This window comes from Balaenoptera ricei, chromosome 7, assembly GCF_028023285.1.
Source record: "Balaenoptera ricei isolate mBalRic1 chromosome 7, mBalRic1.hap2, whole genome shotgun sequence".
Classification (NCBI taxonomy): domain Eukaryota; kingdom Metazoa; phylum Chordata; class Mammalia; order Artiodactyla; family Balaenopteridae; genus Balaenoptera; species Balaenoptera ricei.
Genome location: NC_082645.1, coordinates 79,522,890 through 79,594,978, shown reverse-complemented (window position 1 = coordinate 79,594,978; position 72,089 = coordinate 79,522,890).

The window sequence follows — 72,089 nt, the reverse complement described above, 5'->3', positions numbered from 1 at the left end:
ACTCTCCTGCCCAATAGGAGAGGAGCTAGTGATATAAGCCTGACATCTACTTGAAGAAGGTGGTCTTTTCCCCTTCCCCACTTTCTTTTGATTATAAAACTGTAGTCCACTTAATCCTCGGGGCAGAGTCTCCTCGCCTGCCCGCTTGCATCTCTCACAGCATCCTATATTAATAAATCTACTTCTTGCCTATCACTTTGCCTCTCACTGAATTCCTTCTCCACTGAGACACAAAAAACCTGAGCCTCAGTAAGTCCAGATACCAGGTGAGTGATTCTAATTAAAAGACTGTGGGTTCAAGTCCCAATCTGGGTTTGGGTCCTGGTACGTTGGTTCAAGTCCCAATCTGAGGAACACTGTTTCAATATTAGTTAGTGATGAATTGTGAGACCACGATCTGATCTACAAGATGAGAGAATCCCAGAGAGATGAAGAGGGCTTTGGGGGTTGCTTTTACCTGAAGAAACTTGCCCTTTCAAAACCATAGGTAAGAATCTAGAAAATCAAGTAGAAGCTTTGATAAACTCACAGGATTAGAGAGATAAATGTTTGGAGCTCAGGGTTCAGAGATGATTTGGGGCCTTCATAGTCTACCAGACTTTGAATTGGCACCCTAAAGGGTTACATTGTAGTAGCGACAATAAATTGGAAATAATATCAGCCCATAAGGGGCTAAAGCACAATTTAGAATCATCTCAATCTGTTCAGATTAAGGTGATCTTGGATTTCTCATACTTCTAGCCTGGCCACTTTTCAGGAGTGAGAGTAAATTTTCTCTCATGAAGAAACTATCAGTTGGGTTCCAGTTCAAATTGGTGAGAAGAGAAGCTCTTCAACTCATCTCCTCACATGGACACACCAAAACTACAGCTACATTCAGAATAATTCCTTTTGAAATAAATCTAGAAACTAGCTGAGTGACTTCAACACATTTGGCAAATGAGAAAAAAAAACCCAGATCAAAATAGGTAGGAGAGACTGAGACACCATCTCACCATAAACTCTACCCCCAGAACAGTGACATACAATTGGGAGGGAAATCACAACTCTAAGCTTCTAATTGAAGAGTGAAGAACCCCTACATTTAGTGCCTCAACTGTGAAAACTTCCACCTGAGACAGCTCCTCAAAACACCTAGTTCTGAAAGCCAATGGGACTTGAGTCCACAAGGCCCACAATATTATAATAAACAAAGATGGAGTACTTAATGAGATCCTGAGCAATTACCATACCCCCCCCCCCACCCCAGCAGGCTTGGCACAGAGGCAGCAGGCCAAAGCACTCAGTCTTTCCCTGAAAGAGGACTATTTGCATATCTTAAAAGCTATAGCCTGAGGGCTAAATTTGTATTTTTATTTAATACAAATTTAGCAGCAAACTGCAATAGTCTCCAGAGATGGGGAGGCTGGCCGGCACCATCTTTGAGCTCTCCCTCTGACCCATTCCAGGTTGCTATTTCCCTGAAAAAAAAAAAACTTGTTCACACACCTGGTGCCTTAGCTTTTGTGGCTGCCACCCAGAGGAAACACTGCTTGATAGCCTGGCTTTGGTGGCCAGCAGGACTTGTGTTCACTAGGTCAATGGGACTGTAGCAAACAAAGAAATAGTTTTTAACTGACTATCCCCCCAGGAATCAGAGCAGAGAGAACAGACAAAGAAGCTCATCTCCCAGTCTTTTCTTGAAAGAGGTCTATTATCATACTTTAGAAGCTGATTCTTGAGGGACCAGCTACCAACCAGGCTGCATCTAGGTGGTGACTGAGATCCTCCCCTTTGGGGCACTAATAGGTCTTGGCATACCCTCAGTAATAGGGAATCACTAATAACAAAGAAGGCTGCTTGGATAATCACAAAGGTTTGAGAGGCAACTAGGAGCTCAGGCCAACTGAATGATAAGGTTTATCTCTTACATAAGATCACTCCTTCACTCCTACACAAGACCACTTCTTTCACCTTGGAAGAGGTAGATGTTTTAGCTAATGCACAGAACCAACACAGAGAATCAAGGGAAAAGAAACAGAGGAATATGCTTCAAGCAAAAGAACAAGATAAAACCCCTGAAAAAGAACTTAATGAAATGGAGATAAAGGACTTAACCTGATAAAGAGTTTAAAATTATAGTCATAGAGATTCACTGAGGTCAGGGGAATAGCACAAGAACAAAATGAGAATTTCAACAAAGAGATGAAAAATACCAAAGTACCAAACAAATCACAGAGCTGAGGATAAAATAATAGAACTGAAAATTTCAATAGAGGGGTTTGACAGCAGACTAAATGAAGCAAAAGAAAGGATCAGTGAACTCAAAGACAGGGCAGTAGAATTCATTAAATCAGAGGAGCAAAAAGAGAAAAAGGAATGAAAAAGAGAAGTTAGCTTGAGGGATTTATGGGACACCACCAGGAAGACTGATATTCACATTACAGAGGTCCCAGAAAGAGAAAAGGGAAGGGATAGAAAGCTTTTTTGAAGAAATAATGGCTGAAAGTTTCCCTAACCTGGGAAAAAACACAGACATCAAAATCCAGAAAGCCTCCATGTTCCAAGTAAGATGAATCCAAATAGACCCGCACTGTGACATACTACAGTTGACCCTAGAACAACATGGATTTGAACTGTGAGAGTCTACTTATATGCAGGGCTTTGTGTTTTTTTCCCAATAAATACATACTAAAGTACTACACAATTTGCAGTCAGTTGAATCTGCAATGTAAAACCTCATACAGAGGGCTAACTGTAAAATTATACACAGATTTTCAACTCTGCAGGGGATCAGCACCCTTAACTCCCATGTTGACCAAGGGTCAGCTGTATAATTAAACTGTCAAAAGTAAAACACAAGGAGAGAATCTTAAAAGCATAAATAGAAAAGGTTACATACAAGAGAACCCCCATAATTCATCTGGAACAAAAAAAAGAAAAAATCACGAATAGCCAAAGCAATCTTGAGAAAGAAGAGCAAAGCTGGAGGGGTCACAATTCCTGATTTCAAACTATGTTACAATGCTACTGTAATCAAAAAAATATGGTATTAGCATAGAAACAATTCCATATAACAGTGGAATAGAATGAGAGCCCAGAAATAAACACATGCATATATGTCAATTAATTTATGACAAAGGAGCCAAGAACATATAATGGAGAAATAATAGTCTGTTCAATAAGTGGTGTTGGGAAAACTGGACAGCCACATGGAAAAATAATAGAACTGGACCCCTATCTTACACCATACACAAAATCAACTCAAACTGGATTAAAGACTTAAATTTAAGACCTGAAACCATAAATCCCCTAGAAGAAAACAAAGAGGTAATCTCCTTGACATTGGTCGCAACAATGATTTTTTGGATGTGACACCAAAAGCAAAGGCAACAAAAGCAAAAATAAGCAAGTAGGACTATATCAGAATAAAAAGCTTCTCTGCAGCAACAGAAACCATCAAAAAATGAAAAGGCAACTAAAGAATGGGAGAAAAATTTTACAAAACATACATATGATAAGGGGTTAATATTTTAAATATATAAAGAATTCACGCAACCCAATATCAAAAAAAAAAAAATCGGATATAAAAATGGGTGGAAGAACTGAACATACATTTCCATGTTCATTGTAGCATTATTAATGAGCGTTAACACATGGAAACAACCTGTTTATCACCAGATGAAATAAGAAAATGTGATTGATATATATGTGTACATACACAAAATTGATATATTTTGTGTATGTATACATGCACACATATATAAATACATAAAATGGAAATTATTCAGCCATAAAAAAGGAAATCCTGCCTTTTGCAACAACATGGATGGACCTTGAGAATATTATGCTAAGTGAAATAAGTTAACTGGAGAAAGACAAATACTGTATGACCTCACTTAAACACACATGCACACAAACACACACACACACACACACACACAACAAAAGTAAACTCATTGATTCAGAGAACAGAACAGATTGGTGGTTACCAGAAATGGGGGTGGGTAGTGAAGTGGGTGAAGGTGGTCGAAAAGTACAAGTTTCCAGTTATAAGATAAATAAGTTCTGGGGATGTAACATACAGCATGGTTACTATAGTTAACAGTACTCTGTGATATATTTGAAAGTTAGTAAGAGTAGATCTTAAAAGTTTTCATCACAAGAGAAAAAAGCTGTAATAATGTGAAGTGATGGATGATGATCTAAACACTTATGTTTTATATATATCTAAGTATATATATAAAATCCTTATTTTGTATACTCAAAACTAATACAATGTTAATGTCAATAACATCTCAATAAAACTGGAAAAAGAGACTATCAGGCATCACCTTAAATTATCACAAAACTTTTTCATAGATAATGTATAAAAGAAAATTTTTTAAAAATAATCAGTCATGAAAAGAAATAAGACAACACAAGGAAACAACCAAGAGAAATAGAAGGTTAACAGAAACAGAAACACAGGAGACCCATGTAAAAGGGTTATCAAATTTTACTTTAAAATAGCAATGCTTTTTTATGACATAAAAATAGAACAAAAATATGATTGACAATATTTTCAGAAAACAAAAATATGTTATACATATAGTAATTTTAGAACTGAAATCTGTAATGACTCAATAGATTGGTTTAAAGGCAGCTTAAAATATTTAGTGAATTGAAAAAAAGAAACAACACTCAATGTCTTCAGGTAGCAATTAAGTATGTAAAAAATAACATCCATATAGATAATTAGAATGTAAAAGTAAACTTAAGTTGGGTAGATAAATTCAATATACAAAAATCAAGTTTATTTATATATCCTACAACATATATTTATTAAAAGAACACATATCATTTAAGTAGCAACTAAAAGTACCAAATACAATGGAATACACATACCTAGAGTTGTCCACAGAAAACTATGTAACATTATTAAAACTTTAAAAAAATACTAAGTAGATAGATGAAGCAAATTCATAGATGAAAAGTCTTACAGAAGTAAAGATGCCATTTTCTCCAAATTGTTCAGTTTGAATGCATTCTGAATTAAAATTCCAGGAAATTCTTTTTTGGCAATTAAGCCGATTCTAAAGTTTATATAAGAAGGCAAAGGACCCAGAATAGCAAAGAAAATATTAAAGAGGAAACAGAGAAGGAGAAGAAAGGACTTGCTACACTGAGTAAGGAGATGTACTATAACATTACAGTAGTGGAGACAGTTTAGTCTTGCTACAAGACTAGACATACACCAAGGGAATACTGTAGAGAATCCAAAGAAAGACTCAACACTTGATTTATGACAAAGATGGACCTTCATAGCAGTGTCCAGATAGAAATCTTTTCAATAAAATATTCTGAGTTAATTGTAATATCACTATAAAAAAATTTAAAAGAAGCTAGACCATTACCTCACAGCATACACAGAATCACTTGCAGGTGAGTTTTGTATTTTATTGTTATCTTTCAAGAGCCTATACAGTTACCATGTGAAAAATCCAGTCTAACCTATTAGATAATGCCAGACCACAGGAAATCAAGATGCCCTATCCCAGCTACAGGCATCCTGTATCAACCAGCTCAAACTGGCAGCTATCTGCAGAAGCATTAGTTAGCTTAACTGAGACCAGAAGAATCACTATGCCCAAAGTTATGACACTCAAAGTTTCAAGACAAATAAATGGCTGTTGTTCAAGATCAATTTGATTTGCTATGCAGTAAAAGCTGACTAATAATATTAAACATTCATCAGATTGTTTTTTTTTAAAGGTGAAAGTTTAGGATATAAAACAACAATACCTCTTATTCACTGATACTAGAATATAAATTGGTAGAACTTTGGAAAAGTTTTGGACATGTTTTACTAGATATATGCATATATTCATATATATTATGGCACTACTAAATTTGAATACATATATATGCATTCCTGTATGACCTGACAATGCCACTTAGATGTATACCTCCAAAAATGTACACATGTGCACCAAATACTATGCACCAAAATGTTCATAAAGGCAACTCAAATGTTCGTCATAAATTATGGAGTCACATATTATAATACTGTACAAGAAAATAAATGATCTACAGCTATCAAAACACAATATATTTCTCCCATATACATGATTTTGAAAAAAGCAGACAAACAGAAGTTATTCTGTACTTAACATAAGTTTCAAAAGATAATCAGGGACTTCCCTGGTGGTCCAGTGGTTAAGACTCCACACTCCCTATGCTGGGGACCCAGGTTTGATACCTAGTCAGGGAACTAGATCCCACGTGCTGCAACAAGACCCGGCACAGCCAAATAAATAAATAAATAAATTTTTAAAAATCAAAACTAACCTAGTTATTTAGAAGTCAGGATAGTGCTTATAGGAAAAATTAGTGTGATATGAATGGATCATGAGGGGGTTTCTGTGATTCTGATAACATTCTCTTTATGTGGATGGCTGTTTCCATAGATTCACTTTAGAAAAATTATTGAAATGTGCTCTTACAATTGGTGCACTTGAACAGAATCTAGTGAGACTCAGTTTATTAGAAAGATAAAGTTTCGTCTTACTATAACAATTCTCCTATAATGTGTTATTGATTTAAGAAAGTATCATTTGTAAACCACCCTCTAGAAATTTAGACCATAAAAATACTTTTTATACCTCAATAAGCTCTGCTAGTGTTTAACCCTACTTTCACATTTGGAAGTTTTCATTGTTTTTTCTTGATTTAGATTCTTCCATCATTGTTTCTCCAGAAAAACCATCTTTATTAATGTAATTGCACCTCCCTCCAAATATGCTCTATACTTTATTAAGTCAGTCATAAATGTTTTAGTGCTTCTGACATGCCAGGCATTTTTCTAGGAACAGACAGATAAAAAGACTTGCCTTCATTGTGCTCACATTCTAGTGAGTGAAATAGATCCAGTAAGTATGGCAACACAATCAAGATGTGACTTTTTCATAGCCTTAACATTCTTCTTCTCTCCTTCTTACAGAATGAAGATTATTAGAAGCAGATTATCTTCTTGCTTCTGAAATGCTATAGCATCTATCCCTATGGCATATTGGGTTATTGGTCCCAACTCTATTCTCCCTCTATAATAGGATAATACATCCATGACTACTGTGATGTCAATTGCCTAAGCTTTCGGTGGAAAAGTTAATTCTTCCTACCTCCTTAAACTCTGGGCTTGGTCAGTGTAACATGTTTTGGCTAATGGTATGTAAGTAAATACAGTTTGCTTCATCCCAGTAGAAGCATTAAATAAAACTGCATGGTTAGGCTTCACTTTTCTTGCTCCCAATATGAAAACATGTTTCCTAGATAATGGTTATTACTCCCTTCAATGTTGAAAAAAATTATCATGGACTTAAGTCCAGCTCAGCAGAATCCAGTTAAGCATAACTAAGCTCTGTTGACCTGCCACGCAAGTGACCCACAATACCTCATGTAATGTGAGCATGTGAGCAACAAATGTTTTTGTTGCATGCCAAGTAGATAAAGAGTTATCTACTTTCTTTTTATAAATCTATTTATTTATTTATTTGGCTGCATTGGGTCTTCGTTGCTGCACACGGGCTTTCTCTAGTTGCGGCGAGCGGGGGCTACTCTTCGTTGCGGTGTGCAGGCTTCTCATTGTTGTGGCTTCTCTTATTGCAGAGCATGGGTTCTAGGCGCACGGGCTTCAGTAGTTGTGGCGCACGGGCTTAGTTGCTCTGCGGTATGTGGGATCTTCCTGTACCAGGGCTCAAACCCATGTCCCCTGCATCGGCAGGCAGATTCTAAACCACTGCGCCACCAGGGAAGTCCAAGAGTTATTAACTTTTGCATCAAAAGTTGACTATTTCACATAACATAAGTAACAGTCTGAAAAGTAATCTGGAGATATAACTACTGAGGTACGAACCCTATACTCTAATTGAGCTCAAAAATTTTTTAAATATTGATATTTCTTCTTTAAAATTAAAAAAAAAAGTTTTTAATTGTATTGGAGTATAGTTAATTTACAATGTTGTGTTAGTTTCAGGTGTACAGTAAAGTGAATCAGTTATACATATACATATATCTACTCTTTTTTGGATTCTTTTTCCATATAGGCCATTACAGAGTATTGAGTAGAGTTCCCTATGCTATACAGTAGGTCCTTATTAGTTATTAAAAATATTTATTATATGTTGTAATGCCCTTTTATTTCACTTGAGCTACCCAAAAGAAATATTTTAACATTATGTAATCTTTTGATTGCTTTAGATTTCTGAAGTTCTTTTGGAATTTTATGTTGAATATTTGTGTCTGGCTAAGATTAAATACAAAGTTTTCATAAACTTGTTGGAGAACAAATTTTTTCCATAGATATAATTAGTTCTGTGAACTCATTCACTTTATAGGATATAGTTGAAAAGTCATTTTTGGCTTAGCTGTCATTCACTACTATAAATCTGTATGTATTTATACAATTTGCATGGTATAAGAAAATCAGAAGCTATCATAACTGACTAGTGGAAACACAAAGAACGCATTTACACAGTTGTAGGTAATATGGTGCTTTAAAAAAAGCCAGTAGACCAGAAAATCAAAAATCAGAATGTTTCTTTTTAATCTGGTTTTAAGGAATCATGCTGTCGATCACTCTACTGGTGAACTAATACAAAAAAAAAGTGAATAATTCATTTTTCTATAACTCAGTACTTATAATCATTCAATCAACGTATTTACCTAGATAGAACACAGACCCATCTAATTTTATTTTACTGTAGCTCTTTTCCTTTGAATCTTCTGTCCTTAAATACAGCCTATTTTGCAACTGTTCTTTTACCTTTTAGAAACAGTCAACCAGGCTTCACTATGATTCTGATTGCTTGTATTAAGCTTTTCCATGTGATCATGTATCCTGTATAGAGCATAATTCTCTCCGACAGGCACCGCTAATTAAGTTCTGTAATCAAGGATACTGCAGCCAAGAGCTAATTTAAAAATTAAATGCTGGAAACAGAACAACATAATTTACTCTACAATTAAACGATTAGAGATGAAGGAACTGTGGCATATTTTGTCCGTTTTTATGACACTAGAAAATCTTCACAGTGAATTTTAACATTTTTCTTTATAACACTGGACCTTTTAGTTTAACTCCATAAGCTTTTTGTCTAAGGTATTTTACATCAGCTAGCTTTAAACTCTGTATATGTAAGTTAAAACTTAAGGTACCCCCTGACAATAGTGTTTTGCAGACATTGTCTATCTTTTACAAATGACGTGTTTCCATGCTGATGTGAATTTTCTGGTCCTGTAATAGCGACACCAGAGCATGACACTTGGCTGTGTGTTCCCATTGCAAACTCACTTTTTTTCCTTTTGTCACATTACATTTTATTTCCTCCTCCCTCAGGCATCAAAGGATGCCTAAACACATCTCTTCAATATATTATGCTGCCTGTCAAAACTGGAAAAAGGCAGGGACTCTCGGGTTCACTGTGTTTGGTTAAAAAAAAAAAAAAAAGAAAACTGGTTGTGAATTTTGGTCTTATTTATTTGAGAGAGCTGTCAATGATGTAGTGATAGCCAAAGTTTTAATGTTGGGTTTGTATTATTCTATAGCAAAGGGTAAGTTAAAGTCTTTTCATTGATTGGTCGTATATTGTCTGCAATGATCCTCTTTTTGTGGAAATGAGAGCACAGTAGGAAATGTGAACATTTATTTTATATACCAGTCAGCAACAAGGAATGAGATACGAAATATTCATACTTACATACCAAAATTATTGCAAATAAAAATCTGTCCCCAGACACACCTGATAGTGCCTGTTAAGCTTAAAGTTACTTTGAATACAAGATAGGGTCCTGTATTGTTTACAACAATACAGTTAAAGTTGGGTTATCTAATACTGCCTTAGGACCAGTCTGTTCTTTACAACACTAACATGTAACACTAATAAAGTTTGATTCTAGAAAATGTAAATATCATTAAAATAAACTTATTACTAAACTTTAGTAATCCAGGTAAAGTTAACTTTTGGAAAAAAATAAATAAGCCACACAATCGTTATAAAATGCCTAATCTTAAAATGTGTTACCTATTAGTACTTCAGAAGTATGCATCACTAATTGCTTTAATTATAACCAATTGTATTATATAACCAAATGCTTTTATTTCTTATTAGGTTTAACTTCACTGCGATCTTTATCTTTCTTGCTCATGTGACTTCTACTGGAAACTTTATGTTTACTTAAGCTTGTGAGCCCCAAAAAGTTTAACTTGAAAACTATTTCATATCCAGATGGTATTCTTTTACTAATTAAAAACATTTTTACTGGGATGTTTATATTTAAATTTATTCCTTTCCAATATTATTTTCCTGACTGAAATTAGCTGAGCCATCACAATACTGGAGGTTTCATTTAATTAATTAATTAATCTTAGTGGCTTAAAATAGACGTGTGTTTCCCACTTGTGACTAAGTGCAAGTGAATACTCAAAAGGATGCCTTCAGGCACCAGCCCACGGGTCCAACATTTCCAATACCTGACTTCCAAGGTCATCAAAGAGAGGAAAGAGACAATGGAGGAAAAAAGTGGATGGAGACATCCACTTTTAAAATTATTTTGGTTTCAAAGTGGCATAACTCAGCATATTCGTTTCATATTGTTACTGTATCAAATTATTACAAACTTTTGACTTAAAACAACACAAATTTATTATCTTGCAGCACTGCAAGTCAGAAGTCCCCACAACCCAAGTGGGGCTGCATTCCTTTCTGGAGGCTATATAATAAAATCAGTTTTCTAACCCTTTCCTTCTTCTAGAGGCTGCCTGTATTCCTTGTCTCATGGTTCCACTCTATTTTCAAAGCCAGCAACGTTTAGCCAAACTTTTGTCAAGATACCTTCTTTCTGGTTCTGACTTTTCAGCCTCCTTCCTCCCCATTTAAGAATGCTTGTGATTACACTGGTCCCCACCTGGTTATTCCAGGATACTCTCCTTAAGATCAGCTGATTAGTGATCTTAATTCCACCTGTAACCTTAATTTGCTCTTTGCCATGCAACCTAACATATCCACAAGTCCTAGAAATTAGGATGTAGATATCTTTGTAGGGCCATTATTCTGCTTACCGACTCAGTTTCACTCATACTGGGTTGTTGAAATCACATAACTTGCACCCATCTGCAGTTCCTGTTTGGGCAACCACTTCCTAACAACAAATCTATACTATATAAAATGGACAGCCAGCTTTCTCTGATACAATTGTTCTATATCCTGTGGGTAAGCCATTACACTCAAACCATCCCATGAAGTGCCCCCAGTGGATATTTGTGACAGTATACAAACTCCAAACTCTTAATTTTCTATAATATTATTTTACTCAGGGCACATATGTTCTTTCCCTATCCACTTATGATTCCAGAGGAACCCCACTTCTTACACTTGTGTTTGACATATGTACATTGTTATCTGGAATAAATTCAACATCTTAAAAATTCCCTGCAATCATAACATTGGAGTGTTTTGTTTTGTTTTTCCTCTTTTTTTCCCTCTCTTTCATAAGATATTCTTAATGCCTATTCTGTTTAAATGACTGTGCTGAGGACCATGCATTATTATTACTGGAGGCTTGTTAGAGTGGTAGAGTGTTGGGGAGGGTATTCTCTAAACTTCTCATTAAGTTCCAGTCTTTGCAGTGGACATTGGACCTGTGTCTTGGGATAGAAGGCCTTGTCTTGGAAGGGACCTGTGTTGTCTGGGAAGAAACACAGGGGGAGTGTTTCTCTCCCTCCTCCGGAGATAGAGCTTTTTTCCCTTTTTCCTCCTATTAATTTCCCCAGTTACAGCAGTTATCCTCCACTTTTCCTGGTCTATTTCCAGGAAAAAAGCAGACTAAGGCTCTCCTCTCCCCCTTAGTGAGATAGGGAGGCTGCAGCTGGGTGGAGTTCCTTTCCCCTAGCTGTAATATTTCATCACTGCCTTTTGATGACGTCCTTCCCCTACAAAGTAAGGCTTTTGTTTAACAGGAGGAGGGGTCTGGGTGGATTTCATGGTGGTTGTTCTTCCCCTCCCCAGCCAGTACCATAGAAGAACTTTCTGGATTCTTCCCATTATCCTGTGAGAACCTAGTAAGATTCCTGGAGGAAAAGCCTACAAAGTATGAGGACCCCCCCATCAGTGTGGTCCCCAGGAAAGCTTCTCACTCTCACACTAGCCTACACTCTACTTCGACTAATGTGTCAAAATTGCTGCTTTAATGTCTGGAGAGCTTATAAGGCATTAAGCAGCTTCTAAGTTTTCTTTCTGAACTATCAAATATCTTTCTTTTCATTTCTTTTTTAAAGATTAATTTCTTTATTGGCTATGATGCATTTTTGTCCCTTTTTGAGCCATGCCCTGTGTATAAGACTGGGTTCCCCAGAGAAACAAAATAAAGACGATATATATGTATAAAGAAAGAGATTTAAGATTTCTTATAAGGAATTGGCTCACACGATTTTGGAGGCTGATAACTTCCAAGATGTGTAGTAGGCAAGCTGGAGATTCAGGAGAGCAATGGCGTAGTTCAGCAACTATCTTTCATTAATCTTATTTCCTACTTTTCCTCAATACTATATGTGTTTAATTATTGTAACTTTTATAAATAGTTTTAAGAAGTAATGTGGAAAGTTTTCATTACTTTTTTCTAAAAATCTTATCAGTTTTTTTTTTTGTTTTTTTTTTTTTATAGCTACTTTATTTATTTATTTATTTTTGGCTGTGTTGGGTCTTCAGTTCGTGTGAGGGCTTTCTCTAGTTGCGGCAAGCGGGGGCCACTCTTCATCGCGGTGCGGGGACCGCTCTTCATCGCGGTGCGCGGGCCTTTCACTATCGCGGCCCCTCCCGTTGCGGGGCACAGGCTCCAGATGCGCAGGCTCAGTAGTTGTGGCTCACGGGCCCAGCTGCTCCGTGGCATGTGGGATCTTCCCAGACCAGGGCTCGAACCCGTGTCCCCTGCATTAGCAGGCAGATTCTCAACCACTGCGCCACCAGGGAAGCCCATTATCAGTTTTAAAAAAAAAAAAATTTACCACCATCTTGAAAATTAACCTCTCAGAAAGCCTTTGAGGTAATTAAATACAAGATCATGTTATATTACTTTATTTAATTCAAGAAATATTCTATATATCTGAATAATTTTTCAAATAATCATTATAATTTCTGCACATTTATTTTTGAATTATTCTTCATAATTTTTTTCCAATCAAAAAGCACTTTTATTTATTTTTTTATAAAGTTTTCTTCTAAGAAACCTACTTTTTATTTATTTAAAAAAAATTTTTTTAAAACATCTTTATCGGAGTATAATTGCTTTACAATGGTGTGTTAGTTTCTGCTTTATAACAAAGTGAATCAGCTATACATATACATATATCCCCATATCTCCTCCCTCTTGCATCTCCCTCCGACCCTCCCTATCCCACCCCTCTAGGTGGTCACAAAGCACTGAGCTGATCTTCCTGTGCTAAGCGGCTGCTTCCCACTAGCAATCTATTTTACATTTGGTAATATATATAAGTCCATGCCACTCTCTCACTTCGTCCCAGCTTACCCTTCCCACTCCCCGTGTCCTCAAGTCCATTCTCTATGTCTGAGTCTTTATTCCTGTCCTGCCCCTAGGTTCTTCAGAACCATATTTTTTTTATATTCCATATATATGTGTTAGCATACGGTATTTGTTTTACTCTTTCGGACTACTTCACTCTGTATGACACACTCTAGGTCCATCCACCTCACTACAAATAACTCAATTTCATTTCTTTTTATGGCTGAGTAATAGTCCATTGTATATATGTGCCACATCTTCTTTATCCATTCATCTGTCAATGGACACTTAGGTTGCGTCCATGTCCTGTCTATTGTAAACAGAGCTGCAATGAACATTTTGGTACATGACTCTTTTTGAATTATGGTTTTCTCAGGGTATATGCCCAGTAGTGGGATTGCTGGGTCGTATGGTAGTTCTATTTTTAGTTTTTTAAGGAACCTCCATACTGTTCTCCATAGTGGCTGTATCAATTTACATTCCCACCAACAGTGCAAGAGGGTTCCCTTTTCTCCACACCCTCTCCAGCATTTATTGTTCGTAGATTTTCTGACGATGGCCATTCTGACTGGTGTGAGATGATACCCCACTGTAGTTTTGATTTACATTTCTCTAATGATTAGTGATGTTGAGCATCCTTTCATGTGTTTGTTGGTCAGCTGTATATCTTCTTTGGAGAAATGTCTATTTAGGTCTTCTGCCCATTTTTGGATTGGGTTTTTTGTTTTCTTGATATTGAGCTGCATGAGCTGCTTGTAAATTTTGGAGATTAATCCTTTGTCAGTTGCTTCATTTGCAAATATTTTCTCCCATTCTGAGGGTTCCCTTTTTGTCTTGTTTATGGTTTCCTTTGCTGTGCAAAAGCTTTTAAGTTTCATTAGGTCCCATTTGTTTATTTTTGTCTTTATTTCCATTTCTCAAGGAGGTGGGTCAAAAGGGATCTTGCTGTGATGTATGTCATAGAGTGTTCTGCCTATGTTTTCCTCTAAGAGTTTTATAGTGTCTGGCCTTACATTTAGGTCTTTAATCCATTTTGAGCTTATTTTTGTATATGGAGTTAGGGAGTGTTCTAATTTCATTCTTTTACATGTAGCTGTCCAGTTTTCCCAGCACCACTTATTAAAGGGTCTGTCTTTTCTCCACTGTATATTCTTGCCTCATTTATCAAAAATAACATGACCATATGTGCGTGGGTTTATCTCTGGGCTTTCTACCCTGTTCCATTGGTTTATATTTCTGTTTTTGTGCCAGTACCATACTGTCTTGATTAAGGTAGCTTTGTAGTATAGTCTGAAGTCTGGGATCCTGATTTCTTCAGCTCCGTTTTTCTTTCTCAAGATTGCTTTGGCTATTCGGGGCCTTTTGTGTCTCCATACAAATTGTGAAATTTTTTGTTCTAATTCTGTGAAAAATGCCATTGGTAGTTTGATAGGGATTGCACTGAATCTGTAGATTGCTTTGGGTAGTAGAGTCATTTTCACAATGTTGCTTCTTCCAATCCTAGAACATGGTATATCTCTCCATCTGTTTGTATCATCTTTAATTTCTTTCATCAGTGTCTTATAGTTTTCTGCATACAGGTCTTTTGTCTCCCTAGGTAGGTTTATTCCTAGGTATTTTATTCTTTTTGTTGCAATGGTAAATGGGAGTGTTTCCTTAATTTCTCTTTCAGATTTTTCATCATTAGTGTATAGGAATGCAAGAGATTTCTGTGCATTAGTTTTGTATCCTGCTACTTTACCAATTTCATTGATTAGCTCTAGTAGTTTTCTGGTGTAGTCTTTAGGATTCCCTATGTATAGTATCATGTCATCTGCAAATAGTGACAGTTTACTTTAAATATATTTTTTCTATTGTGTGTTTTATATGATTATTTATGTTACATATGAGAGCAAATTTTTATATATTTATTACTGGATTCTTTACTAACTCTGATATCCATTTTCAATTCACCTTGTTGTATTGAAGGAATACCCATTGCCAAAATGGAGACTAAATTTATGCAACAAGACAGAAAACAAAACATAAAAACTGGAGAGTGAATACAGGTCTAGAAAAAAATTGCAATCATACATATGCTTAGATTTATTATGAATGTCAACAAATTTAATAGAAATGTACAAAATTATAATACAGTCATACTGCTGTTGCATATAAATTTTAATTTAACCTTAATGTTTTCAAAACTTTGTTCTATTTTCTTGAAATTGAAATCTGAATTATATGGAAAATTTTATAACTTAGGAAAAAGTAACTGTTCTGTGAGAATTTTTATTTCATAATATTTAATTACTTTAAAATTACTGTATCTTATCAACAAAGTGATCCATGAAAGATCACTCTCCTTGTTTCCATACTCATTGTTTTCTATGATCCCTACACATTTAGTTGTACTTTCAGACCAACACTGTCATTTTTTTCTTTCTGCATCTTGCCAAGTAATTTAAGAATTTAATATAAACTCAGGATTTCATAAAATTAAATAGCTTATCCTCTAGCTCTCCTGTAGAGCTCCTACACCACAGGCTTCATCAGGCAATACTGTATAAAATGATGCCACAGCATTGATCTGACTTGTTTGACTTACAGAACTCTCACTATTCATCTTGAATAATACAGTATTTAATGCAATAATTAAAATCTAACATTTTATTAATGTCTAAACTAGTTCATTAATAAAATAACTCAGAAAAAGACAAATACTGTATGATATCAGCTAGATGTAGAATCTAAAAAATAATACAAATGAATATAAATGAAAAACAGAAAAAGACTCATAGATACAGAAAACAAACTTGTGGTTTATAAAAGGGGAGAGGGAAGGGGGGAGGAACAAATAAAGGGTATGGGATTAACAGATACAAACTACTATGTATAAAATAGATAAGTAACAAGGATATATTGTATAGCACAGGGAATTATAGCCATTACCTTGTAATAACTTACAAGTATAACCTGCAATAATACTGAATTATTCTGCTTTACACCTGAAACTAATATAATATTGTAAATCAAATATACTTCAATATAAATAAATAAATAAACTAGTTGATATTATGAATTGATTTATAAATGTCTTTTGGAAAATCATAGCTGACAGTCAATTCGTTTGCTATAGATTTGACTACCTTTGATAGACTGAGATTTTATATTATTTAGTTCATGACACTTTGCAAATACTCATGATTTTCTAAATAACATATTGATCATTTTATCTTTAGATCTTGCTATGGACTGAATGTTTTTTGTCCCCCCAAAAACATATGTGTGGAAGCCTAAATCCCCAATATGATGGTATCTGGAGATGGGACCTTTAGGAGGTGATTAGGTCATGAGGGTGGAGTCCTTATGAATGGGATTAGTGCCATTATAAGAAGGAATAGGAGAAAGATGATCCTCCCACGTGAGGATACAGCAAGTAGACTGCAGTCTGTGAAGCAGTAAGGGAATACTTACCAGACACCAGATCTGCTGCCGTCTTGATTTAGGAATTCCAGCCTCTAGAACTGTGAGAAATAGATGTTTGTTGTTTAAGCCACCCAGTCTATGGCATTCTGTTATAGCAACCTGAATTAAGAAGAGTTAGACTATTACAGTCACATGACCATCTTAATATATTTTTCATTCCAAACATCAAAAATTTAAAGAATAAAAGTTTTGTAAAAAATCAAAAGGCATGAAACAATTAAATATTTTAAAACTTCCCATTTTTACTTAGCTTATGTCACATTTCTGTCTTAAAATATAATAGTAATCAATAAACATATACTCACATTCAAAGTGAAAATCATTGTCTAGGGTAGTAATTTGGAGCAAAATTTATAAAGAAAATCCAAATAACACACTACAGTCTGTACTTGTCATATGTAAGACAACCAGGACAATTTGAAATAGAAAGCCTCGATGTTGAATTCTATTAAAATGGATGCTAGTTCATATTGTTTAAGTTATTCTAAGTTGAAATAGAATAACTGCAGCCCAACTAATGGGTTCACAATCTCTTTGATTTTATTCTCTATTGCTAACTCTCAGTATTAAAATGATAGGAGCTTTCCAGGGTAGAAAAATATTAGGTTTATTGCTTTTCCTTATTGTGTAACTTATTTTGTGGTGCCATTTCCCTCTTTTCCATTATAATATACCATACATAGACACTGTCAGCATTTGACTAAATTTAATAAGAGAATAAGTTAATTTGGAGGCTAGTAAAATAATTATTGCACATGGTTTCACACTTTGGGCCATTTAGCCAAAATAAAATGTAATGACATGGTATTAGCTATTGTGTTCTAGTTGCAATTTTTCTATTTTAATCTCAGTTTGGGTGATTATACAATATATTGCCCAAAGACCTGTCAATCGAAAAAGTCTGTTATTTAATTTTCTAGATGCTATGAGACAATGGGTATACACCAGGGCTCTCCTCGGAAAACTGTAGTGAAAAGCAATACAACTTTTAGTCTCTGCTAACTACTTTCCTCTATACCAGGGGTCAGTAAACTGTTTCTGTAAAGGGCTAGATAATAAATGGTTTAGGCATGGTGGGTAATAAAATCTTTTTTGCAACTATTCCACTCAGGAATTGTAGTGTGAAATCAGCTACAAGCAATATGGAAACAAATTGTCACGTCCGTATTCCAATAAAACTATTTATAAAAATAGATGTTGGATTTTGCCAATGGCCTGTGGTTTGCCAATGCCTGCCCTAGACCCTATACATTTCGGTCTACTCTATTTTATTCATATCATTTCTTTTACTTTCTCATGGTCTTATTTATTCAACTATGTATTGAACTCTCTCAAAGTCATGCCTTTCATCCAGGTGTCTCCCCTGTATTTTTAACTGTATTCTCAGTATCCTTACTTTGGTGTCTGATAAGCATTCTCAAACTAAATATGTTCAAAATTAAAAACTTGATACGACTTTATTCAAAGCTGATCCTTCCAAAACGGAAATAAATAGAAACAATACCCTTCAGTTGCTAAGGCTAAAAATACTAGAGTTATCCTTTTTCCTTCCTTTTTCTACCAATCCATATCTAATTGACCATCAAGTTCTATAGGTTCTACATTTACAGTATATCCAGAATTTCATCTTTCCTCTTCACCTCCTTTCTACCACTCTGGTTTGAATGACTATCTCCTCACCAATGTATTACAATACCTTTCTAATTTTGACAGATCTAATAATAAGTTTAGCACTGAATATTGTCATTTGAAGAATCTGCCAAGTATCAAATGGAAGATATCCAGAAGTAAGTTAGATTTCTGTATGTGATAAAATCTGTCACATATCCTAGAGTGTTTATCACCAGACAGTATGATGATCATTAGATTGATAATTTTTCTTTATACTTTGCTATGTAATTTTCAAAATTGTCCACATAGAACAATTCTTGTTATTGTAATAATGAAAAACATGAATGTGTTTTTTTAATAGAATAAGGGAAACAATAAAAATGAAGACAGTAAATGAGAACTAATCTGTGAGAAAGTGTAGTTATCAAGAGAAGAAGACATAAAGCTGCCGATGCAAGTTTGAGGTAGAGTTATTCTTGAGTTATACTCTCATTTGTTTAAATATTGCAACATCTTTTTAAAATTCTAGTTAGTGTATACATGGAATTTCAAGATATTTTTATTTGAATTATGCTGTTTAAAAAATCACAGCCTTTATCATTTATTGATTTGAGGTTAGATCACATGCACATTAAATACATCTACTAAAATAAAAATTAATCAAATTATAAATCTAGCATTTATGTTGGGTTGGCCAAAAAGTTCGTTTGGGTTTTTGGTAGGAAGTTAAGGAAAAAACCTGAATGAACTTTTTGGCCAACACTACAGTTTTCAATTTCATGATATCTTTCCTTTTTTAATAGATTCCTGCTTTTGCACTGATTTAGAGTAGTTTCTTTCTCTAAGGTACAATTTCTATATTCCTAGATCACATCATTAAGTTCATCACCTACCCTAATTCTCTAGATTAGTTTCTTACAGAATGTTTCAATATATGATACTTAACTCATCTGAAAAATGCTGAGACTCATTATAGGTTATATGTAATAATAGTATGCTAAGGTAAAGATGAATCAGGTTTAGATATGGATACTGAAATCAAGACCTAACTAGAAGAAAGGGGGGAAGTGACCATTTAAAACATTTTTAACAGTATAACTATAGTTATTAATAGGAAGAATTTTGCTAAGGAAAAAAATTAATTATTTTATGTTTCACTTTTACCATTTCTACAAACTAATAAATAATTATTTTGTCAAAATGAACAAGGTACAGTAATATTGTTTAGTAATGAAATCTAATAATGCTATCACCTTTTAGGGAAAAAAAGAAATGTTATTTAATTTAAAAAATAAGAGAGAGAAACAGAATGAATCTTGTAAGAATCACTAAATTAGGGTAGAGATGAATGAATGAATTTTAATACATTTTTGCTCAAAGATGGAGGTTAAGAAGACTGAGTGAAAGAATAAAAACCACATAATATAAGCAGTACATTGTTTATACCAATACCCAAATCTAATCTGCAGTGTTATTTGAAAAAATAGATATTCAATTCAAAAATCAGGATGGTTGAGGATGACATTTAAAATAAGTAAAATTTCCATAAAAATGAATCAATTAGCTGTCTAGACATTCACTCACGCCTTCTGCTTAAACCCCATCTCCAGTGATTATGCATGTGACAGTAAGTCACCCACTGATATTTTGGATTGAATGGTTTTTTATTATTATTCTTGTTTAGCCATATTCTTCAAATAGAGTGAATTCTCACCATTTTCATTACAGTTCTGCTGTTTCATTCCTCGATTATTTATTGCCATCATTTTACCTCAGATTATTAATAGATAATATATTGTCAGAGATAGCCTTTTAAGTTTTATTTGACAGGTTATGATGTTTCTTTTGATTATAAATAAAGATAGAGTAGTTACCAAAAAAAAAGGCATCTTTATATTGACAAGCTCTTTGGCAGGACAATTCTAGTTACTACACCATATGACTTTCAAGGTAGACAAGCAGGGGGAGGGAGACAAATAAATAACAGGGATGCCTAGGAGTTGCCCCAATTATTCTACACTTTAGTTGATATAATATAAGCTTTTAGTTGAAGTTTTGATCTCTTTTAAATTCTAAACTACACATATTTTGATCCAGCCTTGTAAGCCATGGAAGAGAGGTGCTTGTGACATAAAAAGGAGGGTGCAGTTTTAGAAATGTGCTACTTCCTCTTATATCTACTCAGAATTCTGAGAAAACCTCTCTACCAAGCAGTGTAATAATCCTATATCAAAAGCCCAATTTGGAAGCAGATGGTCATTGTGATTCTAAAAGAAGTTTAGTATGACAAATATATTTATAATAAATTAATGGTGAGTTCTAAAAAAAAATATGTTTAGTATGAAATCAAAAAAACACTATACACATGGTGTCTTGCATACATCACAGGATCATGAAGTCACAGAGTGGTGTCATTAACAGTAGCAGGGTCTTGAAGTCAGATACGTGAGTATGAATCCCTCTGTTGTCAATGGGAAAGTATGTGATTTGGACACTTTAAAACTTGTTTGAACATCAGTATCTTCACATGGCAGATATAAATAACAGTACTTACTTTATAGTTGAAGATAAGTACCTATAAAATGCTGGGTTCGTTGTAAGAGTAAATAAATATTTGTTTCCTCCACTCTCTGTCACACAATTCTAGTGTCTCACAATTTCATTCCTATGTCATAGATCTAAGTATGTAGCCTTTGATAGCAGAGATCTCTGTGGGAATTAGGCAATGTAATACGCGGGCCAACTTTTGGCTTTACTATTTATTAGCTGTATTATGTTAATATATGAGGGAAGGAACTGCCTTTGTTCCTTCATATATGCAGTAAAAATAATAGTACCAGTTTACCAGCTTGTGGACTAACAGCATGTAACATGATTTGCATGGTCCCTGACTTATTAAGTACTAATGTATATCTATTTTTATTACTCTTATTCTCAGAAATTTTGTCCTACATTTTATTCTCTTTTCAAGCATACATTGCTTTAATGAAGTGAATTACTTCCAGTCTCAGAAAAATTTTTGGAATCTATATTTCTACAGGATTAATCTGTTAATTTGTAAAAAGGGAATCTAAGGCATAGGACCTATTTCAAATGAGTGAAGTTTGTGTGTTTGGTGTCTCTTAGTCATTCCAGGAATGGAGTTTCAGAAAGGATCCAGCTCATCTTCTCTGAAATGATTTATATTTTAAAACCAACCAGTCCAGAGAAGAACACATGAAAAAGAGCCAATCCTTTTTCATTATATGGACCACATGAATTCGATCTTGAGGAAAGTGAAGCAGGGCTAAAATTTCCTGTTTTACCACTGAATCCCACTGAATAGACTTGAAGAGCATGGTTTTTAGTAACGCTTAATCTGACATGTCAAGAAGGGCATATGGAGGAAGAACCCAGGAAGGATGGGCTGCCCTACAGCTGAGACCATTTAAATTAAAATCCATAAGTTAATAACTGTACCCTATGCCCAATGGTACCAAAGATTTACCAATACTAACTGAATTCCTAAGTAGGGTCTTGCCTAGGGTCAGCACCTAACATCTCTGAAGAGTAGGGCTGAGTAGCCTTTCCTAACAAGACAACTCTTTGCATGGGGAACTGGCTGGACACCCCTGTTGTTTTCCAGGTTATTCTCTCTAGGCTTTAAATAAGATTAAAGCAAATTTTAAGGGTGTGTGTATATATACATACATGCATGCATATGTGTCCATTTGTACATGTATGTATATTTCATATATGTATGTATATTTTCTTTCAGGTGATATCAATTTTTACAAATGTCTTCTTATCTCTAATATAAGTCCTGGCCACTCACTCATCCTAAGTGACACACTGAACCTTTATCATAGTCTAGAGGCCCTCCTTTCAAGTTCCCTATGTATAAATATTTAAAGGACAAATTTAATTTGGATCACCAGCATTGTTCTATATAGGCAGGTATACACCAGCATACTTTGTCAAATAATACTGAATGTATTCTAACTGGAATTGGACTTGGCATTCCACCAAGGATAATCTTTTTCACCTAAAAATTGTCAAACTAAAGCTTTAAACAGCATAAATGTGTGACAAGTCATGGACCCATAAATAAATGTGAGACAGTGAGGCATACAGTATAAGGGATATAAGCTAAAGTTTACAATACTTTTCTATCAATTTTAATAAATTATTCACTAGAATTACTCCAAATTATTTATATATACTCAACTGTAAAAGAACAGGTTAAATCACTACACGAAATTGAATAAACCCGTCTGTTCTGTGGTGTTTTTAGTAGGCCTACTAACGGGTGGATGGATCAGTTGCCTGTGTACAAATTAATCCATCAGTTTCCTAGCAGAGAAAGGAGACACCTACACTCTGCGAACATTATTGGGTTCAGAGAACATTTAGGGGCAGTGTTTAAGGAGTTGTGGGAAAACAAATAAATGACAGAAAGAAAAGTGAAGTTGCTGAAGACTGCATGTATTTCTCATTATTGTCTACTTATATCCCAACAATGTTCATGTAATTTAACAAAGCTATGAAGGGCAATGACCCTAACCTCATAAATCATTGTATTACTACTTGAAAAACTGCATACAAGAGGACAGCAAGATTTAAGTGGGTTTTTAGATCTTCATGAATCTGCTATGATTTAATATAAACCAGGCTCTTTAATCTTATTATAGAATAAATACTATGCTCTAGGTTTACTCTTCTGATTCAAACTATGATCTTCCTTGGAGTATTCTTCTCTACCTATGCTGTTTATGAAGGGTAGCAGGGTATCTAATAAGTCTACATGTGCACATGTATTGGAAAAGGTTTAATTTTACTGCCTTTCCCCCTTTCTCTGTTGATATACTCCTCCTTTCTGATTTACAGATACTAAATCTAACACGTAATACATAAAGCAAAAACTAAGATATAATTTATCAACCTGTGCAAACTATTTCAGATACATTCTTTTGTGGTCTAGACAGTCAGCAAACATATCTGTCATTCAATTCTCCTAATACCATAAAAAAAGGAAGAGAGCCATTCTTGTGGGATTTTATGTACCGTAAAAAAAAAAGGTATATGATAAGGATCTATTCTTTTTTTTCTATTCTACCCAGTGATCACAATAATAACCTGTTACACATAAACGGTACTGTATAGTTTTTCAATTTTTTCATACCTATGCTTTTGATTCCTTTAGCCTTTTTAAAAAAGAAAAGCTAATATTACAACCGCATTTTAAAGATGAAAAAACACAGGAGAATAAAATAGGGTAACTGACTTATACAGAGCCACATGGCTTTTAAGGGTAGACTAGAGACTAGAAACCTTGTCCTCTACTAACCCAGTACTCATTCAGTGAAAAACACTTATCTTACTCAGCACCTTGCCTTATGAAATGGACATTTCATCTCTATATAAGTGAGCCAACTCTTGTATCTGCTGCTTAAAAATCTTCAGTCTTGCTATAGTTACCATAATTAATTGCACATCATAGAAATTAAATAGAAAAATATTAATACTTTTTAGATATAAAATAATAATTATAATCATGGACTAAGTACAGAACACATACAAGGAGCCAACATTAATTCTTCAAGTTAACTCTCCTTAGATACATAAAAATGACCACATTACACAATTAATGCTGGATTGTTAACTCCATTTTGTTATGGAATAACTGAATTATAGCTCAGTCTATTGAAAAAAATCACAAAATGATTCTGTTAAGATGAGCTACTATATTGAGAAATAATATAAAATTATATGTGTGGATAAATTTGTTGAATATATGACCTTAACCATCCAAAATTTAGGGAACTAGTGTTTTTGAGGGATTCTATCTAAATCAGCAGTCCCCAACATTTTTGGCACCAGGGACCGGTTTCATGGAAGACAATTTTTCCACGGACGGGGTGGGCAGCATGGGGAGGGGGGATGGTTCAGGCAGTAATGTGGGCCATGGTTTATGTGGTCATGTGCACAATGGGGAGTGATGGGGAGTGGCAGATGAAGCTTCGCTCACTTGCCTGCCACTCACCGCCTACTGTGTGGCCCGGTTCCTAACAGGCCGCAGACTGGTACCAGTCCGCAGCCCAGGGGCTAGGGACCCTGCATCTAAATTGATCAGTATATACTAATTAATTAAATTCACATACTTTAAGTTTGAAATTCTGGGAAAGATATGTACATAGTATATAAAAACCAATTAGACAACATCCACCTGAATTTCTGAGTTGTCTAAAGTATAGCTAAGAATTTGTAGCTTGGCTCTCATTCTAAACAAGACTTGGAAATATTCTAAAATTGTTTATGCCAAAAAGCAAGCAGGACTCCTTTAGTGCAATCACACGGAAAATATAAAAACTTAGCCAGAGTTCTGGATTTTGCTCTGTGGAGTCTGTCCATCCATAAATTAAAGGTTGTATTTTCCAGTATGTATCCATAAAGTGTAAATTTAATCAACATACCCAATATTTGCAACAATGGCATTTCAGAATACTGAGAACACCTTACTTGATTAGGTTAATCTTAAAGAATGCTTCACCCTTAGTCCTCCAAATTCCTACCCTTAGGAAAGCATATTTGCTGTGGAGGTTGTATCTTTAGATTATATTTCTACACAACATAAATGAATGACCTGATCCCATTTATAAAGGATTTCCCTCAGAAATCTCAGAGCTTGTCAAAGTAAAACATAATATTGGCAAAGGTACCGTTGTTTTTTCCAGATTTTTTTTTTTTCCAAGCAGATTGTTGTGCTTAGCCAAAGCAAAAGCAAACATACGGCACTAAGAGATATATGAAAAGATGGTATTCTAGAATGCCTGATGATCTTTTTTCCTCTGCCTGCTTGCTGCCACTTTTTCCTGCTATAGGGGTAAGCCTGTGCCTCATGAGCATGAAATACACTTATGGAGAACAAGAAGTTCATCGCAAAGACTGATCATAAGAACTGCTACATCAATTCACAGTTTCAGGCCTTTTCAGTAGTGTCAGCTGTCCCTGGAGACTCCCAACAGTCTGACGTCAAACTCCCCTCCAGGAGCTGTTTTTAGTTCCACTTTGGCTGATTTCATAAAATGTCAAATGCAACAGGCCTGCTGGGGTGAGAAATAATTTAGTATTAACAAATTTGTGCTTCATTGGCATTTCCTCCATGTTACTGTTTTACCATTAGGTTTTTATTAATGAGGCTTGGAGTGTCTCCAGGCTTATTATGCAACATTGGAAATGTAAAACTTATTTTCTGGGGTTGTTTGGTGTCCTGACATTCAGACATCAGCCCTCAAGGCAGCAGTAGTAAAATGACTTAAGTGCTATTAAAATAAGTCCAAATAACCACATTTATTCTGTCTTCTTATTAAAAACTATTCCAACCAATATTTTTCTGACAGGCCTATCTTGGCTTGATCCAAAACATTGGAACCCTCTGTGAACATCAGCAGGCCACAGAAGGCAAAAAGTCTGTTCAGAACTCTGGAATCCAGCAGCCTTGGCCACTGTTTGCTCTGGAATAAAGAGAGAAGCAAATGGTCGCTGGGTTTTCTTACAGAGCATCACTCTGCAAGCACTGAACTGTCTTCCCTAAGTGTACTTTAACAGAACTAGCTCCATGTTTATTACAAAAGATGTGGTGGAAAAACAGCCTCCCTAGGACAAATATTTTGTTCATGATATATAGAATGGTTGACAAGAGTCACCAATCATAATTAGGAGTATTTATTTCACATATGAATCATCAATGAAGATCTATTTATAGTCATCTCTACTTTGCTCTTTACACAAAACACATAGGAAAAACCCTCCATTTTATATAATTCTTCAGTCTAATAGTTCATTCTAAGACGAGAATTGTCTATAGGGGATAATTGAGTTAACAGCAATCAGCCATGTTTCAAGAGATAACATGAAGCTAAAACTGGAAGCAATGGGCTAAGTTACTATGATTTTCTTGTATTTTCTTAAAGACTTAGATAACCCAGAGCAAGTGAGTTCCTTCAGTGCTTCAGTGTTCTTTATCTGTATAGACAGATCCTTAGGATACCGTATTTTAAGACTGAGGCACAATACACACAGAGAAATGAATCACAGGTGTGAACATTGTTTTGCCTATCACCCCTACTGGGCACTGAGAGAGGCACCATGGTGTATTAAGGAGCTATTCTGTGAGCCAAGAGACCTGGCTTGGCTTTCTTCTCCATTGTAGGTCTTGAATAACTCAGCCAAGGCATTTAACTTCTGTTTTCAGTTTCCTTAACTGTAGCATGTTTAAAAGGCCCTAAATGAACATGGAATTCCTCCTGCAATCAATACTTTGTCATTCTAATTAGTTCTTAATAAAGTTTAAAGGAAACTTTTTGAAACTGGTAGAAGCAAATCCTGAGTGTCTATTGCTTGCCTAACCTAGGCTATGACCTAAAAAGTTCACACACTAAATGCAACTCATTTTATAAAATACAGTTAGCTTTAGGACTACTCTACTCTGAAGAAAATCTACTTCCTATGACTGCCTACAGGAATCCCCACTGATCAAATATCTATGAATAATATAAAACTTATTTAAAATAGAGGATGGAAAATATATGTGCTCTGCCTACTTCACCTCCATAAAAACCTACTTCATCACCATGCTGAATATCAAATTTCTGATGCAGGTCAAATCATGAATTGGAACTTGCCTAAATATAACAATAAATAAAGAAAGGAACAATTAAATTATCTTGGTTTCTTTTATTAATCTTTCTAATAAATGGATCTATTTCTGGGTGTACTCTGGCCAGAAAAATTACACAATATATCTAGAATTTTATGAGAAAGAGCCTTTTTCCATGACCTCTTTGTCCATGGTTATTTGGATGTACTCAAATAATATCATCATTTACTATTTCTAATTACTTAAAATAATTTAGTTCCTAGATATCAGTGTGCTGTATTAACACCATCACAATTCACAATCACTAGTATTGAGATTCTATTACATAACCTTTTATTTTATTATCTATTAAGCACGGTACTAAATATGTCTATAGAAAATAGATCAAAGCACTCAGTGGAGAAACTGCAGTAATTGTAAACTTGGACATCCAAGAGTAGAAACAGGATTTAAACAGTTGCAGAATTATCCCAAAACAAAACAATACTGAGTTCTTGAATTTGACTGTTGAATTGTTCAACCTTTATGACTGTCTAATACCTTATGAATATCATTCTAACCTTTGGGGGAATACCAAGATTCATAAATTCTGCCTCCATTAAGGAGAAACAGAAAGCCCTGGTCATCACACAGCTAATATAAACCATTTAAGCATATGATTTGAAAGGCAGTGAATGAAGAAGCCGGTTTTGTGTTAGGTATCCATCTGGTGGCAAGAAGAGGAGCAGAAATATCTGGCTTTTGATTTCATCAATGGTCACAAGCTCCGCTCCCAAATGCACAGAAGGCATTGGTGCTGGCATTAATGGCAGTGTGACTAAGTCAATCTCTGGGCTGTAAACATGAGCATCTAGCCACTAGTGGCAGCAAATAAATTTGTGTTGCTGTCCTCACTGCCACTTCTGCAGTGGTTTTGGAAGTTTGTCAGCACTTACCCCGCAGCACTCTTTCCTCCATGTTCCTAACTATTGTGATACCCTACAATACCTTTTCAATAAACTTTTCTGTTTAATCAGCCAGCCTCATCTACTAATATGCCTGATTGATACAAGTGAGTAGAAGTACTATAATTATTTTTCCCCAACATATTAAACTTCACAGAGAAGTTCCCCTGGAATCAGTGCTTAGGTTCAAATCCTAGTGCTGATAATCAATAGGTAAGTGATTTAAGATAATGTCTTCATCTCTCTATGCTTTAATTTCTTCATATGAAAAGTGAGATAATAAACATCTCATGGATTTATTATGATTTATTATGAAGTAATACTGGTTGAGTGTTTAGAATAGTGATTGGGATATACAAAATACTCAGTCAAGATTAGTTAGCTGATAAAATAAAAATGGTAATAACAACAATACATTATGCCAGTCAATAATGGAAATCCATATTTATGTATTTCAATATTCTGACTTTCACAAAAGTAGCTATTATTAAGATTAGATATTTAAATCAAACTTCTTAGGACTATATTATTTTATACCTTTCTTCTCCGTAGCTGTTTTGAGGTTATTTATAAAATTCCCTTTCTTCCAACTACCCCACCAAATATGAGCCTCTTTTCTTTAGGACTTTTGTAGGTTCTGTATTAAAATGGAAAGTAAAAACCTTGTGATGAAGCTTGGTAATATATTTGGTCCAGCAAGACTTTTTTAAAAATTTAGAAAACAAATAAAATGCACTTATAGATTTGCAGTCAAACTATTTATACATAAAAATGAAATAGAGGGGTGGGATAGGGAAGGTGGGAGGGAGACTCAAGATGGATGGGATATGGGGATATATGTATACATATAGCTGATTCATTTTGTTTTACAGCAGAAACTAACACAACATTGTAAAGCAATTATACTCCAATAAAGATATTAAAACAATGAAATAGGTAAGGGAGCACTTGATAATATCTGTGAATCTGAAAATTTAGAGGAACAACAAAACAAAATAAAAAGCAACAAAAATGCACATAAGTATACATTCACATACACAGTACTTAATTTCATTTGCTTCATTATTTAAATAAAAATTATTTATACAGTTCTTATATTACATTTAAATTTTACTGGACGGAATCAAGAGTCTCATATGAAGCATAATCTAGTAGGAAGAGAAGTACTGTGAAATCTGAGTATTTAGTTCTCTATGTCAATATATACTATAAGCTGACATTCTAAATAGATTCTGAAAATACATGGCTTTATTTATAAAATAATTTTTTTCTCCTTAAAATCTACTCAAATTTCTAAGATAGTAAGATCAGTAATTAACCTTAGTCCTAAATATACTTGTATTACTTGTTAAAACCAAGTAATGTTTTGATGCTTGATATAGGTAGCTACTGCTATTAAAATTCCCTTATTTAAAGTAACTCAGTTAACAAATGTCAAAAAAACTTTTTTCTTTTAAGCATTCTGTGTAATGCATGATACATTTAAATATGGATATGTAAATGAGTGATTAATGTATTCCCTAAACTATTGTAACTAGAACATTTTATGCTATAATTAAAAAGAATTACTTATCTGCTATAGTTCAAGTAATGAAACTGTAAGGTAATAGGAATCAGTCTTGTTTTGACAGAAAAAACAAAAAATAGAGTCTCTCGATTATTGCTCACGGCAAAAACATAAGAATGAGTATTGAAGGGCACCTACAAATTGATGGAATATTTCCCCTAAGTATTATTACCTTCCGGGTCACCTGCCTTTTATGTTCTCTGTACTTCATTTTTAGCTTATTTAAGTTTGCAATTCAATAATACTTTATAATTCTTAAGAATTTTGCTTCATGTTAAGCTTCCTTTGTGCTAATATATTTTAATTCAAATAAAGGTGAATTATTTTGAACTTAAAGTAGGAAAATATTGAGAAATTCATAGCCTGTTCCTTTCCTCGACAAAATTCTTGACTTCATAGACCTCTATAGCCTAATGATATTCATTTTACCATTTAAACTATTAGAATTTCTTGCTCAAATTTTCTTATTTTCTTACTATAAGCAAACTTAAAAAGAGATTCATTCATTCCCAGACAACAAAATCAGCATTGTGAGCCACACTTTTTCATCAAATGAGCTTGAAAAATTCCAAAACTATCAGTGTTTTTTCCTTTACCTCTGAGACTGTATTGTTTAAAGGGAGTATGGCAATACAAAACTTTTAGGTTAAAAGTGAATAATTCTTACTGTGAAATATAAGAGGCTCACACTGACAGTAACTGTCAAATGTTCCTATTTCTCCTCCCATTTATTTTCTCATTCTATATATCTTCTGTATCAAACAATCATAAGAAGGACAGTCAACTCTAGCCAGACTAGGCAGCAAAAGTTTTTATTGGAAAATGGTTAGGAACTCAAGAACTGATGGCAAACTTAATAGACCAGGCTTTGAAAACAGGTAAAAAAGCAGAAGCTGGTCAGGAAACATTACTAACCATGCTTAATACAAACAGTTTGGCTAGGACTCTGCCCCTACCACTATAGAAGGCTCCTATTGGGCCTTGGTGCTGCAGTCACTGAAAACCCCTTCATTTGCTATAAATGAACCCTAACCACTCATGCCTCAAATTCCATATTCAAAGTTTTTTGTGGGAGCAGCTATTTGGCTGAACCCATGTCACATGCCCAAACCTTTGGTCATCAGGGGCAGAAAAATGAAAGTTAGTCTTATTTTCACTACCACTGTGAGAAGCAGGACATCTCATGATAATACACAAATTGAAGAGTATTCCAAAACAAGAAAGAAAGCTGAACTAAGAGCAATCAAAATAAACAAACTGAAATGCCCATGGTCTTCTTCCATACTGTCTCATCTTTGCCTAAGATTTCAGTTATTACTGAATAACTACTGAATTTGTGTCTCCATCTGAAAACCCATTCCTGGGCTTCAGATTCTTATATTCAAATGCTGATGGATATTTATACTTATATATTTCCATACATCTCAAAAACTAAATATGATGTACACATATCATTGCTCATTGATTCCCCCTCATTAACCTCCCAAAAAAAGACTGCTCCTCATTTCTTTACTCAGGAAAAAATTCAAACATTCTCCTAATTGCCAAAATCAAGGAGTTATCCTAAAAACTGTCCCCTCTCTTACCTTCCCACTACATAAAATCATTTACCAAATTGGAATCATTTAGCAAAATTGGCCATTTCTACATATATTATCAATCAGTTGACATCACTTCCTTCATTCCGGCCTTCAACACTTGCCAATTCAATTGTGGAAAACTCCTGTTTTCTTTGCCTGTAGTATCACTCCTCTCCCATACAATCAATGTGATCTTTCTAAAACTAAAATCAGACAATGCAAACACCTTCTTAAAGGGCTTCAAAAACTTCCTGTGACTTTCATTATAGCTTACAAACTCATTTTCAGGGTTACAGCCTGTAGTGAATTTGACACATGCTTTGTTCTTCAGGCTCGCTTCTATTTTCTTAGCACCCTATAAACCAAATTTATAAAATCATATTGCAACTATATTTTTAATTGTCTGTTATAATCTCTTAATAACAGGATATTAAGAAAAAATAAATGAATGCATTTAATGTGCTCTTTAATTGTAAGAAATATGTCATTTTTCAGAAATATCAAAATGTAAGAAAAATATGTGCTTTGTAGCCCAAAACTGCCAATATCTGGAATCCCATGAACACTTGTATTTCCTGTAGCTTCCATGTCTGGGCATGAGCTACTCTGTTTTCCTAGAGGGTCAAATCACCATTGCTCCACTCTTCACTAGCTAACTTTTAATCATCTTTCAAAACTCTACTTAAAAGTTATGTTTTGGAAGGGAGCTTCAAGATGGCGGAAGAGTAAGACGTGGAGATCAGCTTCCTCCCCACAAATACATCACCAATACATCTACATGTGGAACAACTCCTACAGAGCACCTACTGAATGCTGGCAGAAGACCTCAGACTTCCCAAAAGGCAAGGAACTCCCCACATACCTGGGTAGGGCAAAAGAAGAACCAAAAAACAGAGACAAAAGAATAGGGACAGGACCTGCACCAGTGGGAGGAAACTGTGAAGGAGGAACGGTTTCCACACAGTAGGAAGCCCCTTCGCGGACAGAGACTGCGGGTGGCGGACGGGGGAAGATTTAGAGTCACGGAGAAGAGCGCAGCAACAGGGGTGCGGAGGGCAAAGCGGAGAGATTCCCACACACAGGATCAGTGCCGACCAGCACTCACTAACCCAAGAGGCTTGTCTGCTCACCCGTCGGGGCGGGCGGGGGCTAGGAGCTGAGGCTCAGGCTTCGGAGGTCGGATCCCAGGGAGAGGACTGGGGTTGGCTGCATGAACACAGCCTGAAGGGGGCTAGTGCGCCACGGCTAGCCGGGAGGGAGTCCAGGAAAAGGTATGGAACTGCCAAAGAGGCAAGAGACTTTTTCTTGCCCCTTTGTTTCCTGGTGCGTGGGGAGAGGGGATTAAGAGTGCCACTCAAAGGAGCTCCAGAGACGGGTGCGAGCTGCGGCTATCAGCGCGGACCACAGAGACGGGCATGAGACACTAAGGCTGCTGCTGCCACCACCAAGAAGCCTGTGTGCAAGCGCAGGTCATTCTCCACACCTCCCCTCCCGGGAGTCTGTGCAGCCCACCACTGCCAGGGTCCCGTGATCCAGGGACAACTCCCTCGGGAGAATGCACAGCGCGCCTCAGGCTGGTGCAACATCACGTCGGCCTCTGCCGCCACAGGCTCACCCCACATCCGTTCCCCTCCCTCTCCCCGGCCTGAGTGAGCCAGAGCCCCCAAAGCAGCTGCTCCTTTAACCCCATCCTGGCTGAGCGAAGAACAGATACCCTCAGGCGACCTACACGCAGAGGCGGATCCAAATCCAAAGCTGAACCCAAGGAGCTGTGCGAACAAAGAAGAAAAAGGGAAATCTCTCCCAGCAGCCTCAGGAGCAGCGGATTAAATCTCCACACTCAACTTGATGTACCCTGCATCTGTGGAATACCTGAATAAACAACGAATCATCCCAAATTGAGAAGGTGGACTTTGGGAGCAATGATATATTTATATTTTTGCTCCTTTTTCCTCTTTTTGTGAGTGTATATGCATATGCTTTTGTGTGTGATTTTGTCTGTATAGCTTTGCTTTTACCATTTGTCCTAGGGTTCTGTCTGTCCGTTTTTTTGTTTGTTTGTTTGGTATTTTTTTAGTATACTTTTCAGTGCTTGTTACCATTGGTGAATTTGTTTTTTTGGTTAGATTATTCTCTTCTTTCTTCCTTCTATTTTTTTTAATAACTGAAAAAAATTTTTTTAATAATTATTCTTTGTTTTTCATTTTAATAACCTTTATTTTAGTGTATTTTATCATTTTCTTCTTTCTATCTTTTTTTCTCCCTTTTATTCTGAGCCGTGTGGATGACAGGCTTTTGGTGCTCCAGCCAGGCATCAAGACAGTGCCTCTGACGTGGGAGAGCCAAGGTCAGGACATTGGTCCACCAGAGACCTCCCAGCTCTACGTAATATCAAACGGTGAAAATTTCCTAGAGATCTCTATGTCAACACCAAGACCCAGCTCCACTCAAGGACCAGCAAGTTACAGTGCTGGACACCCTATGCCAAACAACTAGCAAGACAGGAACACAACCCAACCCATTAACAGAGAAGCTGCCTAAAGTCATAATAAGGTCACAGACACCCCAAAACACACCACCAGATGTGGACCTGCCAACCAGAAAGACAAGATCCAGCCTCATCCTCCAGAACACAGGCACTAGTCCCCTCTACCAGGAAGCCTACACAACCCACTGAACCAACCTTAGCCATTGGGGGCAGACACCAAAAACAACGGGAACTACGAACCTACAGCCTGCAAAGAGGAGACCCCAAACACAGTAAGTTAAGCAAAATGAGAAGACAAAGAAACACATAGCAGATGAAGGAGCAAGGTTAAAAACCCACCAGACCTAACAAATGAAGACAAAATAGGCAGTCTACCTGAAAAAGAATTCAGAATAATGATAGTAAAGATGATCCAAAATCTTGGAAATAGAATGGAGAAAATACAAGAAAAGTTTAACAAGGACCTAGAAGAACTAAAAAGCAAACAAACAATCATGAACAACACAATAAATGAAATTGAAAAAGTCTCTAGAAGGGATCAATAGCAGAATAACTGAGGCAGAAGAACGGATAAGTGACCTGGAAGATAAAATAGTGGAAATAACTACTGCAGAGCAGAATAAAGAAAAAAGAATGAAGAGAATTGAGGACAGTCTCAGAGAACTCTGGGACAATATTAAACACACCAACATTCGAAGTATAGGGGTCCCAGAAGAAGAAGAGAAAAAGAAAGGGACTGAGAAAATATTTGAAGAGACTATAGTTGAAAGCTTCCCAAATACGGGAAAGGAAATAGTTAATCAAGTTCAGGAAGCACAGAGAGTCCCATACAGGATAAATCCAAGGAGAAACACACCAAGACACATATTAATCAAACTGTCAAAAACTAAATACAAAGAAAAAATATTAAAAGCAGCAAGGGAAAGACAACAAATAACACACAAGGGAATCCCCATAAGGTTAACAGTTGATCTTTCAGCAGAAACTCTGCAAGCCAGAAGGGAGTGGCAGGACATATTTAAAGTGATGAAAGGGAAAAACCTACAACAAAGATTACTCTACCCAGCAAGGATCTCATGCAGATTCGATGGAGAAATTAAAACCTTTACAGACAAGCAAAAGCTAAGAGAATTCAGCACCACCAAACCAGCTTTACAACAAATGCTAAAGGAACTTCTCTAGGCAGGAAACACAAGAGAAGGAAGAGACCTACAATAACAAACCCAAAAGAATTAAGAAAATGGTAATAGGAACATACATATCGATATTTACCTTAAATGTAAATGGATTAACTGCTCCAATCAAAACACACAGACTGTCTGAATGGCTACAAAAATAAGACCCATATATATATACTGTCTACAAAAGACCCACTTCAGACATAGGGACACATACAGACTGAAAGTGAGGGGATGGAAAAAGATATGCCGTGCAAATGGAAATCAAAAGAAAGCTGGAGTAGCAATTCTCATATCAGACAAAATAGACTTTAAAATAAAGACTATTACAAGAGACAAAGAAGGACACTACATAATGATCAAGGGATCAATCCAAGAAGAAGATATAACAATTGTAAACATTCATGCACCCAACATAGGAGCACTTCAATACATAAGGCAAATACTAACAGCCATAAAGGGGAAATCGACAGTAACACAATCATAGTAGGGGACTTTAACACCTCACTTTCACCAATGGACAGATCATCCAAAATGAAAATAAACAAGGAAACACAGCTCTAAATGATACATTAAACAAGATGGACTTAATTGATATTTATAGGCCATTCCATCCAAAAACAACAGAATACACTTTTTTCTCAAGTGCTCATGGAACATTCTCCAGGATAGATCATATCTTGGGTCACAAATCAAGCCTTGGTATCAAGTATCTTTTCTGACCACAATGCTATGAGACTAGATATCAATTACAGGAAAAGATCTGTAAAAAATACAAACACATGGAGGCTAAACAATACACTACTTAATAACCAAGAGATCACTGAAGAAATCAAAGAGGAAGTCAAAAAATACCTAGAAACAAATGACAATGAAAACACGATGACCCAAAACCTATGGGATGCAGCAAAAGCAGTTCTAAGAGGGAAGTTTATAGCAATACAATCATACCGTAAGAAAAAAGAAACATCTCAAATAAACAACACTTACACCGAAAGCAATTAGAGACAGAAGAACAAAAAAACCCCAAAGTTAGCAGAAGGAAAGAAATCATAAAGATCAGATCAGAAATAAATGAAAAGGAAATGAAGGAAATGATAGCAAAGATCAATAAGACTAAAAGCTGGTTCTTTGAGAAGATAAACAAAATCGATAAACCATTAGCCAGACTCATCAAGAAGAAAAGGGAGAAGACTCAAATCAATAGAATTAAAAATGAAAAAGGGGGAGTAACAACTGACACTGCAGAAATACAAAGGATCATGAGAGATTACTACAAGCAACTATATGCCAATAAAATGGACAACCTGGAAGAAATGGACAAATTCTTAGAAATGCACAACCTTCTGAGACTGAACCAGGAAGAAAAAGAAAATATGAACAGACCAATCACAAGCACTGAAATTGAAACTGTGATTAAATATCTTCCAACAAACAAAACCCCAGGACCAGATGGCTTCACAGGCGAATTCTATCAAACATTTAGAGAAGGGCTAACACCTATCCTTCTCAAACTCTTCCAAAATATAGCAGAGGGAGGAACACTCCCAAACTCATTCTATGAGGCCACCATCACCCTGATACCAAAACCAGACAAAGATTTCACAGAAAAAGAAAACTACAGACCAATATCACTGATGAACATAGATGCAAAAATCCTCAACAAAATACTAGCAAACAGAATCCAACAGCACATTAAAAGGACCATACACCATGATCAAGTGGGGTTTATCCCAGGAATGCAAGGATTCTTCAATATACGCAAATCAATCAATGTGATGCACCATATTAACAAATTGAAGGAGGAAAACCATATGATCATCTCAATAGATGCAGAGAAAGTTTTTGACAAAATTCAACACCCATTTATAATAAAAACCCTCTAGAAAGTAAGCATAGAGGGAACTTGCCTCAACATAATAAAGGCCATATATGACAAACCCACAGCGAACATCATCCTCAATGGTGAAAAACTGAAATCATTTCCACTAAGATCAAGAACAAGATAAGGTTGCACACCCTCATCACTATTATTCAACAAAGTTATGGAAGTTTTAGCCACAGCAATCAGAGAAGAAAAAGAAATAAAAGGAATCCAAATTGGAAAAGAAGAAGTAAAGCTGTCACTGTTTGCAGATGACGTGATACTATACATAAAGAATCCTAAAGATGCTACCAGAAAACTACTAGAGCTAATCAATGAATTTGGTAAAGTAGCAGGATACAAAACTAATGCACAGAAACCTCTTGCATTCCTATACACCAATGATGAAAAATCTGAAAGTGAAATTAAGAAAACACTCCCGTTTACCATTGCAACAAAAAGAATAAAATACCTAGGAATAAACCTACCTAAGGAGATAAAAGACCTGTATGCAGAAAACTATAAGACACTGATGAAAGAAATTAAAGATGATACAAACAGATGGAGAGATATACCATGTTCTTCGATTGGAATAATCAACATTTTGACAATGACTCAACTACCCAAAGCAAGCTACAGATTCAATGCAGTCCCTATGAAACTACCACTGGCATTTTTCACAGAACTAGAACAAAAAATTTCACAATTTGTATGGAAACACAAAAGACCCCGAATAGCCAAAGCAATCTTGAGAAAGAAACATGGAGCTGGAGAAATCAGGATCCCAGACTTCAGACTATACTACAAAGCTACCTTAATCAAGACAGTATGGTACTGGCACAAAAACAGAAATATAAACCAATGGAACAGGGTAGAAAGCCCAGAAATAAACCCACGCACATATGGTCACCTTATTTTTGATAAATGAGGCAAGAATATACAGTGGAGAAAAGACAGACCCTTTGATAAGCGGTGCTGGGAAAACTGGACAGCTACATGTAAAAGAATGAAATTAGAACACTCCATAATACTGTACACAAAAATAAACTCAAAATGGATTAAAGACCTAAATGTAAGGCCAGACACTATAAAACTCTTAGAGGAAAACATAGGCAGAACACTCTATGACATACATCACAGCAAGATCCTTTTAGACCCACCTCCTCGAGAAATAGAAATAAAGATAAAAATAAACAAATGGGACCTAATGAAACTTAAAAGCTTTTGCACAGCAAAGGAAACCATAAACAAGACAAAAAGACAACCCTCAGAATGGGAGAAAATATTTGCAAATGAAGCAACTGAGAAAGGATTAATCTCCAAAATTTACAAGCAGCTCATGCAGCTCAATATCAAGAAAACAAAAAACCCAATCCAAAAATGGGCAGACGACCTAAATAGAGATTTCTCCAAAGAAGATATACAGTTGACCAAAAAACACATAAAAGAATGCTCAACATCATTTATCATTAGAGAAATGAAAACCAAAACTACAATGCGATATCATCTCACACCAATCAGAATGGCCATCATAAAAATATCTACAAACAATAAACACTGGAGTGGGTGTGGAGAAAAGGGAACCCTCATACACTGTTGGTGGGAATGAAAATTGATACAGCCACTATGGAGAACAGTATGGAGGTTTCTTAAAAAACTAAAAATAGAACTACCATACGACCCAGCAATCCCACTACTGGGCATATACCCTGAGAAAACCATAATTCAAAAAGACTTAATGTACCACAATGTTCATAGCAGCTCTATTTACAATAGCCAGGACATGGAAGCAACCTAAGTGTCCATCGACAGATGAATGGATAAAGAAGACGTGGCACATATATACAATGGAATATTACTCAGCCATAAAAAGAAATGAAATTGAGTTATTTGTAGTGAGGTGGATGGACCTAGAGTCTGTCATACAGAGTGAAGTAAGTCCGTCAGAAAGAGAAAAACAAATACCGTATGCTAACACATATATATGGAATCTAAAAAAAATAACTTGGTCATGAAGAACCTAGGGGCAAGTCGGGAATAAAGACGCAGACCTACTAGAAAATGGACTTGAGGACACGGGGAGGGGGATGGGTAAGCTGGGACAAAGTGAGAGAGTGGTAGTGTATATATGGACATACATATACACTACCAAATGTAAAATAGATAGCTAGTGGGAAGCAGTCGCATAGCACAGGGAGAACAGCTTGGTGCTTTGTGACCAGCTAGAAGGGTGGGATAGGGAGGGTGTGAGGGAGGGAGACGCAAGAGGGAAGACATATGGGGATATATGTGTATGTATAACTGATTCACTTTGTTATAAAGTAAAAACTAACACACCATTGTAAAGCAATTATACTCCAATAAAAATGTTAAAAAAAAGAAAAAAGAAAACAAAAACAAAAAAACAACAACAAAAAAAGTTATGTTTTTATGAAGTCTTTTATTGATCAACCATTTAGCAGCCTCCTCAATACCTTAGGACACTCTCAGTAACATTATAATATTCTCATCCCTTTGTTGCTTCTGCCTACCTAGTTAAATGCTGTGTTAGGCTGACTAATGGCCCCAAAGATGTCAATGTCCTAATACCCAGAACCTACACATTTTACCTTATATGGTAAAAAGGACATTGCCAACATGATTAAGTTAAGGAATTTGAGATGAGGAGATTATGTTGAATTACTGAAATGGGCCCAATATAATGACAAGGGTTCTTATGAGCAAAAACTAAGAGTATCAAAGTAGTAGGAGATGTGATAAGGGACAAAAGACATTGGAGGAATGAGAGGAAGGGGACACAAACCGAAGATTACAACCACTGGATACTGAAAAAGGCAAGGAAACAGATTCTCCCCTTTTGGGGAGAGCTTTTGGAAAAAATAAAAAATCAGCCCTTGCAAAATCCTTAACTTTAGCCCAGTGTGACTGATTTTGGACTTTTGATTTCCCGAAATGTAAGATAATAAATTTTTTTTATTTTAAGACACTAAGTTTGTGGTAATTTGTTACAGCAAAAAACTAATTTACATGCTGTTTTAAAAAACTAATTTACATGCTGTTTTAAAATCTCTCTTACCATTAAATGCCTTGACGAAAAAAATCATGTATATATCTCTGTATCCCTACACCTAACAGGACAGCTAGCATATTGTAGAGAATAATGTGTTTTTAGATGAATGAATGAATGAATGAATGAGTGAGTGATTTAATATAAGGAATGAAGAGCCACAGATAAATGTTCTGGTTTATAGACGACTTTGGACTTTCAAATTAATTATGATAAGGACCAATGGTTCTACATGGACTCTACATATTTAATTTGTCGTGAAAATATTATGACCCACTTGAGTTTCCTAAGATTGCAAATATTTGAAGTAAAATATGAATTAAGACTATAACCATAATCTCTGGAATTTTCCTACTTGATACTTGATATTTGTCATAGACTGTGCTCTCCAGAAGCAGAAGCAGAGTTTGGGATACATGAGGCTTATTAGGTATCCCCACATTTGAAGAGAGATATCAGAAAGCAGTATCAGGCTAAGAAAGAAGTCACACTGAGATGCAGCCCTGACAAAATCTCAGGAAAACTACAGGGAATTATGAACTGTGCATTACCTGTGGGAGTGTCCCACATAAGGCCAAAATAGCAAAGCCTTTGTATCCTGTCTCATTCATTTACAAAATGGAGCTGCTCAGGGAAGTGTGTGACCTGGAGCAAGTTGGTTCTCTGTGATTGAAGGAGACCCTGAAGGAGCTTCAAGGGCATCAGCTGGGTAGCAAGTCCTGCCTTTAATGGGGATCTTGGCATCACATCCTTATTTCTACAACTGTATGCATTATTGCTAGTTGTCTTAGTCCCAGAGAGTGAAGAGTAACTAGACTTCCAAGTATGTCATCATTTTCCTTCTTCACAGTGCATACATAGCACTTCATTTGGGTTGAAATATACTCAATATTTTATTTAAAAATAGATAGGTAAGATATCAAGAATTGGTAGATGTATTGGAGAACTTGCCAGAATTACTAGTAATTCTGATACATGAATAGAACTATAGTACTTTGTCCTTGGTAGAACTGAAGGAATATATGGCTCCTAGCACATGGTGCAATAGAATATGATAAAGAAAGTAAAGACTTGTCTTTTCCCATGCTTCCTACTTCAAAAAATAAAATAAATGAATCCTACAAACTTCATGTGATTTTTAATAAGAAACAAATGAACATAGATACATATAATAATATAGTCTTCAAACTATGTTCAGTAAATACCTAGAATTTTAATGTAGGCCTAGTAAAGAAAAAGTAATAAATAAAATAAAAATTATTAATGGAAAAGGGTAACAAGGCCATTTTGATATTTTATAAAAAGTAAACAAATGTATGTTAAGTGTCTCAATGTAAATTAATAAAACACATGATGTTTGTCCAAATAATTGCCAAAAATTTAGAACTTTATGAAATTACAAGATGAAAAATATCTGATTGCAAGGATGATAGTGCATGGGGTGAAGAACTGAATAGTTTAAAAAAGTAAAAATGTAAAAAAGAATGGCCAAAAAAATGTAGTCTTGAAAGCATATTACTATTGTCAATTGAGCAATCATTTTTAACATGGCTATAAATACGTATATTTAAAGCCTGTTATTCATTTGATGGAGTGTACAAAATTTAATAATAAAATATTTTCAAAAGATCTATTCAAAACAAGAGAGATCTCAATGTGATGCAGTCATAATTTTTAGCTCAATATCTCACATAGTTCCTATTACATAGTAGCTATTCAATAACTGATTAATTTTACACACACACACACACACACACACACTTCAGCCTAGATCATAAGGTATTGGATATAAATAATTTTAGATGCTACTGTCACCTGTGTTTAACACTCCTACTCCTATGTAATATAGTTGTTTTTATGCTGCCTTGACCTAGTTTTGTGGTTTTGACTAGGTACCAGTCAGATCCCCTTCTTGAACAGCTGATTAACTACTTCCCTTTTGTGCTCTGACACTCAGGGCTACTATGTATCTGCCCTAATCACCCTCAGCCCGGTTATCAGACAATTAGGGACAACCCTTATATGCCAGAGCCCAGGAAATTATTCAAATTAGCCAATCCACAGAGAGTCCTGGACACCTAGCTAAATCCACTCCATTTGTTGTACATAAGCTGCCTCCTACAGCTCCACCTACTTGTTATTGATAACACCGCAGTACCCAGGACAAAACTGGGCATATAGCCTCTGCAAATAATCACATATTGATTGATTTAACAAAATATCTCATTAAACATTATAGTTAAAATTATGTTCATGTCCATCAGCAGTTAAAGCCTTTTAAAATTTTGGCAATATATTTCTGCATTCATTTTTAGAAAGAGAAAGGATAAAGAATATAATAGCATAAGATGGTCAAAATATTACTTAGGCTGGTTTCAAATATAGAATCCCATATAGAACATGAAAGACAACAAATCTGTTAAATAAGCCAGAATATCAAGTCACAGCTTCCTAAGGTATTAGAAACTGTGTGGATCCTCTCTCAGCTGGAAGTAACTAACTCTAGGTGTCATAGCATCCTGCTGACAGCTTAGCTTTTATATGACAGTAGTGATTAAACATTATCCATAAATTTTTTCATTTCATCAAATTGAATCATAATTTTCAAGGCAAATAAAAGATTCATTTGTCACAAATATTCATAGAGCTGTCCTCAAATGATACCATGAGATTAGACTCCTTCAAACTGCACTTGCAGAGAATGGATTCAAAATCTCAATATAATCTATCAAAAATGAAAATTAACTCCTTATTCATCTTTCAAGTAATGATAGGAAAATCGTCTATGACCGTCCTTTTGCCAGATTTTCCCGTCCAGACATGCATATAATAAAGTACAACAGTGTTTTTTAAAAAATGTCTCTTTTAAGAACTTAATTCTTTCCTACTGTGAGGTAAAGTAAACAAAGAAAGGAACCTCCTATCCTTTTATATGATTTCATAAGATTTTATTTTTTTCAAAGAAATAAGGTAATAAGAATCATGAAAAACCCAAACCATAGACTGATAGGATTAGAAATAAAAGCTGTGTATAAATAAAAGAAATGAGCCCTTCCAGTCTTTCAAGGTGATAAATGATTGAAATTTTCCTTTGTAACCTCTTGAGAAGCAAATTTAAGGAGCCAATGTCATCATTTTATGTTCAGTTCAATTCTATTTGCTGCAAGACCAAAATAGTGCTGAGAGAAGCCACCTTCAGTCCAAAAGCTACTTAGAATTGATGCATTCATTTTATATCAGAACTTTTTCATTGAATACCTATTATATACCATGTGCTGTGCTAAGCATTACTTGGTGATACAGTCAGGGAATAAAAAAAGCATGGTCTACCTGCTAATTAATTCAACAAAGATTTGTTTAACCAGGCACTTTTATAGGTGCTAGGGATAATGCTTTGAACAAAGTAAACAAATCTTCGTGTATTTCATATTTTAGTCAAGGAGGGAAAGACAGAGAAAAATTGTAACATGGAATGATAAGCACTATGAAGAAAATTGAAGCAAAGTGATAAATCAGAGTTCATTTATTCCTTCACTACTATTTTAACAAACATTTATTAAACACATAATATAAGCAGGTACTTTTTAGGCAAGTGAGATCCATTAGTTAAAAATAACAAAAGCCCTCATTACATTATATTGTAAGGAGAAAATCAATAATTATAAATAAGGCAAATACCAATAATATATGATGTTAGAAGGTGAAATGTGTTATGGCAAGTTCCTCACATGCAACATCAAAGGAGGAAAGAAGTTGACCTGGTTAACAAATGAGACAGCCCAAAACATTGGTGCAAGCTCAAAATAGACCTCTGCCACATTTCAGCTCCACCCAGTTTGGGCCCTAGAATCAGCAGCAATTCCTCCTAATGGGCAGAGCTGTGAGAAGTGAACCCAATCATTCACGTTTCATGGAAGGAAAGGTAGCAAGTGATACAGATATATATTGAGTCCTCAATTGTGCCAGTGATTTAGCTCATTGGTCACATGTCTCATATAAAAAAGACTGAAAATCAAGGCTAATAAGTTCTGGGAAGAAGTATGTGGATGATCACAAGGGAATGGGCACAAAGTAAGCAAATATGTGTAATTAATGTTAATTTCCATCAAAGAGAATCCATTTTCATGGAGGATCTCTTCAACAAGGTAGACAAGATGATTACTCAAGTGCTTACACAAAGGGCTCATGACCAGAGTGGTCATAGTGGAAGTGAATAAGGTTATGTATGGCTCTCATAAGATGGTTTTGTCTTCACCAAGACTGACATAGTTTCTACCACTGCTGAATGCCCAGCTTGACAGTAGTAGAGATTGTTGCAGAATCTTCCATCTAGCACTATTCCTTGGGAAGTCCAGTCAGTCATTTGGTGACAGGTCAATTAAATATGACCCCTTCTGCCATGAAGAAGACAGTGATTGTCCCTTTCCAGGAAAAAATTGCATACTCTGGATATGCATTTGCCTTCCTTGTCCATAGTGCATCCATCAACACCACCATCTGTGGGCTTACAAAATGCCTGACATCTCAACAGAATATTTCACGTGACACTGCCTCAGATCAAGGTACCCACTTTGTCACAAAAGAGGTATGATGATGAATTAATGACAATAAGATTAACAGGTCTTGTTAATTACATTCTATTACACTGCTGGGATGAAGGCTCAATTAAGGAGCCAGCTCAGATACAAAATCCAAAGTTAATTTCCTCATATATATATATATATATATATATATATATATATATATATATATATAGTATGTGCACTGAGCCAACAGCTGATAATTAGGTCCGGGAAGCAAGAAGAAAAAGTAGAATTGCCTTATCACCATTATTCCCAGTTACTCACTTTTAAATTTGTGCTTCCCATCCCACCTTAGACTTTGTCAAGTTAGAAGTGCTACTTTCCAAGTGGAGAAAAGACGTACGACTAATTTGAGCTTCTAATTCTGGTGAAATTAGAAAGTAATGGTGGGCAGTCTACCTTGATAATCATTAGTAGATATAGCTGCTATTATACAATAAGTTCAAAAAGAAATACGTCTGGAACCCAGTGATTTACTGTAATATTTCTTGGCATTTTTGAACCAGTGATAATGATAACTGAAAATGTCAATTATATAAAACACAACCCCATAAGCTCAAAGTAATTTAGGAAGCACAGCCCTTGAAGATCAAGGTCTGGGTCACCCTATCCAGTAAGAACCCACATTATAGCTGAAGGTGACCAGACGGAGTTTCCTTTGACAACACCTTTTAAAGTTTGTGCATTAGTTGGTTTGTTTGTTTAAGGATAGAGCAACTAGAAATAAAATTTTGAGACTGGGTTTTTATCCTTATTCTCAGGGAAGAATTAAAAGTGAGTACTGAATATCTTAGCAGAGTATAAGCAGATCTGAATGGCACAAGGGATAAACTGTACCAAATTCAGATTATGCATTAGGCCATCTCTTCTCCCTGGCCTTGCTTTCTGAGTGGAGTGACATCAAATGCCTGGTAATGTTACCATTCTGTGCTCACCTCCAAAAGACTGAGAGGCTCACTGGCTATGCCCTATCAGTGCCTGACTGCTAACCTACACTGAGAGCCCTTTCTTTCCACCCCCTGGGTTTCTGATTGTCTCTGAAGTATAAGATTCAAGTTCCTCAGCAGTCACTGTATGTTCAAGGGGGTTAACACTCACTGGGGTTAAGGTGGGAGACATGTTATACAGATAATATAATTTTTCTCCCTGCATTTCCCAGGACAAACAATCTGGAGAAGAAACCTCTCTGAAGATGTCTGACAAAACAGACAAATTGCTTGCCCTGAAGTTATAACCTACTGAACAATGCAACAACTCCTTGTATTTGATTTACTTCCTTCCCTGCCTCATTCTCACCCCACCTCCCCCAGGCATCCACCGAATTTGCATGACCAATAAAATTTCTACTGCATGAATTTTATGTCAGGTCAGCTCTTCAGGGAACACAGATTAAGACAACATGTAACAAAATATTTGCCCATATTTACCATCACCTATGGGAGCCATATGATGTTACTAACTACAAGAACATTAGAATGCACAAATACCTGGAGAAAAACCAGCATCTATTTCAAAAATTTTAAGAAAACTATGTCTGAAGGCAATGATTTAACACAAGTAGCTGCAGAATGTTCGTTTATGTATTACTCTGTGCAGCATGAATTTTCATATAAAAAGAAGTAAATTAGGTCTTTTACCCATTTTTTAATTAAGCTGCTTGTTTTTTTGATATTGAGCCCCATGAGCTGTTTGTGTATTTTGGAGATTAATCTTTTGTCCATTGTTTCATTCGAAAATATTTTCTACCATTCTGAGGGTTGTCTTTTCATCTTGTTTATGGTTTCCTTTGCTATGCAAAAGCTTTTAAGTTTAATTAGGTCCCATTTGTTTATTTTTGTTTTTATTTTCATTATTCTAGGAGGTGGGTCACAAAAGATCTTGCTGTGGTTTATGTCAAAGAGTGTTTTTCCTATGTTTTCCTCTAAGAGTTTTATAGTGTCTGGTCTTACATTTAGGTCTTTAATCCATTTAGAGTTTATTTTTGTGTATGGTGTTAGGGAGTGTTCTAATTTCATTCTTTTAAGTGTAGCTGTCCAGTTTTCCCAGCATCACTTATTGAAGAGGCTGTCTTTTCTCCATTGTATGTTCTTGCCTCCTTTGTCGTAAATTAGGTGACTATATGTGCGTGGATTTATCTCTGGGCTTTGTATACTGTACCACTGCTCTATAATTCTGTTTTTGTTCCAGTACCAGACTGTCTTGATTACTGTAGGTTTGTAGTATAGTTTGAAGTCAGGGAGCCTGATTCCTCCTATACCCTAAGAAAAACATAATTCAAAAAGAGACATGTACCACAATGTTCATTGCAGCACTATTTACAATAGCCAGGACATGGAAACAACCTAAATGTCCATCAACAGATGAATGGATAAAGAAGATGTGGCACATATATACAATGGAATATTACTCAGCCATAAAAAGAAACGAAATTGAGTTATTTGTAGTGAGGTGGATGGACCTAGAGTCTGTCATACAGAGTGAAGTCAGAAAGAGAAAAACAAATACCGTATGCTAATGCATATATATGGAATCTAAAGAAAATGGTACTGATGAACCTAGTGGCAGGGCAGGAATAAAGACGTAGACATAGAGAATGGACTTGAGGACATGGAGGGGGGATGGGGAAGCTGGGGCAAAGTGAGAGTAGAACCGATATATATATACTACCAAACGTAAAATAGATAGCTAGTGGGAAGCAGCAGCAGAGCACAAGGAGATTAGCTCTGTGCTTTGTGAAGACCTAAAGGGGTCGGAGGGAGGCTCAAGAGGGAGGGAATATGGGGATATATGTACGCATATGGCTGATTCACTTTGTTGTACAACAGAAACTAACACAGTATTGTGAAGCAATTATACTCCAAAAAAGATGTATTTTTTAAAAGAGTAAATTAAATTTACTAATTTTTGCTTCCAAGTTTTCTTGTTCATTAATGAAAACTGAATATTGTGTTGTTAATGTTGACTCTCTTAGCAAAAAAAATTTCTCAACGAAATAACTCCATTTCATTTTTTACATGCATCATTATTTATGTGTATCACATGTTAATTTAAAAACTCAGAAATTTATTTCATAAAAAGTAAAATATTTGACATCACTGTGAATATTATTGCAAATACAGTTAAAAACCTGAGCATATAATTATTTCTTTTTGTGTTAATAATACAAATACAAATTTTTGTGTAGCACTCATGGTAATAGAACTATTTTTACTAAGTTCCTAAATTAAGACACCGTAATTGGTCGTCATATACACATAACTTAAAATTGCATCCCCAAACAACTGTAGTTGTGAAAATGTACAAATACCTTATTCTCTATATTATTCTGTGTATTTTACTCACAGTCAAAATAATAAAACCAAACAGTTTTTATGACAAGTCTGATATTTTTTTCTCTTCTCAAAAGAAAAAAAGCTTGAAATGACAATATATGCTTTGTCTCCTTACTATCCATTACCAATTGGATTTTTTTAATATACAAAATTTTGAAGAACCAACTTTAAACATACCTAAGTATAGTATGCTGATACTCAATTTACAATAAAATCTTCTAATTTTTATTGCATTTCCAAAATTAATTGAGTGTCTTTAATCAAAATATATCAGGAATGGGGCTTCACAAAATTTAGCTTTGGAAGCTTATAAATTTAGCAAATTAAAAATATTAAAAGCATAGCTTACAGACAGGAAGACATTAAAATTCCTACAAAAGCAAAGGAAAAATCAAATAAAATGAGAGTACAAAGAGAGAACAAGTTGAAGTCTGAAATTTTGTAAAGTTTTCTTTGGAATATCTCGATCTATGGGAAGAATCCATTGACATTATATCAGAGGCAGATAATACTAATAGAATTGATTGAAGTATTAAAATATGTACTAAATTAACTTACTCCTCATGCTTTTATTAATCTTTGAATAATAAATATAAAGAAGTTTTTAATTTTAATATTCATACATATATGGTACTTTTATTTTTAGAAGAAATTGCATTTTAGAAAATAATTTTTGAATAGGATTATTTTTAGATTCAACAATATAATAAAACCAATTTTTTGTCAGTTAACAAGTATTTCAAAAAATATATACTTCTAGTTACTTTAGTATCCCCTATCATTCTTAAAAGTATATATTTTTGAACATTGAATAGTATGGCCACCATAATTTTAGTGCAGAAAACAAAAACCATGAAAAAATATAAAAATAAACATAATAAATAACTATCAAGTAATGATAAGCCTTTTCAAGGGAAGGGAAGAGAAAAGTTACAATTAGGGTCATTTTAGATTAGTTTGTCACTGAAGATGTCTTAGACAAGGAGATATTTTAGCAAATACACAGGCAAAGTGATGCTGGAGCCACGTGGACATTTGATAGAAGAGCAATTTAGGCAGAAGCAAAATACAGAAAAAAGGACCTAAGTTGAAACTGAGCCTAACATATCTGTAAATTACAAAAAGGCCATTGAGATTGTAGGAGAGCCAGCAAGGAGAGGGTGGTTGGAAACTACATGATTGTAGGGATAAACTGGGATAGATCATGGAAGGCCTTCTAGGCTCTTGAATGATTTTTTTTTCCCTTTCATTCTAACTGTTATAGAAAGTACTGAAAGATTTTGAGGGGTGGAGTAACATGATCTGGTTTATGGTTAGAAACTGTCTTCTGGTTGTTAGGTGGAAAACAGATTGCAAAGATTAAAGAAGTGGGGAAAACAATTATACAAAAAGTGGTGAACATAAAACTATAAAAATTAAGAGAGGAAAGGAACTAGCAGATTTGAATGTTCTCTACATACTAAGCACTGTGCTGGGTATTTACATAAATTACCTAATATGTTTAATAGATATGTGTATTAATTAGTTGACTGTAGGAGCATACCGCAATTGAAGGTTTCAAATGCATATAAATTAGTCAATCATATATGAAGATAGCACACTAATATACATTTGAAAACAAGTGCTATCTAAAACTTTTGAAATTACTCTTACAAGGATTAAGGTTCAGTACAAAAATTAATGAAATAACATTATCTCAATATGCATATACAAATATGAATAAAGTAGTTATGCTCAACAATAGCATAAGCAAAAGATTATTATAATAAGCTCTATTATCTGAATTAATGAATGGCTCACCTCACTTGATAAGGTCACATTGAGTCCCAATGCATCTCAATATAATTTTATCATTCAGCTCTATCAATCTACTTAATTAATTCTGTATATTTTAACAAGAAATGAAAATTGCATAAAAGATCAAGGTAAGTTGCCTGTGGGAGTCAGAAATCAAGAAAAACTCTTCCTGATTTAGTATATTCCCAAACTTTATTTTTTTTAATATTTTCCAGTGATTCACAATATAGATATTTAATGGTGGATAAGATATTTAATGTTTCTTTGATATTAATCACCACATTTTATTTCCCAGTTAAGGTTCTTCAAATTTCTTATCTCACAGGGATAGTGATTAATAAAATTACATATGAAATGACCCCATGTATAAGATCTATGAGGTCCTCACTTGCTAAATATCTACATTTGATTAATGTACTACTCTCTACCTCTGTGAGATGAATATAGATAGTTCCCTAAAAGGAAAATATCTTGCCTTGAAAATAAATTTATGTGCAATTTCTTCAAATCATCCTTGGAGATAGAACCTGGAAGCAAAACATATCGCAATGCCAAATGTGTTCCTCAAGAGGCCAAATAAATTAAATCTTCATCAGGGAAGCTACGTAAAGACTAGATTGCAACAGCCATGTTCTGCAGCCAGATTTAAAGCACTACTTATAGTTACACAAAACTGTGTGGCCCTATCAAATTATTTTATTATTCTCTGCTAATTACCCTAAAACCACTAAACTTCTTGAGGTATTTTTATTTTTCTATTAAACATAAGTAGTTAAAAATAACCATGATTGAAGTCATCATTACCAAATTCTTAGCTATTATATACATTAACAAATCTTTTATTCACCCCAACTAGGGGAAATTGCAGACACAGGTTATGGATTGCATAGGGCAAAGAGGCTGCTGCTTAATGGGAAAAAAAAATGCTCTCTAGGGACCAAATAAATAGTTCTAAAAGAATTCCCACATAGTATATGACTTTTAAAACTTCAATTCCCAAACTGTGTGCCAAAGTACACTGGGGCATCACAATGAACTAATAGGGGCACTGTGGGATATTCTAAAATTTCTAGGAAAACAGAGTGACACCAGTTGGATGTTGTGCAAATTACAACCATTAACTTGTTTGGATATGATCACTTAATAAATGGAACTAGTTTTATGTTTTGTTTTTATTTGATTTTTGTCTATAAGTATTATGGAAAAAAATATTAAGACACTAAAGGTGCCAAGACCTGAGAGATCTGAGGAACCACTGTTTTGTACTGATTTCAGAAAAATGTGTGATGAAACCTCCAACTTGGCCAGTAGCATGCCAGGATCAATTTAAAAAGAGAGAGCTATCGTATTTTTTAAATATATATTCTTTCTATCAAGATACCCAAAATCTATTACTAAACTGTTAGTATGGGCAATAGCAAAATTAAATAACAGACTAGAATTATTAGCAAGTATCAAGAAAGTTAAAAGCAGATACAATTTAGGTACCTGAATATGGAAAATTAAGCTCTTTCTGTTTCTTAGCCTCTTAAATCCATTGTGTAGCATCCAGTATATCTAAATTATCTGTTCAGATATTAAAACACTCAGGTCTCTCAAGTAAGGAAAAGGCCACAGAAGAAAATGGAGATTAATAAGTGTTAATTTGACTATATATAAAACTGTCTAAAGAGGATTAGTACAGCCTCTGCATTGCCAAATTTTAAGGCAGGATCTTTATTAATCTGTGATAACTTAAACTGTACTTACATATACACAAAATCTCTTATAGAATTTAAAGTGAAAAAGTAGATTCTTTCTTCAAAAAGTGACATAAATGTAAAGTTTACTGTGAACCAAATATTGACATTATTTTGGAACCGAATGAACATTTTATTACTACTAAAAAATAATAATAGCACAATGACTCAATACATGGGATTTCAAATGTTAACCATTATATTCATTCTAAGACTCAACTCATTTTATTTCTGCAAGTTATCTAGCTCATCTTTGTTGCTAATGAAAATTATTTCATTTTATATTATTTTATGTTTCACTAATGAGGAACAACTCATTAAAAACTAGCATATAATTATTTCTGAATTCACATTGTATTTATTATTAGAAGTAATACTAAATTTGCTGATCATGGAAACACTATACTACTTAAGCAAATCATTTGTGAGGCTTAATTTCTGCATTCTTTTTGTTATAGTCTCATATTTGAGAACTTATGATTGATTTTCAAACAAAATTTATTGACAAATGATATGATACTTTTATTTTATGCTAATTAAATGGATACTATAAATGACATTTTGTAACCTCCTTAAACTTTTTCATTATCACTATAGAATCCTGCTATTTTCAGCATTAAGGGCAAATAATCTGGATGCCAGAAAATTAAACACCTTGAAAAATTATATGAAAATATTAAGATATTTTTGACCACTGAAAAGGCACCTTGCTTTTTTTCATATTAAGTATTGATTAGAAGTATCACACAAAAGTATACATATGTGATACATAAAAATAAAAATATCATGAAGTTATTATTAACAGCTTTATACAGAAAATTTGAAAATTAAAACCACAAAATCCTAGAAAAAAAACATACTGAAACTAGTACAAAAAATAGAATTTTGAAATATTTCTATAACTATTAACAAATTTGAATCAGTATTTAAATCCACATATTCCCCATTCCATACCAAGAAATCTTCACCAATAAATTCAACAAACAATTAAGGGAGAATTTCTACCAAGTATACACAAATTCTCCAAGATGAGAATAAAATAAGAAAACAATAATTATTTCATTAGGCCAGCATAATTGAGGCTTCATAAATGTAATATATAAATGAGAGGCCATTTCAGAAAGAAAAATCTAAACAAATTTCTCATATATATAGATGTAAAACTCCTAAACAAATTATTTGCAAATTGAATCCAATGACACATGAAAAAAAATAATATATTATGAATATGCTGGCTTTATTCCAGGCATAAGAGACTATCTTCAGATTCAAAAAATGATCAAGGCAATGAGTAACTACCTGTCAGTGATTACTTTAAATATAAATGGACTAAATGCTCCAATCAAAAGATATAGAGTGGCTGAATGGATACAAAAAAAAAAAAAAAACCTGACTCATATATATGTTGCCTACAAGAGATTTACTTTAACACAGACTGAAAGTGAGGGGATGAAAAATGGTATTCCATGCAAAGGGAAATGAAAAGAAAGCGAGGTAGCAATATTTATATCAAACAAAACAGACTTTAAAACTAAGACTGTAACAAGAGACAAAGAAGGATATTACATAATGATCAAGGGATCAAATCCAAAAAGAAGTTATAACAATTGTAAATATATATATGCACACAACATGAAGGAAATATCAGTAGACATAAAGGGAGAAATTGACAGTAACACAATAATATTAGGGTATTCTAACACATACATCAAGGGACAGATCATCCAGAGAGAAAATCATCAAGGAAACACTGTCCTTAAATGACACATTAGATCTGATCAACTTAATACATATATATAGAACATTCCATTCAAAAACAGCAGAATATGCTTTTTTTCAAGTGCACATGGAATAATCTCCAGGATAGGTCACATGCTAGGCCACAAAACAAGTCTCAATAAATTTAATAAAACTGAAATCTTATCAAGAATTTCTTCTGACCACATGTTACAAGACTAGAAATCAAGTACAAGAAAAAAAAATGCCCAAAACACAAACACATGGAGTTTAAACAACATACAACTAAACAACTAAGGGATCACTGAAGAAATCAAAGAAGGAATTTTTTTGTTAAATGCTTGGAGACAAATAAAAATGAAAACACAATGATCCAAAATCTGTGGGCTGCAACAAAAGCAGTTCTAAGAAGGAAGTTTATAGCTTACCTCAGGAAATAAGAAAAATCTCAAATAAACAACCTAACTTTACAACTAAAGGAACTAAGAAAGAACAAACAAAACCCAAACTTAGTAGAAGGAAAGAAATGATAAAGATCAGTGCAGAAATAAATGAAATAAAGACTAAGCAAAACAACAGAAATGATCAAGTGCTGATTCTTTGAAAACATTAAAAGAAAATTGATTACCCTTTACCCAGAGACAGCAAGAAAAAAGAGAGAAGGCCCATGTCAATATAATCAGAAATGAAAAAGAAGTTACAACTGACACCACAGAAATATGAAGAATCATAAAAGATTACTCTGAATAAAAATTTATACACCAATAAAATGAACAACCTAGAAGAAATGGATAAATTCCTAGAAATATAGCATCCCAAGAGTGAAACAGGGAGAAATAGAAAATATGAACAGATCCATTACCAGTAATGAAATTGAATCAGTTAAAAAAAACTCCTAAGACTATAATTACAGGGATCATTTCTATAGTTCCTTACTAGAGAAGTTTCTCTGAACAACGTGTAGACGTGTAGAGCACCTGAAATCACAAGGAAAAACACAAAAGTAAACAAAAAAGACTCCTGACAAACAAAAAACAAAAAAGACTCTTGACAAACAAAAGTCTAGGATCAGATGTCTTCACAGGTGAATTTAAGCAAACATTGAAAGAAAAGTTAACGTGTATTCTTCTAGAAATATTCCAAAATTTGCTGAGGAAGGAACACCTCCAACTCATTCTATGAGGCTGACATCACCCAAATACAAAAATCAGACAAAAATATCACACAAAAAAAAGAAAGTCACAGGCCCAAATCACTGGTGAACAGAGATTCAAAAATTCTCAACAAAATATTGGCAAACCGAATTCAACAATGCATTAAAAGGATCACACACCATAATCAATTTGGATTCATCCTAGGGATGCAAAGAGGTTCAATATCTAAAAATCAATCAATGTGATACACCACATTAATAAAGTGAAGATTAAAAATCATATGATCATCTCGGGACTTCCCTGGTTGTGCAGTGGTTAAGAATCTGCACTCTCAATGCAGGGGGCCCAGGCTCAATCCCTGGTCAGGGAACTAAATCCCACATGCATGCCGCAACTAAGAGTTCACATGCCACTACTAAGGAACTGGAGAGCCACAACTAAGGATCCCGCAAACCACAACTAAGGGGCCCGCATGCCACAACTAAGGAGCTGGCAAGCCGCGACTAAGAAACCCATGAGCCGCAACTAAGAAGCCTGCCTGCCACAACTAAGACCCAGCACAACCAAATAAATAAATAAATAAATAAATAAATAAAAATCATATGACCATCTCAATAGATGCACAACAAACTTTTGACAAAATTCAACAAACATTTATAATAAAAACTCAACAAATGGGTATGGAGGGAATATAACATAATAAAGGCCATATATGACAAGCCCACAGCTAACATCAGACTCAACAGTACAAACGTGAAAGCACGTCCTCTAAGATCATGAATAAGACAAGGATGCCCACACTCGCTACTTTTATCCAACGCAGTATTGTAAGTCCTAGCTCTAGCAATCAGACAAGAAAAAGAAATAAAAAGAGCCTGAATTGGAAAGGAATAAGTAAAACTATCACTGTATGCAGATGACATAATACTATGAATAGAAAATCCCAAAGACACCACCAAAAAACTACTATCTCATCGATGAATTTGGTAAAGTTGCAGGATGCAAAATTAATACAGAGAAATCTGTTGCATTTCTATACACTAAAAACAAACTTTCAGAAAAAGAAATTAAGAAAGTAATCACATTTACTGTCACATCAAAAAGAATAAAACACCTAGGAATAAATGTAACTAAGGAGGTAAAATACTTAGAAAACTATAACACACTGATGAAAGAAATTGAAGACCACAAAGATAGATAGAAATATAGACTGTGTTCATGGGTAGGAAGAATTAATATTGTTAAAATGACCATATTCCCCAAGGCAATATACAGATTCAGTGCAATCCCTATGAAAATACCAATGACATTCTTTACAGAACTGGAACAAATAATTCTAAAATTAAATGGAAACACAAAAAGACCCTGAATAGTCAAAACAATCTTGAACAAAAACAAAGCTGGAAGTATCATGCTCCCTGAACTCAAAGTATACTACAAAGCTCCAGGCATCAAAACAGTATCTTACTGGCACAAAAACAGATGCATCGATCAATGGAATAGAATAGACAGCCCAGAAATGAACCCACACTTAGATAGGCAATTAATCTATGACAAAGGAGGCAAGAACATACAATGGGGAAAAGACAGTCTCTTCAATAAATGGTATTGGAAAAACTGGACAGCTACATATAAAATAATCAAACTGGACTACTCTCTTACAACAGGCACAAAAATAAACTCCAAATGGATTCAAGACTTAAGTGGAAGACCTGAAACCACAAAACGTCTTAAAGAAAACATAGGCAGTAAGCTCTTTGTCATCAGTACTAGTAATTTTTTTCAGATATGTCTTTTTCAGACAATTCCACTTCTGGGTATAAACCCAAAATAACTGAAAGCAAGGACTCAAAGAGATATTTTTGTGCCAAAGTTCATAGCAGCATTATTTGCAATAGTTAAAAGCTTGAAACAACCCAAGTGTCCACTGATGGATGAATGGATAAAAAAAAAATGTAGTATATACATACAATACAATATTATTTAGTCTTAATAAGAAGGAAATTCTGACACATTACACAAAGTGAAATGAGAAAATCACAAAAGCACAAATATAATTTCACTTATATGAGGTGCCTACAGTAGAAAAATTCACAGGGACAGAAAATAGAACGCTGGTTTTCAGGGGTTAGAAGGAGAGGGAATGGTGAGTAAGTGTCTAATGGGTAAAGCAGTCAATTTGGAAACATAAAACAAATCCTGGAGATGAATGGTGGTGATGGTTGTATAACAATGTTAATGTACTTAATGCCATAGAATTATACCACTTAAAATTATTAAAATAGTAAATTTTATATTATGTATATTTCATTACAAAAAAAGAGTGCTTCAGGTAGAAAAAGGATAACAGATGGATATTTGTATCTATGAAAAGAAATAAAGTCTGACAAAAATAGTAAAAAATGAAATTAGAGACTTTTTTCTCATTATACTAGCTCTATGAGAGATGTGATTGTCTAAAGCAAAAATAAAGCAAAGTATTGTAGAGTTTATAATATAGGTAGAATAAATATTAATAACAACAACTACAAAAAAAGATGGAGTAAGGATTTTAAATGATGGTTTTAAGTTTGTTACATTAAATGGGAAGTAGCATGATATTATTTGGAGGAAAATTGTAATAAACTAAAAATATATATTTTAAACATTAGGGTAACCACTAAAACATAATAAGAGAAGTGTTAACTAATGAGGCAATAATGGTGATAAAATTAAACAACAGAAAATAATTAATTCAAAGAAAAAGGAAAAAAGGGCCAAAAAAAAGGGGGGGGCAGAAGGAGCATATTGGGACAATTAAAAAATAGCAAAATGGTAGATTTAAAATAAACTATAATATAAATCAAATTACACCCCCAATTAAAAGGAGAAGATTGTTAGAGTGTATGGAAAATAAGATATAAATATCTATGGTCAGTGTGAAACCCATTTAAGTGGGTTCTACACTGCTAGTAGAAATATACAGTCTTACAGCCACTTTGGAAATCAGTTCATTAATCATTTAAACCATTAAAAATATATCTTAAATATGTTCCAGAAATTCCATTCCTAGGTATTTATCAAAATTAAATGAAACCATATGTCCATACAAGGATTTGTATATAAATGTTTGTAGCACCTTTATTTGCATTGTCCAAAATCTGGAAACAGTCCAAATGCCACATAACAAATTGTGGTAAATATACACAATAGAATACTACTCAGCAAGAAAACAAACAAACTATATACTCAATAACATGGCTGTATCTCAAAATAATTATATTAACTAAAATAAGACAAAAAAAGAGTACATATGGTTGGTTATACTGTATTATTCCATTTATGTAAAATTCTAAAAAATGCTAACATATCTGCTTTGATAGAAAGCAGATCAGTAACCACTGATCTAGAGGCAGGGGTGGGGTGTGAATGACAAGGGGGCTTTAAGGGTGATTTTTTTTTTTAATTTTCATTATGATGGTGATTTCATGGTTCCATGTGTAAGTTAAAACATCAAATTGTACTCTTTCAAAATGTACAGTTTACTGAATATCAGTTATACTTTAATAGAAATAAAACCTTTTTTTGTACAAAGAAAACACCAAAGCCCAGCTCAAACATCAAATTTAACTACTGAACAATTCAAGTGTTATTCAATTTTTTCCAGAAAAATAGGAGAAGAAAAATATTTTTCAGGTAATCCTATGAGTCTAGATTAATTCTGACACTTAAGCCAAAGGACAGTGCAATAAAGGAGAATACTGGGCAATCTAACTCATGAACATAGAGGAAGAATTCTAAACAACATTTTGAATTATGATGTGTCTTCAAAATTAGAAGAAAATTAGGGAAATGCCTTTACGACATCTGTGTGCAAAAATACAAAAATTCTTACAAATTAAAAGAGAAAAACAACCCAATAGGAAGAACTGGGCAAAAGAATAAGCAAGCATTTCAACAAAAGCAGAGATATGAATGGCTAAATATAAGAAACAATTCTCAAACATAATAAATGCAAATTAAAAACAGTGATATTCCACTTAATACCCATTAGCTTGGCAAAAATTATTGTCTGATTATACCCAATGTTGATAGGACGTGGAGCTATATGGACAACAATACACTGATAGTGGTAGTCTAAATAGATACAATTACTTTGGAAAATGCATTATCTTGTAAATTTGGACATGCAATGATCCTATGATCTATCAGTTTGCCTTAGTTTATACTGTAGAAAAATTGTTGCACATATGTTTCAAACAACATGTAAAATAAAATTTATAGCTTTATTTTTGTAATAACAAAATCTAGAAATAATAACATGTCTATAGACAAGAGAATCAATAAATAAATTTTAAAAGGATATAATGGAATGCCATACAGAGTGAAAATAAGCAAATTACAGATGCCCAATACCTGACTGAATATTAGGACCATAATATTAAGTGAGAAAAGCAGAGGACAGAACAGTAAAACTAAAATCAATTATTTTATTTTAAAAGCTTAAAACAAATAAAGCTATTGCCAACTACAAATTGGCACTTGCCATTTACCTCTACAAGGATTAAATCATGAGCCGCTGCAGCTGCTGACCTTCAACACACCTTGAAAGGAGTTCAGGGTGGAGATCAGTAATGAGACACTCTGTGCTCTGGGAAGAACTGGCAGAACAGTTCTTCAGATAGTTAGATATTTTCAGAAGATTTTAAGAGCCCAATTCTTGCATCTCCTCATATCTAGAAAAGCACTAAAATCATTAACGGTGACATCTGCTCCTCGTGACTAGCAGCAAGCATCTCCCAAAATGTGTGCTTGACTGCACGTACCCCCCTTCACTGACATCATATATAGCACTAACCTTCCCCACTACTTCTTTGGAGCAGTTTCTCAGAACCATCTGAAATGCTGTCTCCCAGGCTATATTCCTCATTTTGCCCCAAATAAAACTTAACTCACAACTCTCACGCTGTGCTTTTTTCTTTCAGTCGACACTATACATTCTTACAAAACATGATAAAACAAAAAAATTTAAAAACAAACAAACAAAAATTCAGGGAAAATGTTGCAATAGGGAACTTCAAACATCAGTGTTCTAGTTATTAAAGAAGATGTTGTATTTGTTGCAGGAAGGGGGACTCCTTCCAGGGCCCAAGAGTGGGCTCTTGTCTAACACTCGGAAATGAACTGTCCAAGGAGACACATGTGCTGACAAAGCAAGAGACTTTATTGGGAAGAGGCTCCTGGGTGGAGAGCAGCAGGGTAAGGGAACCCAGGAGAACCGCTCTGCCATGTGGCCGGCAATCTCGGGTTTTATGGTAATTGGGTTAGCTTCCGGGTTGTCTCTGGCCAATCATTCTGATTCAGGGTCCTTCCTGGTGGCATGCACATCGCTCAGCCAAGATGGATTCCAGCAAGAAGGATTCTGGGAGGTTGGTAGGACATATGGACTACTGTCTCCTCTCTCCTTTTGACCTTTCTTGAATTCTTCTGGTTGGTGGTGTCTTGTTAGTTCTAAGTTCCTTACCAGGACCTCCTGTTGTAAGATAACTCATGGAAGTGGTTACTAAGGTGTCTGGCCAGTGTGGGTGGTTGTGGTCAGTGGTTCCCTTAACATATTCATGGGCAGTATGTTGATATTATTATTATTCATAGTTAACATATTCATTAGAATAATTCTTTAAATTTTAAGTATTTTATAATACAGAGAAACATGCATGTGTATTTTTCTCATTCTGTCTTCACCAATATATTCAGATGTGGTTAATTCCCATATTACTGAAGAAGAAAAAATGTACAGAAACACTCATGTCATGTATCTAATTGGAATCAAATTGAGATTAGTAACTTTTCTAGTCCTTATATCACTTTGCAGTGAGCATCTTTTTTGAGAAATGGTAGAACATAAGGGAGCAATCTGATAACATGGACATTTCCCTAGACCTCTTTGTGGAATTGGTTCAGTGCCATGGTAGTCTCATAAGATAGCATTTTAACTAATTTTGGACAGGACCCTTGAACGGGAGCAGAACCTGTCATCCCAAAATATGTTTCTTTGGCATATTTTGGCATAACAGTTATCTTAAATGAATTATTTTTAAGAAACCACAGACACAAGAGAAGTTCTGAAGTTTCTAGTAGAAGTTATTCTTTTGTAAGAGACATTTAAATTTATAAGGAAAATCTCCTTTTGTAAGGAGGGCTCCCTCTCTGTGCCAGGAAGAGGAGAACGACTAAATCTCTTATCACTGGAGAAGGCAACTGACTTAAATCTGCATACGAATCATACCCTTGTTTACTGTGTTTTGCCTGATAATCCCCCATAACTGACTTCCCTCCCAGCCAACATCCTGTTTTGTCTTTAGCCCATTTCAGGGAGTTGCCGTTTTCTGAGGTATCTCTCATATATACAGAAGGTATATATGTGTTAGTAAACTTCTGTTTTTCTCCTGTTATTCTGTCTTTTATTATAGGGGGGCCTCAGCCAAGAACCTAGAAGGGTAGAGGGAAAATTATTTTTCCTCTTCTACACTCTTAAACTTAAGTGTTATAAAATAAAATATAATGAGTCTGGCACGGTGCATGGGGGTGGGAGTGATATTGAGACAGGAAGCGGGCAGGGCACAATCTTTAAAAGCCACTGAGGACAGGATACAAGCTGGTTGAACCAATTAGGTCCAAGATTACTTTACTCAATTTAGAACTTGACTTGTCAAGGATAAATAGAAATCCTAAGTGTCTTTTCTGTAACCATTAGTAAAAAATATTTAGCTATCTAGACAGGTGACCCTGATTTGTATATAAATACTCATAAATATGAAGGAAACTGCCCAGAGTAAATTTCAGGTTCATGTGATCTAGAAAATATTCAGTATTAAATTAATATCTGGTATTAGCTTAAGCTGGTTGGTTTGATTAATACAGATGTCCTTAAGAGTCATCAGTGTTAAGTATAATACTTCTGTTGTAACTAGGTTTACTAGAGGTCAAATAAGATCTTTTTACATCTGTTGCAAATTTGTAAGCAAGAAAAATAACTTGGTATGATAAAATATTTATTAGTGAATTAAATGTAAGTGAGATAAGGGTTTTTGGATGAACTTTTTAGGAATAATTCTATTTTAGGAATGTCTACTTAATAATCTCTCTAGATATTTGGAAATTTACTTGAAATTTTGAGTTGTTCTAAATTAAGTGATGGAAGTTTATTGAATAGCTAAAGTCATTCCCAAATAAAATAAGATACTGAAACATCGTTTACTAAACAGAGAAACTAAAGGTATTTACGACTATTAATAAATATGTTTGGTGCCACCTTGAGATATACTCTATGAGAAAGCACGTTTTTAGAAATTATTGGTATTTACGTTTACTAATCTACAGACTACTGGTGAAGAAAATAGTTCATAGTTGCTTAAAGAGAGTAGGATGTGTGTTTTGAACAAAAGAAGGTATGAGGAAATTATATACAGTTTCTGGAATTTGGATATGTCCTGGTATAATGCTATAGTTCTAGCTGTTATCTTAAAGTGTTTTATGTCACAACAGTAACCCAGCTTTTCATTACACTGTAATCAGATGTATAACCATGGCTTTTAAGTCTTTTGTCATTTATAGACAGTTATTGTTGTACTCTGATGCTGTTACAAAAGTGCTTCAACTTCAAGAAGATTCATAGGAAGGCTACAGAAGCAGTTACAACAGTTCCACATCAAGATGATGGCTATATGAGGATTCCAGCCCTTACCACTCTCTGACTAAAAACAAGAAACTGTCCTGCTCCTGGGGCCCCTAGATCAGGCATCCAAAGATTTTAATCCCTAACAGGCTGGTTCAACGCCCCTACTCAGCCCTGAAGCAACTACAGAAGACAGACCGTTGCCCCTCTGCTTCCCATAAGATTACGGGAGTAAAATCTCTGAGGGGAGAGAGAATGAGATGGGAAGGGGGCTGGGCACAACCTCTAACAAGAATGACAGCCATTGAGGACACGATATAAACCGGTTAGACCAGCTAGGTCCATGATGGCAAATGACTGACTTCCACTAGACTTTGAGCCTCAGTATACGCTCATTGTAATACATCATCAAGTTAAATGACACACCCACAGGTGCAGTGACAGTTCTGAGGCCGACCATAAAAGGCCAAAAAGTGGGCGGTGGCCCAATTCCTAGAAATCCCCACCACTTCCCCAGAATAGTTGGAACAATCCTCCCACTCATTAGCCTATGAAACTACCCATGCCTATAGAAACTGACAACCCAGTGCCCTGGTGTCTCTCTCGCCTTCTGAGATGGCCCACACTCTGTCTGTGGAGTGTGTTTCTCCCAAGGCATCCTGGCTTCTGAGATGGCCTGCACGTATCTCCCTGAATAAACCTGCTTTCACTTTACTATGGCTTGCTCTTGAATTCTTTCCTGTGTGAAGCCAAGAACCCACACTTGGCGGCCTGTCCCAGGGACTCACTTGAAACCTGGGATGTGACCATCCTCTCACGCCTCACTTTCTTTCCTGCAGCATCTTTTCTGGCGCCCAACACGGGGCCTCAAAGGGCATAATCTTGATCTGGCTATTGGGCTATGGTTCCCCTCTCGAGGGTGGCTGGGACTTGTCTTGAGCAGCGTAGATTTAAGTAGCTCCTTAGGTGGCGGCTGAAGCCGCCTGCAGGATCTCGCAGAAACGAGTTCTCTGGCCATGAAGGAGCCCACCGAGGCCAAGCCTTTTCTCCCCTTGATCTTTCTCATTCTCCTATAGCTCTCTTTGGACTCCAGAAGATCCACCCAGACGACCACTGGACATCCAGATTAAGACCACACAGCAAGTAATTGACAACTTGGTTGGGTGAGTTCCCCCTGTGGCTCCTCGAGTCCAATTCCCTCTCCCTACTTGTTCTTAGTCTCAGTCCAGTTCTGGGATGCCAGAACTGTGGCGGGGGCCCAAATTGGGGGACTCCGTGAGTCCTCCTCTAGATTTGTGGCCTGGCCCTCTCCGAGTGTTCTCAGGGCTCACAGCCTCATTGCACCCCTGAGCAGACGTTGTGGGCGAGCACTTCCCTTGAGAGGGTCACAGTTCCTTCCCCACCTAGGAAGCTTCGCAGCTGTGTACCTCCCTAGTCCCACTCAGTCTTCCTTCTTACTTTAACCCCCTCGTTGACTGATACTGAGCCTGGTGTGGTGCTCCCTCTTAGGGGTCACATCTAATGGGGAGCCCAGACACCCCTGAGCCGAAGTGTGGGCGAGCACTTCTCTTGTGGTTGTCGCAGGCAGACTTTATCAACCCCTGAATGGAAGTAGTGGGCAAGCACCCTTCTCAGCAGGCTTACGAATCTCTCTTAGGAAGCATCGTGGCTGTACACCTTCCTACCTTTTTCTCCCCCAGGGATTTATACCCCAGATATTGCACCCCTGACTGGAAGTGTGGGTGAGCACTTCCCTCGTGGGGGGTCGAAGGAGGACTTTATCAACCCCTGAGTGGAGGCAATGGGCAAGCACCTTTCTCGGCTTCTCAGCAGGCTTAGAATCTCTTGCCTGGGAAGCATCATGGCTGTACACCTTCCCTCCTGTCCTGGATTTCTCTTACAGCCTCCTTCTCTCCTGATTCTTGGACTGTCTATTGATCCTTGAGCCTCTTTGCCAGCTTTGCATTGCCTCTTGTACTTCTGTGGAGAGGTAGCCCTCCTCAACATCACAAGGACCATATCCTGAGGGGAGCTTTTGCCTTGTATTGTTATCACTGCCTTGTAGCCTCCAGCAAGGCAACTCTGTTTCTCTTTCTTTTGTTTCAGTGATAAAGATAATCTGTTTAGTTGGTTCAGGACCAAGGTCTCCTCCCTCCCTCTCTGAAGGATTTAGGCTGTGGGACTCCAGCTGCTTTTTCTCCCACTCACTCCTGTTCCTTTCTTTGACTAATCCAAGGGGCCTCCTCAGGCTTACCAACCAGGCAGATTTCAGGTGCTCACAGGGACCCCACTGTTGACACTGTGAGACCACCAGGACAAATAACTACCATCTGGACAGGATCCATCAGACCCCCGTCTTGTCAAGACACCCTAATTTTAAAAAGGGGGCAACTACAAGCATGCCAAACAACTCCCCACTAGGATGCATATTAGCTAATTGGGGAAAATTTAGACCGGATGGTTTAAGAAAAAATATTAATTTTCTTTTGCAATACTGCATGGCTTCAATACAAACTAGGGGACCAAGAGATCTGGCTAGAAAATGGGTCACTGAATTACAATACCATCTTGTAGCTGAACCTATTTTGTAAAAGGGAAGGGGGGAAGTCCCATACATCCAAATGTTCATGACCCTATTCAAAAATCCAGGTCTGTAAGAACTTCTGCCAGGCGTGCTTGGCTCATATCCCTTCAAAGTGACTTCTTCCCCCACAGGAGCATGAAGTCTTAGATGATCTCCTTACGAGGCCACCTCCCCAAGATCCACAACTTGGAACTCCTTCTTCCCCCAGTTCTGAGGGAGGGGGTCATGTTCCAGACCATTTATCCCTAATGCCCCATCTGGGGAGCTAGAGACCCCAGACCCCCATAAATCAGCCCTTGGATTTCGCCTTTGGAGTATTTAACAGTAGATATAGGGTTGAAAAGGCAAAAAAGATTCAAAGACAACAGCTAACAGCACAATTACTAGAGGCAGCCCGAACCCCTGCACCACCTCAGGGTCACCCTCCCTTGCGAAGACTCATGGTGAGGACAGGATCCAGGAAGCCTGGATCAGAGCTACTGTCTTGCCAAGAAAATATGTGTTTTAAGTGTGGCCAAGTGGGCCACTGGAAGAATGAATGCTTCCTGTAGAGGAAAAGTCCACCGGGACCCGGCCTGATATACAAACGACAGGGCCACTGGAAGCGGGACTGCCCCCAGTCCCAAAGGGGAGTGGGGGCTCCCAAACAAATGATGGCCGAAAAGACTGAAGACTGACAGGGCCTGGGACCCTCCCTGGCTCTCAAAGGACACCTGGTCATTTCTCCAGAGGAGCCTCGGGTAACCCTTGATGTGGCAGGTAGGAAAGTTATTTCCTTATTAGATATGGGGGCCACCTACTCTGTGCTGACTTATTGCCCTGGACGTTGTTCTCCCAATTCTGTATAACAGGGATTGATGGAAAGCCCAAAACCAAGCGATTCGCCCCTCCCCTCAACTGCTTGCTAGGAAATTTTACCTTTGCACATCAGTTTCTGCTCATGCCTGAGTACCCCATCCCCTTGTTGTGAACAGACTTGCTTACTAAATTCCAGAAAAGAGCCCAAGCTGGAGACCCTCACAGAGATGGCACCCACCAAGAAAAATAATTGCTCTTGGCAGGAGGAATCTACCTCAGTCCCAAGCCAGAGGAGATCTCCATTCTACCCTATCTAAGTTTTTAAACTATGGGCTGTTAATCTGGTTTACAGTGCTAGAACTAGGTCACTTTCTTCTGCATTCCCCTGCACCAAGACTCTCAATATCTCTTTGCCTTTGAGTGGACAAATCCAGACACTGTAATGCCATGGATGCCTCCACTCTGTGTGCTTATAAAATTCAAGCTGAGGGTGCCTACAGGATAGGAATGAAATGGACAAAAAGTTGGGCTAAAAATTGTCCAGCTACTTTTAGAAATGGGATCACATGAGGCTGTAGGCAAGCCTCCTCAGATCGAATGCACGATTGAGGGCCATAATTTTAAAATTTCTTAAACCCAGGGAGGATCCCCAAAAGTGTTTGTAAATAGAGTACAAAATGGGAGGCCACTGGTCTGATTAAACTAACCATACCTGATAGGAATTTTTAGGGAGGCCTTCTCCCCTAAGCTAAATGAGGGAAAGTAAAACATTCCAACATAGGTAAATGAGTATGGCAGTCCTTCAGTATCATTGAGGTAGCCACCCAATCCTTTGAAGATGAAAATGAAAAAAAAAAAAAAAAAAAAAAAAAACTGTTCTTGTTTTACAAATCTAGTCTTTACAGGACCAGAGGTGTGGCTCTAAAAATAATCCGAAGCCCACCAATCCTTTTACCACTTCCAAAACCTTCCCTATTTATCTTAAGAGGCTTGTAAGTATTAAACAAAGGGAGAACAAAATCATCCTAGGAGGAATTTGCCTATGTCTTGAGATGCAAATACCCTACCTGGTCTTCTCTGGAACCCTTATCTCTGCCATCTTTTCAAAATGCAAATTTTGAAAGTTAGTAAAGACTCTGGAGTGTGTTTCTCCCTTGGCCTCTCACCTTCGGAGATAGCCCACACTCTGTGGAGTGTGTTTCTCGCATTGGCCTCTTGCCTTCTGAGATGGCCGGCACCCTGTCTATGGAGTGTATATCTCCCTGAATAAATCTGCTTTCACTTTACTATGGCTTGCTCTTAAATTCTTTCCAGTGCAAAGCCAAGAACACTTGGAGGCCTCTCCCAGGGACTCGCCTGAGACCTGGGACGTGACTATCCTCTCAGGCCCCAGCTCTCTTTCCTGCAATAATATAGACTTGGTTCCATTTAGCTCCACATGTGGACAGGTTCATGAGCCATTCCTCCCAAACCATCATCATTCCATTGGCAAAAAGGCCCACTCTTTTTCTTACTTAACATTATTCTTACACTTTAAAAGTGTTGGTGGCAGTTTGGTGGAAATGGAGTTTTGTCTATACAAGGCAAGTTGAATCTGGATGGAGCAAACCTCTCAAGACGTATATGAGTGTCATCCTTATTGAACAGTCAATAGAGAATATGCTCAGTGCTCACGAAGGAATGAATGCTGAAAGAAAAGCCAATAACCCAGGAACACTTCGTAGAGGTATAGCATGATGTTCAACAAAAGGAAACTAGATAGTTTGTGTTCACTGACTTGACAACCATGCAATTCACAGGCTAGGGAAAACAATGGTTCTTGCAAAAATGGTGGTTGACAGTCTCTGTGATTGCTCACTTAATTATGTACAGCAAGGTCCTACTGGGATTGGTTGCCTCTTTTCACACCCTACAAATCTCTGGCCTTCATTATGTTCTCTTACTTTCCACCTCAAATTCAAGCCCCAGGAATTCCTTTTCAATATCAAAGGTAGGAGCTCCTACTCCTACTCATAATGTAGTCTCCTTTTGCACTCATATTTCTGCCATGCCACTTATTTCCTAGGCAATAAGCAAATAATGTTCTTACTTGGGTCACTGCAGGAAAACCAACTAATAAAAGAAAATACTAAACATAATTATTTGGACTATCCCTTCACATTATGATCTAAGATTTCAACAAGTATTTTATTTATAATCGTAGCTGTTTCACTAACTGTTCATAGCAGACCAGGTAGTAAGGGGCTTTTGCTGAATAAATTGAAACCATAATGGGATTTTTCTGGCTAGTTTGAGATATCTCTTTAAATGTAACTTTATTCCTAAAATGATAATAATCACTTTTTAGTTCATTTTACTTAATATTGACATTATTTTGTAAATAATAGCACTCTATTGACTTTGTAATAGTAGTATCTACCTAATAAAAAGATGATTTAAACATGAGGAAAAAAGAAGCTAATGTGCTTTCATATATGATATCATATTGTATTTTACCCTTAAAACAAAGTAAAATGAGCCTTATTTCATATATAAAGACTTCAAACCCCATATAGTATAAATAACATAAAAACATACATTCAAGGTAGGAGCTAATAAGTGGCAAAATTAAGTGACTGACTGATTCTGAAGACCATACACTTATCACTCTACAACACTACTTATAACATAGAGCTAGGTATGAAAGAAGAGAAATAAATGTCTATTGCTTGATTATTGTTTTATATTACAAGCTTGAAACATTCCATCCTTATGCACAAAGTAGAACTATTCCTGTAACTAAATTCTAAATCTCTTTAAAAAAGTATAGCAATATAAGGTTCAATGAACAATGCAGACTCTAACAATAAATAACAGTTTTTTTATTGGTTTTTATATTGGCAGTGATATTTAAGTACTATAGTAGTTATCATTCTAATTCACAGTAATTACATTGTTTTACTATACTTCTTGAAGTACTTCATGCAGGTGATTGTTTCTGCAATTTTGTTTTATACAAATTAACTTACAACTTATTTTGAAATGTAAATTAATGCTACTAAAGCCACAGATTTACACTTAACACAATGTTTAAACATGTGTTTTAAGTGGTACTATCTCTGGTAAAATACAGCCTAATTTTCAACTTTTCCCTGCAATATTTCTGAAAGAAAATTAACCAAATATCAATTGAAATGTTCTTTTATATCCTTTAAAAATATGTGATTAATATTAATTTTAACTCTGAGTTTTTAAATGACTCCAGAGAAAGTGGATATTGTTACAGCAAAAACAGCTCTAACAGCTGTTAAAATTTTACCTGGTAAAATCTCCACTTGAATTCACCTCTTCAAAGATAATTTCAGTAGTGCTGAACTATATACAACTAACAGGTGACTATTTAAAAAATTAAAGTTGTACCATAGCTTAAAGAAAACTTTTTTGAATTAGGAGTTAAATTCAAATTAGTCAAGTGTCCCCTGTGATTAATTAGAAGAAGATTTGGAAGTGCTAATTGTGCCACTAGGGAATCTTTAAAGATGTTTCTGCACTTGCTTTGAAGTTTTGTCAAACAAAGGGACATGGAAAATATTTGTATGTGTGATGCCTATATATATATAAGCACTATCACAATTTTGAAAGATATTATAATAAAAGGAGCACAGCTATGATTCTATCTAAACCTAATCACATTACTCCTAGAAATCTAATTTTTAAAGTATATTTCCATTATTTTATTGTAAACTAAGTATACCAATTTAAATCACTATTAAGTTATTTAAGATTCTTTATAATTTAGGGATATGTCTAAATCAGCTTTATTAAGGAAATAATTGTTGAAGGGCTATGCTTTGAGATCCATGTTGTTCTACTGTATAAATTAGCATGGGGAGATGTTATTTGGTAATACAAAAATATAAAAGCTGATGTTCTAAGAGTCCGGATATTAAAAAGTATACATATAGTTGTAAAAGTGATATAAAAAAAAAACAAGATGGACATGTAAAGTGTATTGTTTGTTTTCCTACTAACAAATGAGGACTGAACTCAGGATTTCTCCTGCTTAACCTTACTACACTGAAATCCATCATTGATTTATTGTAAGATCCTAGGAACTATAATTTCCAGAATCCTTTTTGGGGTAAAGTTAAAGAAAATCCCAGGTGAATCTTTCTTATGCTCCTGGTTAGTTCCCTCAGAGTAAAACAGGTATATAAAAATACTTACACCATTTTATTTGTAGCATATATTCATTCACTTTGTGAACTAAGCCCTTCGGTTTTCCTAACTACACAACAGAATTTTTAAAGCTAAATGTAAAGGTATTGGCAAACAAGCTGGTCTTCATTCAGGAGAATTTTATTAGTTTCCTATTAGAGCTATAATGAATTTCCACAATTAAACGATTTATAACAACAAAAATTTACTATGTTATAGTTTTGGAAGTTAGAAGTCTAAAATGGGTCCCTAGGGATGTATACTTTCTGAAGGCTTTAGTGGGACATCCATTTCCTTGCCTTTTTTAGCTTCTAGAGGCTACCTACATTCCTCGACTCTTGCCTCTTCCTCAGTCTTCGCAGCCAACAGGGTAGCATCTTTTCTCCTCTCTGACCTCCTGCCTCCCTTTTAGAAGAAGCCTTGTAATTACATCAGGCCTACCTGATATAATCTCCCTATCTCAAGATCCTTAACTTAATCATATCTGTAAACTGCCTTTTGCCATGTAAGTTAACATATTCACAGATTCTGAGGATTCAGTTATGGACATCCTTGGTGGGACTGTTCAGCCTACCTCAAGAGTCATTAAAATTATTTAAAAAGAAATAGTTGCTGCTAATTTCCATGACCATTACATGACATTGCCCATTAGCAACAGCTCTAATACAAACTTGAGCTTATAAATTCAAACTGTCAAATATGTAACTTTTGATTTTGTCCTTATATTAAAAATTTTATTTTCTTCCTCTATGATGCTTAAATACACATAGAATTTCTCTCCATTGCAGTAGTTACAGCTATATCTTTAGGGTGCTCCTCCACCAAGTTCTATTATTGAAGTTCATCCTTGCTAAAAAACCAATATTTAAAGTCAGAAGATCTCAGAGACTCTACAAATTTGGCTGAAATTTATCCAAATAGGTAAACTTGATTTTTCTCATTTGTTGATAAATGTGAACACATACCTTCTTCGGATGAATGTACCCAAATGATCGTTTCCTCTAACATTCCCTTTTCCTCCTCTGAGCTGATCTTCCTCTGAGCTGATCTACCTCTTTTTGCTACTTTAGCATCTTGGACTTACCTCCAATGATATTATTATCCTAATGTATTTAAGCTTTTGCACCCTTATTGAATAGATTGTTAGCTTTATAACATATTATGTCTTATTTTTGTTTCCTTATAGCTCTTATAGTGCCTGGTACATAGTTGGTCCTAAATAAATATCATTGGAACAAAACTGAACTAAATATTTTTAGATATAAAAATGTCCTAATAGATTTTTATAAAACAAGGAAAACACTGACTCTTAAATCTAATAAAGATAATACAAAAAATAAAACTATAAACCAATATGGTGAATAAATATTGATGCAAAAATATTACAGAGTATCATAAAAGAAAACACAATGTCACATTAATTAAATAATACAGAATAATCAAGTGATGTTAAATCCAATAATTCAAATTTGACTCAATATCAGGAAATCCATTAATATCATATAGCATATTAATGGATCTAAGTGGAAAAACAAGGAATATACTTATTGCCATAGCTGCTGAAATTATTTCAACAATATTTTAACAAACACTTCTGATATTATTAAAATCCAAAAATAAAAAAATTGAGAGATCTTTTATTACTAGTCAATATCTTACATGCATAGAAAACATTAGAGACATTTTCACTAAAATTAAAAAAGGCTGACTCCTATTTCTGCTACTGTTCAACATTGTATTAGAGGTATTAGTCAATGCAATTAGACAGGAAAAAAAAAAGTTCACACATTGCTGGTGGAAATGAAAAGTGGCAAATCTGCTGTGGAGGAGAATTTGGCAATACCAAACAAACCTCATATGAACTTAACTTTGGACCCAGAAATCCCACTTACAGGGAGTCTGAAGATATATCTCCAACAATAAAAATTTAATAAGGAGAAATAATGCAGGCTTATAGCCTTGTTCACAGTTTCAAAATACTGCAAAATACTAGGAACAAACAAAATACCTATATATGGAAGAGTAATTAACTATAATATATTCACAAAAGGCTATCCTATGTAGTGTACAATAGAAGAAGGGAATCTCTATGAACTGACATAAAGTTATTACAGGAATATACTGATAAATAACAAATGGGGAGGGGGAAAAGCAATAAATAATCCAGAGTATGTTACCTTTCATATAAGAAGAAAGAGTATATAAAAATATTTTTGATTTATTTTTGTCAAAGAAATTACATGTGCAGGAAATAAGAAATGAGATTTAATACTTATATAAAATGAGAATGAGGTAAAAAGGAAGTGGGATTTGTGCAATGCAGCTAAAGCAGTGCTTTTATAATTTTAATTTATAAAAGCTTTTTAAAATTTGTAGCATTAAATTTTTACAGAAGAAAGGTCTCAAATTCTAAATCCTGAATTTTAATCTTCTAACTTAATAGAAAAAGAAGAGCAAAATTATCCTGCAGAATTGTGCAGTGAGATATTATGAGTATTATTTCAAGATTTCTTAAAGTTTTTATAAAATCTCTTCCTCAAAAATTTCATGATTAAAAGTTTATTTTTTATTATGCC